A 72,089-nucleotide genomic window follows, 5' to 3' on the forward strand; every position below is an offset into this window, starting at 1 on the left:
CCTTAAGCCATAACATGTCATAGCCAGATAGATGGCAGTGACCCGAACTTTTACAAAGGGCAGGTTTGACAGGGAAGGGTGAGAATGTGTACTAGGGACCCCAAAAGGAAATAATTAAGGAGAAATGGTGCTTAAAGTAGTGGAGAGTGGGCATGGCCTGAAGCCCAGGACATACTAGCCAGTGACCCTCAATGGTCAAACTGGAGAGGATGCTGCCACTGAGGAAGGGAGCCCTGCATGGGGTGGAGTGAAGGTGCTGGGAGATCAGGAAGCCTCAGGTACCATAGGTTATGCTTGCAATCGGAGCAGAGAGGGCAGGAGCAGACATAATGGGCAGGGATGAGCAGGATGTTGTGAGTTGGTGCTGGCTTTGACAAATTGGCAACCCTGTCCAGCACTAGCTGAGGTCACTTTGTGCTCTGCCAGGAGATGCAGTTTTCAGGGAGGCAGTCAGTCAGGGGCTGAGGCCCCATTGCCTGGAAGCCCTCATGAGCAGTATGAGCAGTACCTCATCCTGTCCTTTTTTTTCCCCCCTGAGACAGGATTTCTCTGTGGCTTTGGAGGCTGTCCTTGTAGACCAGGTTGGTCTCGAACTCACAGAGATCCACCTGCCTCTGCCTCCAGAGTGCTGGGTCATCCTGTCTTCCTTAATCAACACTGCCCAGGGTGCTGATGTGGAAGAAGAGGCTGCAGTTCTGTCCCTGGGAAGGGACTGGCTGCTGATATGGTTCTTTGTTAGAAAGGAGTGTAGAAGCTAGCTCAGAATCTTTCCCAAGCCTTGGGTCAGGCTGAGAGAAGACTTTGGGATTAACAGTTCTTGAGTGAGGTGACAACTCTCAGAAGCCCAGAGGGATCTGCAATTGGGTCTAGGGATGGCATGACGCTCTTTGCCTCCATGATCTAGGAACTGGGTCTTTGCAGATTCCTGGGTCCAAGGACTCCATCCAGCCTGCTCTTTGAGGTCTTTCTCTCTGTTCAGCTTTGGAGTCAGATGAGGCTTCCAGCTAGAGAGGGTAGGCAGGGGCAGGGGACTCTGGTGGAGTGAGGCTTCCTAGGACATCCCTCCTGTTCTGTTGGAGCCCTCTGGTGCTGGGACTTCCATTTTTAGAATTCCTCCCAGTAAGGCAAGTGCAGTAAGCCAGATCAGGACTTGCCAAAAGGGGCTCTTAGGAGAGAGTTCCTGTAAGAAGTTCATGAGAAACCCATTCCTCCCTCCAACCGGAAGAGGGCTCTGAATTCCCCTTATAAACACATGTTGAACCATGGCTGACCAGGTATTTCCCAAGCCACTCATTTTGATTCCAAACTAGGTTTCATTTGGAAACCAGTGTGCTTAACCTTTTCCATGATACTGCCTAGTGCTGAGACTCTAGGTAGGTTCCTTTGAAGACAGTGGAGGATGTTGGGAGAGGAAGGAAATATCTCCTATGTACCTCCCTCTGCTATCTACTCAGGGTCATCACTTTTGTGGGCTTCAGAGGAAGCTGAAGGCTAGGGAAAGAACCTTGTCAATAACTTAAAAGGTGGACTTAAGAGTTTGGATCTGAGCAATACTAGCCCTGCACCAAAGCATGAAGTTAATGATGCTGGTGATGCAGAGTTAGTCAGGATGAGGGAGAAACCAGAACTTTGGAGCCAGACAAACTAGGGTTTGAATCTGTCCAGAAAGAGACTCTCTCTCTTTCTGAGGTAACTTCACTTGACTGACGCTTACCTGATCTTCCCATCCCCTCTGTGACACAAGCCACCACATTGTCCTTGAAACACTGGGCCACCACCAGATGTTCCTTTCTCCTTAGCCCAACGTTGACATGTGCTCATGGCATACACCCCCAAACCTGCTTGCGTCCATTGCATTTGCCACTGTAAATGGGAGATTTAATCAAATGTAACATATGCCAATTAAAAAGGCATAGAGAAAAGTTAACGTTTCTATGGCAATTAATTTATGCTTTGGGGAAGCTGCTCAAAAGTTGCTGTGGATTTAGATGGGGGCAAAACTAGAGAAGACTTACAGAAAATAAACCTTAAGCAGGGAGGCTTGAGTACATCCATAGCTGTGTCTGGCATCGGAGTCAGGACTCTCACAGGTACTAACTAAAGACAGAAAGAAGGTGCTGTATTCATTAATATGATCTTGGAAAACGTGCTCACCTCTCTGAATTTCACTTTCCTTGACTATGTTCTTTTAGTTCTTGATACAGATCTCACGATGTAGCCTAAGAAGGCCTGGCACTCTCTAGGCCTCTGTCTCTGCCTCCTGAACACCGAGACCACAGGCTTAGCTAGTTTTCTTGACATAAAACAATTCCCCTGTCAGAGATGTGTGGAGGGATGAGACGGAGATGGGAAGTCCTGTTCCTTCTGGTGTCCTCCTTGAGGACTTGACACCCTTTGCTCTGCCCATCTTCCCTGCTCTGTATCACCCAGAGGTGTGTAGTTTGGTAAATCTGGATGTGATTAGGGTTTAAGGTCCTCCTAAGAGGGATGCTCCTAGGGGCCCAGTTCCTCTTGGCTGCCCCGACCTCTCCAACCACTCATCATGTGGTATCACATATACCCAAACCCAGTTCCAGAAAGACTAAGAGAGACCCAGAGGGATTCAGTATGTGTACACATTCCTACTTCTGTGGCTAGCTTTACCAATTGGCTCATCCCCTGCCTCAGCTGCTCTATCTCAGCTGGAAGGGCATCCTAAGCATCACTTCTGCCGCCAGGAAGCCAGCAACACATGTACCTCTCACTGCACAGAGCCTGATAGAGGCACACATTAGAGACACACCCACTGAAGCTCTTTGCTTGTGAGGATGTGGCAGGGGCCTGGTTCAGGAGCAAAGGCAAGGAAGAGAATACACATTTTCTTCTTTGGGGCAGGTTTCTGTGTCGTGGAAGGAGCCAGCAGGCCTGGGTCTGTCACTAGTGCACTAACTACCTTGGGGTGTTCTTACAACCCTTTCCTGAGCCTTTCTCTCCTTCCATGAAGTGGGGATGATGACAGGTGTCAAATTCATTGGCTGAGACTGATGTTAATAACATAATGTCTGTAAAGACATCTCTGCCTCCGTGAATCGTTCTCAGCAAAGAAGCCGGGGAAACATTGGAAGAAACGAGAGATCTGGTGCACAGATCAGGCTAAGGATAGTGAGCCCTGAATTGAGGACTAAGAACCCAGTTGTCCCTCTAGAGAAGACACTAGGTGACCAAGTTGGAAAATCAGCCTTCTTAGCTTTTGATTTGTTGGTATGAACTGATTTTCTCAGAGATAGAATAGAGAATCCATCTTGTATTTTGCAAGACCAAAACCCAGAGAGCAAACTGCATGTTGTGTTCAATGTTATACAGTAGGGCAGGGTCAGAGCAGGACCAGAATTCAGTGTCCTGACTCTAAAGGACTAGGAGGGTGTGCATGCTTCACCAGGCTCCAGTCTCCATAGTTTGAATATAGGACCTGAAATGTTCAATGGCAGGGGTTGCTAGGACTCCATCCAAGAAAGCCTGGTGCTCTTGCTGGGGGCATCCTGTCTTCTCCTGGGGTGTCTGCCCGAGCCCTGGCTATAGCTTCTGTCTACTGGCAGCAGGGTTGCTCTGGCAGAGAATGGTGGAGAGTGCAGAGAGCCTGAGGTGAGGCCCAGAGAGACCTGCAGACAGAGCAATTCATGTGCTCATTCATGCACTCCCATCAGCTGCTGAGCAGCTAGTTCCCTGGGTCTCTGCCAGGCAGAGCGGACCTCTCCTTCTGCAGGACCCTGAGACCATGCTCCAGTGCGGGCTGCTGAACATTTCCACTGTTTCTTCAACACAGACACTAAGAAGCAACTTAATTGAAAATTGTTAGGTGAAAGGTCTGGAGCTGTAGCTCAGTGGTAGAGCCCTTGCATGCATAAAGCCCTGAGGAAGGTAAAAGGGGAAGGGAGAAGGAAGAAGGAAGGAAGGTAGAGGGAGGTAAAAAGGAAGACATTTACCAGAACTGGTGCTGGTGATCCTATTTGGTTGGTTGTTGAGTCAGGAGGGGAATCATAAATGTGAGGTCAACCTGGGCAATATAGGCAGTTTCAGGTCAGCCTGGGTTACAGAGCGGGACCTTGCCTCAAAAAGCAAGCATGAAAAAGCCAAGTGTGATGGTGCATGACTTTAATCACAGTGCTCAGGAGACAGGGCCAAGCTAATCTCTGTGAGTTTGAAGGCAGACTGATCTAGAGTGAGCTCCAGCTAAAGCTACTCAAAGAAACCGTGTCCATAAAAATAAATAAATAAATAACTAAAGGCAAGTAAAACAAATAAACCAAAAAAGGAAGGAAGACAAGGATTTTAGGTGAAATATGTATTTACCTGTGAGCTGCCATTATCCGCTGATTCACTGAACAAACATTTATTGAGCACTTAGTATCTGCCAGGGAGAGGGCTAGGAACAGTGCACACAGCTGGATACAAATGGTCCATGCTTAGTCTCACTGTAAAAGTGAAAGGATGGAGGAGAAACAAGGCTGTCTACAGTGTCTGCAAAAGACAGGAAATATATATAGAAAAACGACCTGGGCTGATACCTCTTCATGGAGCAACCGGAAAGGAGGCTGCTAAGCCCATGGGGCGGGACTTCATAGTCCAGCTTGGAGCTGTCAAGATTCTTCAGCTCTGTCCAATTATCCACTAATGACTCACAATGTATAGATTAGGATGGGGACTGAGGACAAGGATGCTTAATTATCTAACAGACAAAGGAGGAAACACTGCTGAGCATCCCATGACAGGTGTGGGGAGGATTGCACAGGGGGCTGGGAAAGCAGAGGCTGCAGGATAAGCACACCCTACACTACCAGCTTAACAACTTCTGCTGTGGCTCTATGACAGAGCTGGGTCCCCAGGCCTTGAAGTCCCAGGGACCAGATGTGGAGTTTGGCATCTGGAAAGGAGATTGAATCTGGGTGGAGGCAGAAGGCAGAGTGGGGACAGGTCCCTAGGAACTGGAAGGTGCAAAGTTGCAGAGCTGGGACATTTCAGGCAGGAGACTTTGAAGGTCGCCAAGGGTTCCCTTTAGGTGCAGGTCTCTGGCATTTGTTTGCAGGAGACCTTGCTCTGCCCTAATGTGTAGTTTTAATCTGTCTTTACCTAGGTGGGTCGATATACCTTGACATCCTTTCCACTTCTACCTGCTTCTGATACCTGGGTCCTACCTTCCTCAGGTCCATAGACAGAGTGCACGCCACACAGCTACATTCAGAATGACCACAGCCAGCATTCCCTCTCCTGTCACAGAGTGACAGGCACAGTGTGAATTCCAGCATTCCTTCACCTGACGTGCGGGTGGGACTCCGCAGCAGATGGATGGACTCCTTGGCCAACAGGCCTGCTAGGAAAAATGAGGCTCAGAGAGGCACTCTGCTTGCTCAGTGCTTGATAGCCACACATCCTTCAGATCTGCAATGACATGTGATGACAGCTAACCAGTGTCTACTGACAAACAGGAGGAGCTGAGCTGGAAGTCACGTGTCTCCTATGAGGCCTCCTCTAGCCCTTGTGCCGATGTTCTGAAGTGCACTTTACATTGCCGGAGACTCTATGCGGCTCTCTCAGCCCACTCTCTGCTCTCATACCCTAGAATTCCTCTCCAATGCCCCCACTCAGTTAGTGACAGGCCTGTGGGAGCCCTGTAGGGTTCTGAGTAGGGAACTTCTCTTTCCTTTTTTTTTTTTTTTTTTTTTTTTTTTTGTCCTTTCTTGAACTTAGAAGACCCCAGACAAGTGTCTGATTTTAAAAGAATGAGTCTTTATGTTTCGTGCCTTTCTAAGATGGGATCCTGACATTCCTGCCTATTAGGTTAGGGCGGGGTGGTGCTCCCAGCTTTTATGCCATGTTTGGCCACTCTGCTAATGGCTTCTGGGTTGTGCATGTGTTACAGTGGCAATAGGTCAAATTCAGCAGGAAATAGAGAAAGAGGATGTGTAGGATGCCACTTTTATCTCTGCTTGCAGTGGTCTAGCCCTCAAGGGCCGCTGTCTTCACAGCTCACAGTGGGAGCTTTTCTAACTCTCATTCTGCCTATGTCACAGCTGTGCTCCTAACAGCTGAGCTCAGGCTTGTGGCTCCATTCTAAACCCATCAGGATTTAACTCTTCCATGCCTCTTCAGTCTCCTGTCTCCCTAGATTTCCTTTAGCTCTTGGCCCATCCAAACTCTAATCCCAGCTTGCACTAATTAAGGGGCTTCTGCAGGCTGTTCTTTGCACTGCTACCCAGCAGTACTTCATTCTTAATCTTCTTTCTTCTCTCTTCTCCTTTAGCCTGTTGATTTACTTCATACTTCACCTCTGCCAAGAGGTCTTTCAGGACTCCCAAAGGCCAGCTTAGGTATATCACTTTCCATTCTCATAATACCCTGTGTCTACTGTCCTACAGACATGGCACTAGTATCTGTGGAGCACATAGTTCCTTCCTTCCTTCTCTGTCACCTACTAGACTCTGAACTCTAAGAGGCATCACTCATAAAGGTGATCTTAGCATGTACCTTCTTGCTATTCAAAATGTGTGTGGTCCATGGTCTGCCAGTGACAGCATCACTTGATACCTTGTTAGCAATGCCAACTCTCAGGCTGACCTCAAACCTGTCAAATCCATGTCTGCATTCTAACAAGATCCCAGATGATTCGTGTGCACATTCATTCACCTGCCATTGTCTCTGCTCTAGCCAGGGTTTACATCAAAGGTCTGCAGTGATGTGACATTCTCTGGTCCCTACCAGCAAGTGTGCTAGGGACCCTGTGAGCAGACTGGCTCCTGCATTTGCTTCTATGCAGTTTTGCTAAAACCTGTGAGAGTAAGATCATTTTATATCTTTATAAATGTAGACACTGATGTCCAGAGTGATGTGTCCAGGGTCATAGAGCAGTGAGTGGCAAAGTTGGGTCCAACTGACTGCCTGGAGCTGGAGGAGAGCTGGAGTGAGGAAGGGAAATGTTCTGCTGGGTCTGGCCCAGGAATGAGATCACTCCAGGATGCAACTGAAATCAGTTCCCATCAGAACAGGGGTGGGGGAGAAGAATGGCACTGGGGGTGGGGGACATGCAGTGTATTTGAGGTGACTAAGGTAGTTTGATGCCTAAAATCCCAGTTTCCATTGTGGGGATTTCTGGTTCCTCAGTCTGGCATGGTTAATTGTCATTCCCTTGGCTGTACCTTCTCATCCTTCCAGATGGAAATCCATCCCCCAACCAGGGCTTTCCCACCACCCACAGGAGCATGGCTGCATTTGCTGGACTCAGTACAGGTTAGCCACCTTCCCGTACCTGTAGGTCCCTGCCTGGGGCTGAGCTGAAAGACTGTTATCTTTGCACCTCTGCTTTGTCCAGGGTGCGTCAGTTGGACATCGTGGGGAAGGAAAGTTCTAATGTAATCCACATCTTTTAGATGAGGGAGTTGGAGTGTTTCCAGGATCAGAGGCCACATGGCAGGTCCTAGGAGGCACTGGGCACAAGAATCCAATCTTTCCAAGAGGAGGGGCGCTCGGCCCAGAGCCTATCTGTGGAGTTGTACCCACAGGTAACATTTGCCAACTTTATTAGAAGCTATTATTTATTGAACACTTACCATATGCCAGGCACTAGGCAAAGCACTTAACATACATAATCACATTCAATACTCATAATAACCTTATAATTCATTTACTATTCCACTTATTGTCATTATTATTCTCAGTGTCCAGATAAGGAAACTAAGGTTCATCGAAGTGGCAATACATCCCTTGCCCCAAGATGCCCAACTAGGAAGTAGAGTGGCAAAGATTTGAGGACAATGTGGTCAAATTCTGAACCCTGTGCTGTTGAATATGCTTTATGGTGTGTTCCTCCAAATAAGGAAGCCAATGTTGTGGCCTTTGAGGTGTCTTTTACTGCTCTGAGTGACCAAGGCGTGAAGGTGGCGACAGCACCCTCCTACAAGCACACACTGTATCCTAAAATATTAGACACTCTGTGCTCTGTCTCTTTGACTTGTAGATCTGGCCAGGAAGGGATTTCTCCATTCAGTGAGTAAGGAAGCTGGGTCTCAGACTCTAAAGCATAGAACTTACTGAGAGCCCGGGTGGCAGTGCTAATGTCCACAAAGCACACCACTTCCTGGCTGCACTCATGATCAATACAGGAATTCTCAGGAATTCCCAGTTCAAATGTCAGTGTGTCTGGAGCCCTCACTGATGAGGACTTTCATGCCAGGATAAGGCTAGGCTCCAAGAGACATATTCTATGAATACTCCCAGAATCCTTCTACAGATAAGGACCGTGGAATAGGACTATGTGGCATAGCCCTTCCTCCAGCCTGCCTAGACCTGTCAAAGTTTGCTCACCCTCAGTGCCCATACATATTTGTAGGAAGACACCAGGAAACACAGGGTCTGGCCTCCTGCTCACTGCAGATTAACCATGTGGCCTTGGGTGAGCCCCATCCTCTGAGCTTCTTACCTACAAAGAGGGGAAATGATTTCTACTCTGTAGCCCCTTTGGGGATTTTGTAAGGGCAGAATAAGAGGATCTGCACATTCTGGGAAAGCCTAGGTGTAGGCAGAGACAAGGAATCCTCCAAATACCAGCTCAGGCAGCAGGCACAGGCACAGGCACAGGCAACGTCTACTGAGCATCTACTAAGAGCACACTACAGAATGAACTCCTACAGTCTTCACAGCTCTTCAGAGCAGGATTCGAGGGGCTTCTGCTTCTGATCCTAGCTGAGTGCTCTTAACCACCAGGGAATGTGGTACTTAGAAAGCCAAGGAGTGGGTGGTGGTGCTGGCTGGATGGCTCAGTGGTGAAGAGCACTGGCTGCTCTTACAGAGGACTGAATTAGGTTCCAACACCCACTTGGTGGCTCACAGTCTATCTTGAACTCCAGTTCCAGGGAATCTGCTGCCTTTTCCTGGCCCTCTTGAGCACTAGGCATGCACGTGGCATGCAGACATACATGCAATCAACCCCCCCCCATACATAAAATAAAAATGAAAGAATATTTTTTTAAGTAAGTGAAAGAGGAGCTCTAGAGTGGAGTGAAGCAGAGGTATTCAGCTCTGTGCTGAGTTGCCTCCTGAATAAACACATGTGTAAGACAGACACTAAGTTGCCCACCAAAGACTAAGGGTACTGACTCTCGAGTATAAAGGATGACAACCCAAAGTAGGGGTAATTTTCGGTGAAAGTCTAGCACAGTTATCGAAGCAAACAAAGTTTTCTGTGTTGTAACCCAGCGAATCCAAATGCTCCATCATAATAATATACAACGTTCAGAATATAACCCCAAAAGACTAGACATAAGAAGGCGTGGGGAAACTTGACCCACGGGAAGTGATTAAGCCTGGCTCTGAAAGGTTGCACACTGTGGAATTAGCCTACCAGCTTTTTCATGCTGCCCTCACAACTGTGCTTAAGGATCTAATGAAAACAATGCTCACATTAGATGGAAAAATATGAATTATCTCATAAAAATAAGCTACAAAAGGTCATAAAGGAACGAAATGTAAAATTTATAGCTGAAAAAACGTAATAACTGAAATAAATAAACACAGTCAGCATTGAAATTCAGATTCAGATGGACTGGGTAATTTTCCCAAGGGCACACTAATAATTAAATCCCAAATCTATCTGGCTTTAATAACTATGCTTGTGGGGGTGCTCCTGAGAAGCCTCAGCAGGCTCCTGATGCTAATCCTGATGACCCAAGTTCGAGCCTGATGCCAGGAGAGAAGTGATTCCTACGGATTGTTCTCGGACCTTCATGAGCGTTCTGTGGCACCCATACCCACACATACATACACACAGATAAATAAAAAGTGAAAAAAGCATTCCACTCCCAGACTATCTCTGATAGAACTAAAAGGTTAGTGAGAATTTCTGGAGAAATTGAAATAGAATGTGACTAAGTTGGAGGCTTCTGGGACCCTGGAGTTTGTTTCACACTCAGATATTGCTGTGAATTTTGCCCTAGCTCCTCGAAGATGACCAACAAGATTACCTACCACAGAGCTGAAATTTACACAATCAGAAAGTCTATTGTCTACTGAACCATTTCTGATTGTTTGCACTATGGAGCAGAGAGAGTTGGGGACACCGTCCAGTGATCCTGCTTCTTGGGTTTCTGGGGCGTCTGCAACGTGTTTCTCTAGCTGCAACTGTCCTGGGCAAGCTCACTTCGGCATTAATGTGCATTGTGTTTGCACAAACATGATCCCTTGTGGGTGTGGATGAGCAGTAAGTATCTTCCTGCATTGGTGCTATCTTAACCTGAGATCCAGCTGAATCTGTGCCTTCTGTATGAGTTGGATTTTTTAAAATGTGCCTATATTCTGTGCATGCTAGCACAGATGGGTGGGAAATGACAAAGCCAGCACCCACAGCTTAGGAGTGTCCACCTGAAAAGGGACAGGAACAGGGCAAATAAGGTAGCCCAACACCTAGTATGTGCTCCTGGTAAGACCGGTCTTGTGATTTTAGAGGTGAGGAATGTCAGTGGAGGCAGGGAGAGACTGCAAAATCCTTTCTAGCTGATGCAGGGTGTCATCTGCTCTATGAAAGCTAAGTGAGGGAGAGGACCACTCCAGCACCCTCTACGTGCTCAGTACATATTTATGAATTGTGGAATGAATGTTTTAACATATCTAAAATTGTTGTTTAAAAAGTTTCTTTCTTTTCTTTTCTTTTCTTTTTTTTTTTTTTTTTCAAATACTGGCTGTTTTAATACTATCTGTAATAGCCTCAAACTGGAAGCAACCCAAATGCCCATCAACAGCAGAATGGGTAAATAAATGATGGTGTACTCACACAATGGAGTACTACCTAACAATGAGAGCGGCCACTCCGCGGTGACATGCGACATTGTGGATGGATCGCTGAATCATGATGCCTCACAAAAGAAAGCAGACACAAAAGAGGGACTGTTGTAGGCTCCCATTTACTCTAACTGAAAGCAAAGGCAAAGCTAATCTATGGGGTTTGAAGTCCATACAGTAGATTTGGGCTGCAGTGATGGGAATAGAGCCCAAGGGGAGCTATGGGGAATGCGAGGTTCTGTTTCCTCGACCTGGATGTTGGTTACACAGATGGCTGGGTTTTGGACATGTTTCTGAGCTTCATACTTAGGATAAGTGCATTTTTCTTAAGTTTGCTTTATGTCAACAAAAAGGTTGGAAACACATAAAGCCAGACATACTTCTCAGCCTGATTCTTGTCTTCTCTTTTGTACCTCAGAGGGCAGACATGAAGCCCTATGTTACAGCACATTCTTTTGCATGTGTGAGACCCTGACATCCTATCTGACACTGCAAAACACTAAGAGGTTGGAGATAAAAGGCTATTATTAATTATTTTTTATTTTTACTATTATTTTGCTTAGCTGGGGAGTAGGGCAAGGGAGGAGCTGATAAGAGATGGACCAGGGCTCTGAAGCCACCATCACCAACCTGGGGTGGGAGGCAGGGCATGCACAGGGCAGCTGTCCTCAAATTCCTTCCTTGCCTTCCTTCCTCATTGGGTTGGTGGAGATTCATGTTTCTGCAGAGTGCATGTCCCGGCCCCCTGCGGCTCTCTGGTCAATAAGCTCTTTAAGGAGCTGAAAAGAGGCAAGATCAATGAAGCTGCCATCGATCCCACCTCAGCTGCCGATTAGTAGCAGGGATGCGGGCTGGCCCAGGGAGCCCCTTGCTAATGTTCCACAGAGATCCGATTAAACAGGAAGCCCCTGGCAGCCTTGGGGAGAGGGTATGTCCTGCTCAGGTCTCTGGAGGAACAGCAAGGAGGTCCTGACCCTCTCTTGTTAGGAGGCCTTTGCTATCTAGATGAGCAGTCTGAGTTCCCTAAATAGCCCGTAGAAACCTGACCTTCCATTCCCTGACTTAAATGCTGCACTAAGGCTGATGCTTTAGGGTCATTCCCTAATCAGACAAACCAGCCCTCTATGATCTGGGGTCCTCTTGCCTCTCCAGGCTAGCCTCACATCACTCCTCATGTTGATCATCCCAGCAGAACAGCCTCCATTCTTCTACCTCACCATCAAGCCATCCTGGGTCACCTGTCATTTCTCCCAGCATGTTCTAACTGACCCTCCTCCCACTGCTACCACCACAATCTGACTGAGGCAGCCTTCCAGGGTTCTCTGCATATGTTCTCAGGCAGACCAACAGCAAGAATGCACTGTAATTGCTTGTTTTCTTGTCTCCCCTGATTGAATATTTGAACCACCTGGGAGACTTAAAAAAGACAGGTACAGATTTGGTTGGCCTAGAGTTTGGTTTGGTCATTCGCACATTTACCATCTCCCTTCAGGGGATCCTATGGCATCCCTGGGATGAAGAACTACCAAATCTCTAATAAAAATAGGGATGACAATTGATCAGTAATTCCCTAGGGCCCAGCACATACTGTGCTCTCAGTAAATAAGCAAAGGACATGATGTCTCAGGATTAACCCACTCTGGGCATCTCTTCTGTAGCAGATACCATCTCTCTGATTGACAGTAGAAGGAACCAGGATTCGCTCCTAGCCTGCAATAGTTAAGTTCACTGAGCTCCACCCGCATCACCACACAACACATTTAATTCTTAGGGAGGCAGGGGCATGGAACCTGATTGCAAAAGAGGACTTTGAACCCAGAGAAGGTAATTGACCTAGCAGGTCTCTCAGGAAGGGTGGGTAGGACCACTGTCTCACCTTGTCCCCTCTCTGCAATTTACTTTCTTGAGTCTTACTACCAGCGAGTGACTTTTTCAGGCCACACACGTTCTGTGGCCACCAGCCCTGATGGCATTGTGTGGCTCCTTTTTCTTACTCGTTCTCTCTCTGGGAGGCCTTGCCACTATGGCAGGCAGTGGTCACCAGGTCCTTCTCCCATCTGACAAGGCAACGAGGCTCTTCTGTGGTCAGAGAGTGTGAGAGAGTGACAGAGTGAGTTTGGGTCTGTCACCTGTCTTTCTGGAACCACACCTGCAAAGAGGGGAACCCCTGACTCCTGGGACATACCCAGAACATAGGACTGGTTAATCTGCAAGCGTGGTTGGTGAGGTGGTATCCATGACAAGGCTGTGCACAGGTGTGGCAATTCAGGGAGAGGAAGCTTCTCCCAGTCATCCATGCTGGGCTTCCATCACAGCTCATTTTCTCTGCTTCTGTACCTCTATAGGACCAACCACGTGTTCCAGCAGTCTCCACGGCAGTCTAGCCAGGGGATCCCATCCAAGGCCAGGAGACCTCATTGGCATATCCATTTCCTTGTGATGATCAGTGAAGCTGGCAAAACAAATCTTGTTTTCTTGGGGTGGGGGTGGGGATTTCTATATGAGCTGGCCTTCAAAACCTTGCTTGGAAGCCAAGAAGTCTCAGGCCACCCCAGGGGCTAGGAAGTTGGCATGGTATGGTTCACCCTCAGAATATTTGTTTCTTTTTTGACATCCTCCTGTCAAATTATAGAAAACTCAAATGCACACTTGGATCATTGTAGTCTTTTTACTCACAGGTCCATGTTTGGTCCTGTTTTTCTCTCCTTCATTCATGAGTGTTAATGATGGAATCATTAAACCTCCCCGTTACCCCATGGCAGAGCCGGTGACAGTGAAGGCATGGCTCTCTCTGCTCATTGCATCTCTCTGCCCTCCCTATCCAAGGTAACCATCCCCTAGATTCCCACTCTTGTCTGGCTTTCCTTTATATACACACTTTATCCTCATTTTGTTCTATCTAAATGTTTTCCAGCTTCTTTGACTTGTTGCAAATCCCCAGCTTATGGAGGCACCTTCTTTATGAATACTGCAAATGAGAGGTGGCCATTCCATCCATTTTAGGTTCAGCAAAACTCTATTACTAAAATTGCTTTGGCCTCCAGTGTTCTCTAAGGTGGTGGTGGTAGGGAGGCAAGAGGGGAAGAAGTTTCCTTTTCCAGAGAAAGCCTGTAGCCTATGCTTCAAGGATTCATGGGTTGGTTGAGTAATCCCCTTCCTTTCAGCCTTCACTTAATCCATCCTTGTCAGTTGCCCAAACCTTGTAAAATCAGCAGACCATCCATAAATCACAACACTGGGGCCCTGGCCCAGCTACTCCTCAAAAGCGTAGTCTGGGTGGCTAAGCTCCCTTTATGTGTTCTGGATCATGCCTGCCCTCTGCAGGGAACAGAACAGGGGTTGGCAGAGCTGATGTGTAGCCAGTCCCTACTTCACTGCCAGTGTGCTCTTTCTGGTCCCCTGCAATGCTCATTACAAAGCCCGCCCCCCAACAGCTCCTCTGGCCAAGAACCAATTTTATCCATGAGTGAGTCTGGGTAATCCTCTGCAGGCCTCCTATGGGAGTGAGGAGGGGCAGATCTAGGCTGGAGAGGTAGGGAAGCCTTTGGAGAACCAGGTCCACCCCCCCCCCCAGGGAGTCAAGTCATTATCACCCCCTGCTGGAGATATCCCACATCAGGAAGCCCAGGGAGGTCATGCCCAGGCTGCTGTTAGAACTCCCTCTTCACCTTCCTGGAAATGGATTTATGCTGGAGCCCTGGTGTGATTATCTTTTTTGGGCTACTCCTGTTGCTGAACATAGGGAGGGAACACTGTGCCCAGAGCTAGAGACACTTCAGGCTGCCCAGGATCCTGCAGACCCTCTGACCTGGAAGGTTATCCAGAGGGAGCCCCATCCTACTGCTACTGATGGGGGATGGAAGCCAGAGAATTCAGCTGCTCGGTTAGAGTTTTCCAGACTGGTCAAACAGGATGCTGTCTACTGTGACTCTTGTCTTCTTTCTTCCTCACTTCTGCTGCCCAGTCTGTATCTGTCTGTTCTGCAGAGGACTTTTCTTCCCAGAAGCCTTCCCAGGGTCCACTAGCCCTCAGGTGAAGTGCTGGGATTCGCATTGATGTGTTTCAGCTTGTGGGCTAGCACTGCTTCTTAGTTACTATGTCATCCAAGCACATGATACAACCTTGACAAGCCTGTCACTAGAAAACGAGTGCTGATTATAAAGTCTGTCTCGGGTTAGTCATGGTACTAATGATCTGATCACAGACCAGACTAGCTCAGTGTGCCGTATGTGGTAAACAGTCGATGAATGGAGCGGTTATAACTGTCACTGAACCACTGGGCTCCTATTCATTCATCACAACCTTGGCGGGCATCACGTCTTTGCCAAGTTCCTTTCTTGATCTCTCTCTGGGACTCTGCTGCAGCTTCATCTTGGGTGTAACTGCTCTCTGCTATGGTTGGTTTGCATGTTTTGTCTCCGCTGATATGTGAGTTCCTAGGAGAATAGGCACAGAAGGAAGTCCCATGTCAAGGCCAGTGCTGAGTTAGCAGAAGGAAGCATACACCGGGTTCCTCTGCTTCCCCAAGCTGGGCCCTTCTGCTGTCTCCAAGTTCCATTATGGAGTCTGTGCCTCAGGACCTGTGTCCATATCAAGTGGCCTTCACTGCCCTCTCCTGACCACAGAGGGCAGGACAGTTCCTGAGAGGGTGGGGGTGGGGCAGAGTCAGGCAACTGGGGCTGCTGGCAGGGGTCCTTCACATGGGTTCCTCTGCATCTTGGTCTTCATAGCTGGGCCTGCAACATAAGCAGCAAAGGGCTGTGTATGGACATGGGGAGGGGGATGGAATGAGGGCAGGGAATGAGGTAAGAGGAATGGGCTGTTCTCATGAAGCCACCTTACCCTGCAAGGCTCCTGGGAACCCAGCACCAAGACCTTTTGAACTGTGTTCATCCTGAAAACAGCCTCTGGGGTGAACCCGGAGCCCCCACATCCCTGTGCCACCCACAGGGGTCGAGACTCACTCATTCGCTCACAGTTAACTCCTGCCTTGTGACAGATTGAGAGAAGATGGTTCCAGCTAAGAGAGTCCTATAATTATCAGCTGCGGATTATTTTAATTAAAATGCTTTGCATCCTCAACTCTTAATTTCTAAAATGATTATAAATGTTATTATTAAAGAAAAATCCTTGAAGTGAGATCCATAAATCTCTGCCTGGGCTGAGATGACAGGGTGAGCTGGTACAGCAAAGGGGACCCAGTGTGGGGCTAAGACTCTTGCGGGGGAGGAGTAGAGAACTGAGGCTGTGGAAGGAGAGTGGGGGTCTCTATGTGCATCCTGCCCACTCCCCCTAAATCATTACTTGCTCTCGACTGAGAGGTGGCCCAGATCCGAAAGAAGCCCCTGTTGTTTGCTGTGTGACAGAACAGATCAAGTCACCTCTCTGAGCGTCAAGTTTCTCTGCTTTCGAATGAGAATAACTACCATCTGGCAGGGCTCTTTTAGCACACACTGATAGTGTAAGTCACTCGTCAGGGGAAGCTGTGACCTAGCGGTTCTGTCCCATCCCCAGGAGGTCTTGGAGAAAGGTCTTGGGAGTCCTCTGGAACTCCACACCTGCACCTCTGAGCTGGCCCTCCACTCTCCATCCCCAAGGTGGTCAGTCACTCCAGGAACAAGCTGCTGCCAATTCCAGTCAGGTTGCCAGGGCAGTACCTCACTTCCAGCAGTCTCATGCATAGGGGCATGCTCTCTGAACTGTCGTTACCGACTTGAAGGCTTGGGGAGGAAGATGTCCAGCCCATAATACCGAGGGTAGAGGAGAGGGTGGGAACAAGATGGAATGTGAAGACTGATGTGGAATCAGGACATTTGGCCTGTTCAGGGAGCCTGCCCCTTTATGCAGGAAGCTGCTGGAAGTATGGTACTGCCCTGGCAACCTGACTAGGATTTGCAGCAACTTGTCCCTTGGGTGACCTACCACCCATGCAACCTGGAGCTGACCCCTTTCTCTCCCACATCTTCAGTTTCTCCCTCCCCATGGTAAGATGGTGTGCTAGCCACTACCCTGCTATGTCCTTCATACCAGTTTGAGATCAGCTATGATGATGGGTCTGAAAGCGCTTTGTAAGCAAGACAGCCAAGCAAGAGCCCATTAGGACCTTTAATATTAGTGTGTGTACTTGGCTACTGGCCACAGAGCAGATGAACATGGGGGACTGGCCCAAGCTTTTGCAGTTTGCTATACAGTCAGGAATGGCCACTCTCTGTGGAGTCATTTCCCAAATATAGCAGGGAGACCCACTGGGAGTTCCAGCAGTAAGCAGGCAGACAAATGGTCAGGGACTCGTCCTCCAGCAGGGGCAGTAGCGGAAGTGCTGGCTTTCATACCCAAGGTGGCCTTCCCTCTGGACAGAGAAGGGATTGGGGTTCAGGGATGGGCTATCTGCTGTGTGATCCATCACAGGCCAAGTGTCTCTTTCCCTGCTCTGTACATCCAGTCCCCTCCTCTATTGGAGATTAATGTAAGGACCCAAGGCCAGTTCCCCACCCCTCACTCCAGCAGATTCTTCTTCTTTCTCCCACACATTCACCACTACCAAAGCAACGATGTGCAGAGTTGGTTTGTGTCCTCAGCCAGTCATTCATGGATGCATTCATTCAGACGTCCAGGAGAGGTTCTGAAATGGCTAAGATGTGCTGGGCACTGTGCCAAGCAGCAGCTCTGAGATGAATGAGACCCTGTCCTTGTTGTAAAAAGGCTCAAAGGCTGCTGTGGAGACAAATGACAGACCTGCAAACAGACATTGTATGGCCTGGGGACATCCCAGAGCCTGGATGTGGGGTGGGAGTGGACTTTCAGAGAGAAATCCTTGAAGAAGGAGGTGTCTGAGCTCAGCCAGAGGAAGGCTGTCTGTTCAGCCCCTCTGTATTGAGCTGGCTGGAATGTTCTGGGTCCTGTCTGGCAGAAGAAGGAGGCACCAGGAGAGCCTGGGGTCTGAAGGGACTCTTGTTTCAGCTGATCCCACAAGCCCAAAGTTCAGGGTCTTCCATATCCCACCTTGAGGGTAGCAGTCAGGATCAAAAGATGGGGTTTTAGTCACAGGTCAGCCTCAAGTGGGCTGCACTCCCAAGCCTCCCTCTGGGAGGGCAGAACAAGGTTTCCAGAGGCTGTAAGATAATGATGGTGAACTACGTTCTGGAACAGCAAGAGCTCACTCTCATGGCTCAGCATTTTCTCACAGACTTGCTGGTTTGTGAGAGGGGTTTGGAGCATCCATTAGGGCTGGCGCTTGGGGGCACAGCTTTGGATCCTTTCTAATGCTCTTCTACCAGTTTGTCTAATCACCTGGAGGCTCAAGGATGTGATGGTGAATCATGGGTTACCTGTGCTACACGAAGGAGGGGAGAGAGGAGGAGGAAGAGAGGAAGGGAGAGAGGGAGGGAGACACTTTGGACTTATTTGGGACTGTGGACAGGAATCCCGGTGCATCCAGAGGCCTCACTGTGCACATGCAGGCTGAAGTGTAACACCCACACAGCCTTCTGCCACTCACCTTCACCACACCATTGTTACTTCACACCTGAATCCCAGGCATCCCGAAGAAACCCCAGATCATACCACCTCTGCCATAGCTAATACACAAACTTGGATGTTGACTTAGACAAACGCCCATCTCTGCAGATACCCTCGGCTGAGTAGTCTTTGATGAGTGTTGGGATAAACAGGCTGGGATAAAGATACCAAAAGCTGCACCTGTTAGACGCAAGCTAGGAGCTCATCAGGCCACGCCTACCTGCAACAGCCACTTTCTCACAGATGCTGTGAAGAAAATGGCAAGCTTTGGATGACAGCATGTCTGTGGATATATGACCCTTCAACATACCCCCAGATGCACAGATCCCAGGAAAATGGCAGGTTATATTCTCATATCCTCAAGGATATCAGAATGCAGGACAGGAAAGGGTTACTGGTACAAAGGGCACCATTCAGATAGATGTGCTCACTTCCCCACTTGCCCCACATCCTTGGAGATGTGTATTCCTTCCCTCAGAAATTAGGCATATGCTGTGGACTATTCATTCACTAACCACATAGACTGACAACCATGAGAAGAAACCAACCCCTGGCAACCCTGCCTCAGCGGCCTGAACTCACTCCTCAGAGCCCCCACTATGCTCTTGTCCATCTGTCCGTCTATGGTGCTAGTAACTCTCCCATAAATCTCTTTACAGAGATAATCATCTACCCAGTGTCCCCTTGGACCACAAACTAAGAACTGTCAGCACCACATGAGGGAGAGGACATTGTAGGGGCTTCTGGTAGATGAGTGCATGTTAGCTGGACAGTGAAGAGTGGTGGGTCCTGTTGGAGCCTAAACAAAGGGGCAAAGTGGGGTAGGGAGAGCCTTGGGGATATCGGTGGCTGTGATCAGGAGGGTGGGACAAGGAATGCTGAATCATTGTCACTGGAGCACCAGTTTTGTGTCAGCTGCTAGATGGTCCCAGATGGTCCCTTCCCAATGCCAAGGGCTCCAAGGGTATGGCTAATGTTGACTGGCCAAGTGAGGCCATTGGCTATATCTAACTAAGCGCTTGCTGTAGAGGAGGCAGGAAATGAATCTACAGCCTTGCTCCAGAGCCTGAGCCTAAGGAGGCTGGTGGGAGTGAGGCCTGTTTAGGAGAAAGAGGAAGGAGGAGGTGTGAGGACGGACTGCAGAGTGAATACCTGGATGAGCTCTTAGGGAACATCCCTTAAGACCAGCTCCAGCAGGTGTGATGTTATACAGCTGGACCAACCCATCCCTCCTCTTTGTCTTCAGAGAGAGGAGAGTGTCTGGGCATACTCACAGAATACCCACTGTGTGCCGTGCAAGAGGCAAAGGGAAGGGGTTGTTCACCTAACACTGGGTAGTTTTCTTACAGCACACCTGCCAGAGAGTTGCATGGTGGATCCCGTTTCAAGCACAAGACAGTGAGGGTTAGGGAAATGGTGAATTGCTCAAATTCCAGGAGGAGAACTCAGCACGGAAAGACCAGCCTTCCTGTTCCAGTGGTGTGGCCTGGGGCAGGTGACTTCAGAGAACTTCAGAGCTTAGGTCATGGTCTCTTAAATGCTTTTGATTCTGGACTCAGTGGGGCCTGTACTTGGTCACTATAGCGGTGGGGTCTTGAGTGAGCAATCTGTGCACTCTGAGCCCAAGTTCTCTTATCTCTCCTGGGCGAGGATGCCTGACATAGGTCCTTGGAACTGTTCTCAGCCCAGCTGTAGTAGGAGACAATATACCCTAGAGTCATGTTTTCCCCTCTCTCAACCCTGAATGTTCACACATGTGCTTCACACACACCCAGAGGGTCTCCTGCCTTCTTTGCCCTCCTATCCTAGGCATCAGGGCACTTTAAAGAGGAACAGCATGGTACCAACTTGTGCTTGTGTGACTGGGAGAAGAGACCCGAGGCTGGGAACCCAGGAGGATTTCATGCTGGCCCACCCAGAGCCATGAGCAGACTTCCCTAGGAGGTGGCTGCCAGCTCCTTAACATTCCTGAACAGGGGGCATGAGGTGGGAGGGGGCAGCACAAGATGGTGGAAAGGACCCATCTAGGGTGCTCTTCAGCTCCAACCTCCCAATGCACTTAGGAGACAATCTGGAAGTTCCTATGCAGCTAGCCCAGCTCTGCCTGCTCTGTTCCTGCCACCTCCATCCATTGTCAGTCAGATTACCTGTCCTTTGCCCTCCATGAGACCTTTACACACACCATTCCCTCTTACCCCCATTTCTAACACATGTGGTGCCTCTTCATTCTTAAGGCTTAGACATCCCTCTTCCATTATCAACTCTGCCATGGTACTTTTGCATCCCACATACCCAGCTTGGGTCCCAGTAACAATACTTAAATTTAATATTGTTGAAACCTCAATTTGTTCATTTTTAAAACTGGAATAGTAGCACCTACCCATGAGGATGCTAAGATAGAGAGTGAAAGGAAGGAAAGGGTGTGGCATGCAGGAAGCAGCCACTAAATGCCAGCCGCCATTAAACCCACCCACACCTAACAGGGCATAGATAGTGCACTCATATCTCTTAGAAAGTTACAGTGAGGACACAGACACCAAGAAGAGGCCTGAGCCTGGATGCCTGGCCAGCTGGCTGCCTGTGATGGGGATCTGCTATGGTCATGCCCATGCATTCTGTCCCTGGGATAGTGACATGGTTCCTCTTTGCCTAATATGGCTGAAGAAGTAGCAATGTGTGACCTCGGAGGTGACAGGAGGCTTCCCACATGGAACAGGGGACTATCCCTGCAGGCCTCCCTTAATTGGCCATTCAGACTCCATCCTCTCTGGCTGCCTGCCCCATCCATTCCCATTTTCCCTTCAGCAGTCTCCCTTCCCTGACTAAGGACCATTTGCATGACTAGAGCATCTCCAGTGCTGCCTTCTCACCACCTGCTCATGTGGCTCTCTCCCCACCTGAAGCCACAAGTACATATGCAAAGACCAGTATATTAATTTGTGTTTGAACATGGAGCTGGGACTCTGCTGAGAGAGGGGATTAGGATGTGGCAGTGGGTAGGAGGCAGCAGATGGTTAGATCACCTCTACCTGTTGCTCATTTGTTAGGTAACAATTTCTCATTTGTGTTTAGTCATGCCCAGACCTAAGATGGCAGGGTACCCTTGATGATGGGGCTAGGGAAGGAAGGACTAGGTGGCATGTCTAGAGCATTTGAGGTGCAAGGAAGAGCCCAAGAGGCTGCAGGTCCCCACTCATCAACTGTTTGGGGGTGGGTTGCTCGGTGTTTCTGGGTCCATTTGCCCAGGTGAGAAATATACAGATCTAGTTGATCTGTTAGTTGTGGTGTGTGAGCTGTGACAATGCCTCTGTACACCCTCACATGGATGATATTCTGTAATAGTGAGACAATATTTGCCAGCAGAGCCCTTAAGACTGAGGTTCTCAACCCTTTAGGGGTTGCAAAATCCTTTCACAGGGGTCATCTAAAGCTATAAGGAAACAGGTATTTACATTATGGTGAATAACTGTAGCAAAATTATAGTCAGAAGTAGCAATGAAATAATTTTATGGTTGGGGGTCATGCAACAGGAGAAACTGTGTTAAAGGGCTGCAGCTTTAAGAAGTTGAGAATAGCTGCCTTAAGAGCTTGAGGCCTGTGCTGAACACTGACTGCATCACAAAAGTATCTGGGTCTCAGGGCCGAGCTTTCTGAAACTGCTTGTCTTGCCTCTGCAGTGTGGTCCATCTAGCCCCTAGGTCAGGAAGACTGAATGCCTTGGAGTCAAGCACAGGATCAGCTCCTCTCCTTAGGCAAGCAATCCCAAGGACTGCTGACAGGATGCAGGGTTCTCCCTAGCAGCCTCAGCTTAAGCACCTTCTGAGCTTTAAAACTTGCTGTGGTCTGAGCCTGCAGGCTGCCTTATCTCTCTCTCCCTGTGTCACCCTCCAGGTGGAAGTTTTCCAAGTGCTGGGAAGAACCTGGGGCCTCCTGTGATCCTATCACAGGAAAACATCTGTTTATGCTGTGCAGCAGTTTCCTCCAGGGAGGGAGGACCTTTAAGAAATAAGATGCAAAGGGAGGTGAAGCAACAAGATATTTTAGGATGAATTTTAGAAGGAGGTGAAACAATAGGATGTTTATGGGGAGGTGAAACACTGTATCCTGAAGGGAAGCTTCTTAAGAAAGGAAGTAAACAACTCAAAACAGCTCCAGGAAATCCCTAAAACTGAATGGATTCACTAGGCCCCTCCCTCCTCAAGAGTATACAAACAGTATATGACTCTAAGACAAGCCCAGCAGAGACCACAGGAACTACTTGGTAGAGGCTCAGACCAGCTGAGCCACCTGGAAGGACACCCTTCAATCTGTTAAACTGCTGCAGGCTGTGTGGTTTGCTCCAGGTTCCCAGATTTTCTGAGCTGTCCCTGGTGCTGAAGTTGGCTTTGGAGATGCAACTGCCTTTGAGTCATTTTTGCTCCAGTAAGTAATTCCTCACCCATATTCCTGTAAGTAAACACAAAACAACAAAAGACCTCCCTGGTATACCAGGATGGACTTTTGTAGTAGAACTGTCGTCAGTTCTCTCTCTGGGGTGAGTAGATGTTTGTTCGTGTCTCCCTGGGAATAGTGTCATACAACACTGAGCAAGCAGACCCCATCCTGGAGCTACAGAAGAGGCTCAGATACCCACAAAGTGAAGGCCATCCCAAAGGGTTACTCATTTCTTTTCTCACATGCTTGGCCACTACATCTAAGCATGACCTTCTAGTCTTCCTTCATTCCCTCATAAACACATTTACAACCAAAAAAGTTCTTCTTATTCCAATGAGCTAGGATACTTCAGGTGCTTACAGTGGACTGTACAGATGGTGTCTGGCTATGACTGTAAGTCCACTCAGTGATAACATGCAAGAACACACTGTAACTAGCATTCTTTTTGGCCTCCATTGTTACCTGTATAGTAAGTTAGGGTAAACGACTTAACCAAACCTCTTTAGGCTTCTCTTCTATCCATTCCTTTCTTTTCCATTCTTTCCCTTCCCTTTCCTTTCTTCTGTTTTCCTTCCCCATTCTCACTCTCTTTTTTGAACAGGATCTCCTGTATCCCAAGGTGGCCTTGAACTCTCCATTTAGTCAAGGGTGATCCTGAACTTCCTGCCCTTCTGCCTCCACTTCCCAAGTGTTGAGATTACAGATGTGCCCTACCATGCCCAGTGTGTGCAGTGTTGAGGGGACTGAGCCAGGGTATCATGCATGCTAGGCAGGCACTCTGACAAGTGGGCTATATCCCCAACCTGATCTCTAGTTTTTTCTATGTAATTAGGGAAGTGAGACTCCCAGGGTTATTTTCCAGAACAGAGGGTATGTGCCCTACTCAATATCTAGCATGACTTTGCACTCCATATGCTCAATAAATTGATTCTGCCTTGGCTGGTGACCCATGGCATCACACTCCCATATGAAATCATGGTGCAAACATGACCTGTGAGTTTGTTAAAAAAGTGTCTTTTGGAGAAATTCACTCAGGGGGTTATTGACTTGAGAAATCATTTGATCTCTCCACAGCCTTGAAATTTGTCTCAGGGAAATATACGATTATTAGAGATAAGATGAGAGAAGGAATGGAAGATAGCAGGGAACTCTGTGGGGTATGTGGAGTATATAGAGTGGTGGTGGAGGTGGTGGTGGCAGCAGCAGTGGCCATGGTGGCAGGCTGGGGTGGACCTGGGCTGTTTGATGCCTCTGTGAGGAGGAGAGACGAGGACCAGTGGGAAGGGGAAGGACAGAGGCTGGGGAAGAGCAAGGTTCAGATTCTGATCCCATTCTCATACCTCTCTTCCTTCAGTAGAATCTCAACTGTTTTTACATTGACACCCAAATGGCACCTTCCCCAAGTAATACCCTTCGCCATGTGTCCATGATTGACTTGGAGAATACATTGCATGGTTTGGAACAGTGTCTCCAGGATCCAAAGGTCACTGGGGAGATGGCCTTCCTACCTGGATATTTCTCCCTGTGGCTTCTCCCTTATTCTGTGGTGGCAACAGAGGGGAGAGGGTCCCACCTGGATGTGAATGTGAAGTTTCTTGGATATGCATGGAAGACGTGACTATAGGCAAGTTGCAGCAGATCTCTCTACCTCTGGATGTGCAGCGTGGGATAGCCACTTTCCTGCTCCCTGAATACAAGGCCACTAGGTATAAGGGAGGCAGAGGCGGGGGAGGAGTGCTGTGTGCACTGCAGTCTGTGCCCATCTGTCTGACCCAAGTCCAAGTCTTCAGTACTGGACACCCACTTCACTGCTAAGAGTTCTTAGTGTGTCAGGCAGGTACATGAAAATGAGTAGACTCTGAAGAGCCTAGCTCCCACAGCCACCTAGGTCAGGAATGAGCCATGTGTGACATAATCAGATCTTTTGAATGATTGCTTGCAGCCTGTCCTTGTACTTCTAAGAAGCCTCTTCTGCCCATGTTGACTGTGTGCATACCCTCTGCTGCGGTTAAAACAAAGCACAGAACAGAGAGGCAAGGAACCCTGCTTTGGCCAGTCCTTGTTTGGAGTCCTGTAAGTGATATCTTGTTTAACCCTCGTGTGGCCCTTGAAGCTGTATTTTGGAGGTAGCAATGGGTTGCTGAAGTTAAATGACTTGTCCAGCATGAGGGGGTAGGTGAGTCTGGGGCAGGAACTCACAGATAGCTGGGCTTTTCTCAAACATGCTGTTCTTTCCCAGGGTTCACAGGGTTCTACACAGCCACAGCGGTACTTACAAAGCACAGCAGTTCTCACTCAGACAGCACGATCTTCTGTGAATTCTGGACTTGGAGATGCTAAAGCGTCCTTCCTTGAGCTATTTGCTCAAGGTGTCTCCTGAAAGAGACAGGAAGCACAATTATTAATAGCAACTTAGAACACCGTGTGAAATAGAAGAGGCCAACAAGGAACATGGAGAGAAGCAAGCCCATAGCTTCACCTGTTTTTGTGCGTGACCAAGAGGTGGCTGACAGAAGCAGCCATAACCTTGATCTAAAAGATATGTTTACCAAGAAGTAGCTGCTCTTGGAAACCTAGTAACTAGGACTTAGGTTGTGAGTTAGGGCAGAGAGCTGTCTGGGGATTTGGAGAGGCCAGGAATGCCATGACCCTTTAGAAATGATAAAAGGAAGTAAGTGGTTTTGAAAGCAAAGAGGACCCTGGGCCAGGCCAGAGCTCTCTTTCATCTCACAAGACTCTCCCAGTTTGCCAACAGATTCTACAGGGCAGCCCAACACAAGGGTTGGGGGGATTCCCCAGAGGTAGGAGGGGGAATATTCAACACTGTGTAGCTGTGTAGATCCTGTAGGGATTAAGATGTGTTTCATTCGGCATTCTGGTGCTGCATGCCAACATTTTCATCAGTTTGAGGAGAAATGAGAGAAACATGAGCGAAGTTTTCCATAAGCTGAATTTATTCATTTTCAATATGATTGTCCTTCCCCCCCTTCCCTGGGGCTGTAGCTTCTCTCCCTTCTGGGTGTGAAAATATTCGTTCCCCTTTGAAGAGAGACAGTGATTGTAAATGAACTGAGTTCCTGAGTATCTTTGCTTGGCAGTCTGTAAAACTAGCGACTTTGTGAATCCTCCAATTTTCTCCTTAAAATTTTTGCTGAAGCACAAAATGCCCAAGTCTGAGGAAGGTGGGGTTGTACATTGTCACTCAGCATTTGTATCAGTTCCCTGCTCAATCTTGGGACAATATTCTTTCCTGGTTAGCATAGACAGACTTTGAAATTCAAATATCTCAACCTTATGCTTAAATTTAATAACCTTTCTTTACATCCACAGAGTAACAGGCATTATAGTCTGCATACCCAGTAATTTGGGGGAGGGAGCCATTTCTTTCACATGGCCACATCTTTCTGCCTTTCTGCTTCTGTGAGACTCAGTATGAAGCATGTTCAGGCCTATGTAAAGGCCTGTGTGCAAGATGCCATGTGGAAGACTCCACATATCATCCCTTGTGCTAGGAAGATTCAGGGACAGAAGAGCATGTATCTTAGTCTGTTCCAGATACCATGGCAAATCATCTTAGTCTTCTTTAGTTGCTGAAACCCAAAATGTCTGGAGGTTAGGATTTCAGCACACAAATTGGGAGGGGGATCAGACATTCAGCCCCTGGTGGTAGAAGGTTGACAGGATGAAGGGAAAGATAATGAACCCCATAAGGCATCTCAGGTCCAGAAAGAGCTAGGATAGTGTGCAGGAGGTTGGTTCCTAGTGGGTCAGTGCAGAAAAGCTAGTACAAAGGATGCAAAAGAGATGACACATTATGAGGTCAATAGTGCTAGACCCTCAAGCTATCCTGTAGAGGATGCAGTAGGGAGAGAAGAGTGCTGGGAATTTACAGTTTCTGTGATCAGTAGGGTAGACATGGTGGCTTGTATGGTGAGTGGAGCAAGGGCAGCATCTTGGGAGCAGAGAGCAAAGTCCTGTATCAACAAATGTTTGGCTTTGCTCCTGCTATGGACAGAACAAAAGATAGAACAAAATGACTGATTCTTGCTGTGGTGGCTAATCTAAATTGTGCACTTAAAGAAATCTGTAGTCACCCAGGAGACATGTCTCAGGTTGTGCTTATGGGGGATTATGATGATTAGGCTAACTGAGGTGGGAAAACAAGTCCACTGTGGGTGGCACCGTTCCCTTCCCTGGGATCCTGAACAGTAGAGGAGGAGAGGGTGAGCTGTGGATAAACATTGCTCTCTGTTTGTTGACCATGGATGTAATGTGGCCATCTGCCTCAAGCTCCTATCACTGTGATTACCCTATCATAGTAGCCTCCAACTGTGAGCTAAAGGGAGCCCTTACTTCCTTAAGTTGGTTTTATCATAGCAGCAAGAGAAGCAATCAAGACACTTGCTTTGTGCTATTGGCTGGAGCAAGGAGCTTACATGCTTCTCATTAAGAGACTTTTGTTGTGGCGTGAACTTTAGCTTCTCTTCTGGAACATTCTTCTTTCCTCCATTTTTGATGTCCCCCACAAGAGAAGAGTGACTGCAGTGTGATAGGTGGAATTCTTGACTCTCATGGGAAGGCGAGGGTGAGCAGAGACCTAATGCCTAGTATCATCCCCTGCAGTAACAAAGTATCATCAAATAATAGGCTGAGCATCAAACAGTTGCATTTTATTTCTCCCACTTCTAGAGCTGGGAAGCTCAAGAGCAAGTTGCTGATGGCTTTGGTTCCTGGTGAGGGCTCACCTCTTGCCTTGTAAATGCTACCTTCCAGCTGTGTGTATATGTGTGTGCGCGCACATATGAAAGTAGGGAAAGTGAGGCCACTAGCCTTCTGATGTCCTTTCTTACAAAGCTAAGAGTCCTATGCTATCAGGGCCCTGTCCTTAGAATGTGAATGCTACTCAGTCTAAATTCTTCCTTATGTTTCATCTCCCGAGAACTGACAAGGCAGGCTCTAAGGATGAAGGCCTGGTCACTTACTCAGGCTGAGGTAGGTGGCTAAGTGAGGCTGACTCTTGATCTCCAGGAAGGAGGTAGGGGAAGACAGACTGCCTGCCTTCCAGCTGTATCCAGTTTCTGTGTTAGCTATTGGAGCAGTACCAGCACTGGGACCACTGAGAACGGTCATAGATAGTCACAAACCACCCTTGGCTTCATGCTCCTCAAGTGTTATGGATTCAGATTCTGTCCTTCTGCTACCATGCAGTTTTATTTTATCTACAGACTTTCTCTTAGTGTCCCTTCAGGCTGCTGGCTTTGTCTCTGTACCCCTCTCTCCGGGACCTCTGAGAAAAACCCTGTTAAAATGAAGGCTGAGTTGTGTCATTCATCTCTTCCAAGCTCCCTGCTACACACACACACCATAAAACAGATAAACCTCAAAGACATGTTAAGTGAAAGTAGGCAGACATAAAAAAAAAAAAAAAAAACAAAAAAAAAACAATATGTTGTGACTCTACTTGCATGAATCTGGAGACAGAAAGCACATGGTGGTGTCCTCAGGACAAAGGTGGGAAGTGGGATTAGCTATCAGCAAAGGCTCTTGTTGGGTGATTAGTGATTAAAGCATTCAAATATTCTAACAGTGGACTGTTGGCCATGGGTGCACATGGTGGATTTAGTTAAAGTATTTACAATGGGTAAATGTGTTGTGTCGATTACATTTTAGCCAAGTCATTTGAGCCATTCCTGAATGGAGGCTCCTCATGGTTTTTCTCAGAGGTCCCGGAGAGAGGGGTACAGAGAGAATCCAGGGGCCTTTGCTCCCTACCTTCTGACTGCCAGGATGGACAAAAGAGCCCCTCTGCTCCCAGAGTGGATGCAGCTTAATTGACACCCCATGGCTGTGGATGGAACCCTGTGAGCCCCATGGAGACCCCCCTCACCCCAGAGTCAGACCTGCATTGAGCATAGAGTGGAAGGAAGGGTGATGTGGAGGGTGGCCAAAGATTAGGTGGGTGCTCATCAAGGAAGTCGGCAAAGGATTTGGGGAGGCAGAAGGGCAGCCAAGGAGGGAAGAAATGCAGGCTATGCAGAGTCCCAGGACCGCTGGAGGGAATAAGAAGGGCATTTTACAAATACATCAGGGGAAGAGAGATACTTGAAAGCTGCCTGGCCCATTAATAAATGAGAAGGGAAATAAAATTAATGATGATGATAAAAACGGCCGAGCAGCTGAAGTGCTTTGTAAAATTGGTCTTTAACAAGGAAAAGAAGAAAAAAAAATCCAAGGGATGGGTAATTGGAAATGGACAGAAGCCTTGTCTATAGAGCTGATGGAAGGTAGGGGGTGATACTCAGAACAATTGGGTCATGTCTGCAGGCTTCAAACCACCCTGGCCGGATATAGACCTTGGATCTGGAGAGAATTAGCTGATGAAGTTATTAAATCCTTGGCAAGTATTTTAACTATATGCATTTTTGGGGGCGGGTGTGGAGGTAGCAAGGCCTTGAAGATTCCGAACACTGAGATAAAACAGGGGGAATGGAATCTATGTTGAGGTCCTGGGTTGGGCCTGGTACCATGCCTGGTGCCTTACATATCCTTCTGGCTTTTGGGAGATCCCCCACATAACTGTACATGGTTATGATATTCCATTTTACAGACAAGAACTTGCAGGATCAGGGAGTTCATGTGTCTGCCCAAGATCATGCAACTAGCCAATGGTGGGAGCAGGATCCAAGCCCAAATTTTCCGATTCCCAACAAGGAAGGCTCTTTTGTATTAAGGGGCAATGTAGGCTAACTTTCATTGTCTGGGTCCACACTTCAGAGATAGACTCCTACCTGACAGCTACCTCCTTCTAGTCACTCCTTTGTCCCAAGGCTTTGGTGTTTCAGATTGACTCGAGGTGTGGGGGAAGGTTTCCGAGTTTACACATCGAGGAGAAAGAGATGGGGTGGGAGCAGAGTGGTAGTGACACCCGTTCTCAGGAGGGCGGGGACAGGAGCAAGGCAGCTGCGGGAAGTGACATTGGTCCCAGTACCACAGCTGTTGAGTCTGACCTTACGTTGATCCTCAGCCTTAGTTCTGACCTCAAGCCTGCCTTCTGGGCTGTGCCACATCATTTCCCTGTCTCTGCCGCTGGGTGGTTAGCGCAGATGTTTCCGGGTGAGGATGAAATGGGGTACAGTGTGTAGAACTGACTGTACACTTCACTTCTGACCCCATCCCACCTGAGGTCTCATCACTCTGGGGTCCAGTGTGTGTGATGGGAACACTCACCCGAGGTCAGTCACTATCCTGGTCCTGGGTCTCAGCATCCCCTGCTCCTTTCCATGGCTCTGCTGTGTGAGGACTTTGTTTCCTTGTGTCTTCACTGGGCTTCCTAAGACTTGCTTTGGGCAACTGTATGCTTACCAAGTCCCACAAATGGGCAGGACTTAGCTTTATGTAGCCAGGCGTTCCCTCTTGTACCCCTTCACGGATGTATGATACACATGTCCTAGCTAGTCCCCCCATCCCATCTAGGGTGGAGAACAAAGCTTCATTGAAGAGTAACACCACCAACCCCACCCTCTAGAGCAGTGGATCTCAACCTTCTTCATGCCAAGCCCCTTCCTCTTGTTGTGACGACCCCAACCATAAAATTATTTTTGTAGCTGCTTCACAATTGTAATTTTGCTACTGCTATGACTCGCAATGTATATATCTGATATGCAGATGATCTTAGGTGTCCCCTGTGAAAGGGTCATTTGACCCAAGGGGCAGTGACCCATAAGTTGAAAACCAGTGCTGTAGTGGGAAGCAGGGCTTCTTAGCTACTGCAGTTCAAAGAATAGTTGTCCAGCTGGGTTTTCATCAGCTCAAGATTAGCTTAGTTGAATACCCCTGATACTAAATACTTATTGATATACACTACTGGGATTTTGTGGTTGTTTGTAGCCAACCAATACATAGTCATGAACATAGTGTGCCTTCGCAGTTCACCAGGTTCTCTCCAAAAACTCTTTCACTTTCAAGTTCATTAACAAGAAAAACAAATGATCAAGCACCTAGTGGGTGTCCCTTCCCATGTGAGGCAGGATATGATCAGAAATTTGGATTTCTGTCCTTGAGGAGCTCTGGGGGGGGGGGGGGAGAGACAGGGGAGCACACGTGACTGTAAACAAGGATGCTGCTGAAGGCATCCTGGAGGGAAACTCTACAAAGCCAGGTCTTGGAGGAGGTGCGAGCAGCCAAGGCAGAAAGTCAGCATGGGTGGGCCTGGGAGCATGAAGTAAGGGGGGATGTATAGGGGCTTGAACTTTTGAAAGCCCCTGACCAAATATTATTTGTTTGTTTTAAAGGCATTGATCATGGCACTTGATGGCCAGAGACACTCCATTAAATGGAAAAGTGGCATAAGAAGTGATAAAGCTCAAAGAAACCGAAGGGAATAAAAAGACTCTCCGTGTTCCTGCCGATGCAATAAACAGCTTAATCCAAGCCCGCCAAGGCACAAAGGTAATTACACACCCACACCTGCTCCTGAAGTCAGGCCAGGTCCAGAGTGGCCCACTTTGAGTTGGTAGGGATGTAGAGTGGAAAGGACCTTCTCTTTGCTTCCCTCTGACCAGCACAGCCTTCATCCAACTGCCCCTGGCATCTCCTGAGACGCAGGCCTCCTGGCTTCTGCCACTCAATGCCCATTCTGACTGTTGCTCATTTTCAGGGGGTGGGGCGGAGGAGAGAAGTTAGTATTGGGTGAACAGCATGGCCATCTCTCAGGGCTCACTCCTTACCTTCATGACTCCCCCCTCTAGCAGTGAGGTGCCTAGCCCCAGTATGTGTGTGATTTCAGAGTTAATCTGTCTGCACTAATTAAATATTGATGGCTGTTAAATATTCATGGGGCATTTTAGCTGGCAGGTTTGATGTCTCCAGGCCCTGCTGCTGCTGGCTGCCGCTCTGAGGCTGGAATATTTTTGGCTGGTCACTTTTTTTGTCTCCTCCGACCCCCATTGTTTCTGGTCGTGATTTGGGCCTCCCTTGTTGCATGCATTTTTTGGTGTCTAGATATCAGGTCCACCTCCCTGTATCTGGGGCAATCGCTTTCAAGCCTTGGGAGTCCACATCTGGCCCCTTGTGTACAAACTGAGGGGCTTCAGCTTTGGTTGTAGGGTGGCTGGGGAAATACACAGAGGGAATGTAGCCTGGAGTGAGGAAGGTTCAGAGGTTTCAGAGAAATCTCATAAATGGAGTGTCTCCAGTGAAAGTCCCTTTCTGGGCATCTGCACAAGTGACTGGGAATGTGGGGCTATGGAAGATGAAACTAGACACAGCCACATCCTCAAGGTGAAGATCCTGGGGGACAACCATGAAGGGACTGAGACACACCGTGGCAGGATCCCTTGATAGCTTCCCAGAGTACAATTTCAGGCAAGCTTCTGAGCAAAGACCCAGTGTTAGCTGTGTCAGTAGAAGTAGAAGGTTCCTTTCATAGAAGACCTCAGTCAAGGGAACAGCATGAATGGGCACCTGGACTAGGGGGGGAGGTGGCTTAGCGACTTCTAGCATTATTATTATCCCATTTCCAACTCTGAAACAGAGACACAGACAGAACTACCAGTAATCTCACAGGAATTGAGCTGGAAGCTGGGATTCAAGCCCCACTCCTGGGAGCAGAGTTTTCCCTCTCACACATCACAGGGGCAGCAAATACTTCTCCCTAGACCCTTTTATCCATAAGCCTTTTGTGATTCTGTTGTCTAGTTTGAATGACAGAGACCACTCCTGGGAGGATGCTGCTTGCGTGGGAGCCTGTTGGACCCACAGCACAGTTCTTGTTGGCTGCCAAAGAATTTGCTGTTACTCCCTCATCTTTCTAGAAACACATTACTGTGTACCAAGCTCTATGGCCACAGAGTCAGGCAAATGAGACAAAACCTCACCCATTCCCTTTAACTACCACTGGGGAACTAAGAAAAACAATGAATGAGAAAGAGAAATATATCCTTTCATCCACCCACTTACTTATGTGTGCACCCATCCATCTAAATGCATCTACCCATTCATTCATCCATATATGTACCCATCCATCTGCCAACCTATGTATCCATCCATCTATTTATATATATCTATCCATATATTCATCTATTCATCCATCCACCCACCCATCCATCCATCCTTCAATCTTTCCATCCTTCCTTCCACCCATTCATCCATCTTGATATAACTGCCATGGGAAAAAGATGAAGCCAAGTAGGAGGGAAGTGGAGACAGGCAGCTTAGGAAGGCCTTGCTGGATGGGTTCTTGTGTTTGGACTCTGAGATTCAGGAAGTGAGAGTAAGGACTGAGAGGAGTAAAAGAGATAGATGGTATTGAGAAAAGATGGAAGGTATTCTGGTGTGTGAGATGTTAGGACATGAAATAAGTACTTGGCCTGATTGGAGATGAAGGGGAGAGAGTAGATGAGGCTGGGGTTCCTGGAGAAGAGCCGTGGCTCCTGGAGGCCCTGTGCTCTTTCTTACCAGTTCCGTGACTTTTGTGGAGAAAAGATGGCAGCCCTTGGTGGCCTCTGAAGAAGAGAGGCCACTCGTCACTGTTTAACAGTGTTGCTCTGGCTGTGGTGAGACTGGACAGAGGGACAGAACTTGGGTCCTGGCATTGGGTCCTCCCAGGCCTTGGTCCTGCTTGGAGCCTGTATAGTGCTTTTTGGCAGGCCTTGTCTGTCCTCTAGTGGTAACAATTAGGAATGCACCTAATGGAGCTTTCAGATTTCTTAGGGCCATTTTGTGGATTCATTCAGCAGTGTGTGCTGGGTACTGGCCAGTGGAGAAAACAGTGAAACACCCTCTCAAGACCAGTTACCTAGTGGAAGGAAAGACATTACAACTCAACACGAAGACAATGATCTTCATCTGGGGTGGTTTGAGGGATGCTAGGAGAGTTCAGCTATTAACTATGGGGTGGAGGGGGGGTGGGCAAGCTAACTGCACATAGTGCATACATAGAGGCCTGAATGCATCAGGACATCCCCTGTGGCATAGACAATCCACCCACATCTAGTACCAGATGTCAGTGAGTGCGGAGTGAGGAGACCTCTCCTGAGACTCTGTAGCAGGGTCTATAGCAGAAGAAATGAGGACTCCAGACTTGGGTCAAGGGAGGAGAGGAGCCTCGGGGCTCCAGGTGATAGAGACATAAACTCTTCCTGTCTGGGCCAAGAGCCCTGAGAGGTGGTTTGTTTCCCCCAATGTTGGGTAGACCTTTCTACAGCCTGAATGAGTAACTGGGTTGTGTGCATGAGAGTGAGAGTTAGGGAAATAGGGGGTGGACTTTGACTTGGCTGTGTGTGGGCCAGCTGCCTTTACTTGCTCTGGCTCTTTGCATCCTCAAAGCACATGGGACAGATGGTCTCTAAAACACTTTCCAGCTTTAACTCTCTTCTTGATCTGCTCTGGGAAGAGAATCCTGCTACCAGGGAGCCCCAAGGAGGGAGCAGCTAGTGGCAGCTGATTCTAGGATGAAGCTTATCTATCCTCCTGTAGAAGACAGCCCTTAGCACACAAACATTGAGACTGGAGAACCCTCGAGCATCACTACTGGGATCTGTGACATTGTATCCCCAGAAAGCTCTACTCTGAGGCCCCTGCATGCCAGACTGAGACTCTTGAAAGTGGGAAGCAGTCTGTGTACAGAGACAGAAGAAAGGGTAGAGCTCAGAGTCATCAGGGAATGGCTGACCTGATATTTACAGATGCTTAACCAAGTGGTCAGAGATGACAACAGATGGGGTAAGACAGGACACAGAGAGGGGAACCTCTAACAAGACAACTTCTCAACTGCGTGTGGTGTTTCTTAGCTCCCAAAGTAGGTTCCCACAGGCAGGAAAGAGTGCCTATTGTTCCCAATAGTGAATTTGAGGATGAAGCATTAGGCTAATTTGGCAAGGATGCACTGTGTTGTAGGGTAGTCACCGAGTGCTAACTCCTGTTACAGCCAGCTTCCTAGAAATCTCTTCTAATAGCCTTTCTTCCTATCTGCAGGAGGATGCTGGGGTTCAGAAAGACCATTTAAACTAGCTGCTGCAGGGAAGACCTGGGAGTAAGTTTGGTTGTCTGCTCAGGATCTCCTGTCTTTTGATGGGCAGAATGGAGTTGTACCCTCTCATCTGCCCCTTACTTTGGAAATTGCCCATGGGACCCTTTCTACATCTACCACCAGCAACAAATTCCATTGCTTTTTAAGCAGCACTCAGAACTTGAGATGACCAGTCAGTGAGGTGCTTGCTTCTAAGCATGAGGACCTGAATTTGATTTCCAGCACCTGGCTGTGGTGGCACCTTCTTCCAATCCCTGACCTGGGGAGGCAGAGGCAGGACTGCTGGCCAATCCATCTACTATCACTGGCAAACTCCAGGTCAGTAAGAGACCCTGCCTCCAAATATCCCAAGATGGCTCTTGCAGAGAAGCACCCAAGTTTGTTTCTGACCTCCTCACATGCATGAGCACATTGTGCACCCACAACTGTACACACATGTGCATTTTCATGTGTGTGAACACATACACATGAAGGAACACACACACTCAACACCTTCCCACACACATACACACCCCCCCACACACATTACAACACATATACCCAATACCTCCATATATATGCACACTGCACAGCATAAACACACAAACTGCACTACACACACACACACCACACCATATACAAATCACACTATACACCATACACATATACACAGAGATACACACCATATACCATCCCCACACACCACACACTACACACACACTATACCACATATACACCATGCTATACAACATACACACACAAACCACACTACACCACACACACACACACACACACACACACAGAGAGAGAGAGAGAGAGAGAGAGAGAGAGAGAGAGAGAGAGAGAGAGAGAGAGAGAATGAAGAAATGGCTTAGAACGCAAAGCCAGGAGTGGAAAAATGAATCCACCCTGCTCCCCAGGCTCTCATTTTGGGGTGCATTTACTGCCATGGTTTGTCCTGTCTGTAATTCTTTTCTTCCTTTCTCACACAGCTGAGTTTATACTGACTGAACGGTTTTGCGCCCTGCTTTCACTCACACTATCACGAGTATTTTCCATGTTATTACACACACTTCATAAACGCCGTGCTGAAGGCAGCAAGCTGTGGAGCCAGGCTTGGCGGCTGTACATTTAGATTCTCCACAATTTCTCACGGCTCCACACACTGCCTCCCCCTCAGAAAGCAGCTTCATGAGAGGTGCTTTGATGTCTAGCTCAGTTTCTTCAGCTGGGACAGCAGGAGATCCTGATGGCCTGATTAGAGGGTTGTGTGGTCGGCTTACCCATGGTGAACACAGCTGTGGGCTCCCTGTAAAGAGAGCCAGACATCCCCCGTCCTCTCTTCACAACACTTCACACTGCACACTGGCCTGTGTGTGTGTGTATAGTCCTGTGTGTGAATGATTGAACATATTATGTATGTGGCATATGTGCATGTATATGTACATGTGAATGCTGCATACATGCACAAACACGCATACATTTATGTATTTATGTATGTGGCATATGTGCAAGCATGTGTATACATACATATGTGTGACATATGTGCATGTATATGTGTAGGCTCTTGTAACCAGAGGAGGATTTCTGGTGTCCTTCTCCATCACTCTGCTTTAGATGGGGTTGCTCACTGAACCGGAAGCTATGCTGAGGACCAGAAAGTCCCAGTGATCTTCTTGACTTGCCCCAACAGTGCCGAGGTAACAATAGTGTATGCAGCCTTGTCTGGAATTTTTGCGTAGGTGCTGAGACCTGAACTCAGGCCTTCATGTTTATGAGGCAAACACTCTTTACTCACTGATCCATTCTTCCGGCCACCCCTGTTCTTTGCCTAGTTTCACTCCTCCTTCACAGCCCATGTGTTGGTTTCTAAGATCCTCACCACTAAAACCTGTCATCCTAGCCAGGGCACTACATTGATCAAGAGGGGAATTTACTGGTTCAGCAAACAGAAAAGCCCCTGGCTTCAGGAAAAGCTGGATCTAAGAGCTTCATCAGTGTAATCCTGACTGTGGTGGTCTCTCAGCTCAGTGTCTGTTGATGACTCTGTCCTGACAGCCACATGCCAGCAAGAGGACTGTAGAAACTTATCAGCCTGCCTGTTGCAGACCATCAGACAAAAGGGAGATGGAGTTCAGAGCTCACTCTGATTGCATTAACTCAAGTTGCTTGCTTACACCCTATGTAATCACTGTTCCCAGAGGTAGGGCCTGCCATTAAGATTAGGGAACAGGGGTTGGCTTTACTTGACCCAGCACCCACAGGTTAGGAGAGGCAGTCCCTTGGAGGAAGTATGCATGCATGGAAAATGCACTACAAGAAAGAGGAGTGACTATGCTTATTGGAAGGAAGGGTAACAGAACTGCAGATGCTTCTGTGTCTTAGGGAAGAAGTCTTTCTTCTTTTTGGAGGCAAAGTCTTACTATATAGCCCAGGATAGCCTTTATTCTTCTTTAGCCTTCTAAGATTTGGGATTACAGATGTGTACCTCTACACTTAACTCTTGGGAGACAAATCCCATTTCAGAAGCATAGACCCTGCTGTCCCAAACAAGTTCCCTTGACAGTCTGCCTGAGAAAAAGCTACTTCACCTGTGCCAATCTCAGTACAGGCAGTTTACCATCATCCAGGCCAGCCCACTCCATCCTGGCTAGCCCATTCTACCCTGGCCAGGCCACTCCACCCTGGTATGCCCACCCCACCCCTGCTAGTCCACTGCATCCTGTCCAGCCCACTCTACCCTGGCTAGCCCATTCTACCCTGGCCAGTCACTCCACCCTGGCTAGCCCAGTCTACCCTGCCCAGCCCACTCCACCCTGAGCACCAGTAACTGTGGAGATCAGTTCTTCTCTGCAGAATCCTCACCTCTAACCATACCCCATGAATGCCCCAGGCCAGAGTCCCATGCCTAGCATTTTCTTCTCTATATGCGGCAGTCACAGGCTGTGTGAGATATAACTGGATTATCTCTTCCCTTCCTCTCAGTCATTCTCCCCAGACATACTCCTTTCGGCTAGGATAAAACCAAGAACTGACCAAGTGGCTGGGGGCTGAAGCAAAGATATGAATCCACAGTTTTTCTAGAAGGTCACAGAAGGCTGCCTGAGCCTCCTCTCCAAAGAGCTTCCCTGAAGTGGAGAGATGGATTTTGGTTAAGATTTCTAAATAGTTCCCTCCCCTGGAGCTCATGCGAAATGCTCTTTTAAACAGTTTCAGGCCCTGGAAACAAAATAACAAGTCTACCCACGTGTTATGTAACAGGATGTTTGTCACACCTTCCCAAAGGGAATCCACCCCAGAAAGAGCTCTAAGCACCAACCACAGGGGCAACAGCATCCTGTCTGTCACCTTCTCTGTCTGTCAATATTGCTTGTCATTCAAAGCCAGACCTATACCCTTAGGACATTTCCCAGCCCTTCATGGAGCCCAGCAGGTCACAGCTTAGGTAAATCATGGATAGCTGTCTATCCTATCTTGGTGTCCCCACAGTGTTACATGTCACCATGTGTTTCTTTTCTGTAGTTCTAGGAAGCCATTGTTCAAGATGACAGTCATCAACTTCCCTGGCTAGGCAGCCTTCAAAAGACTGTATTACCAACTTTCTGATATCCGTAAGCAAGGGACAGGTTATTAAAATCATCCTTAGACTGGACTCCATCAGAGTTAAAGGCAGGTAGGTAACTGTGGGTTGAATTCTGGCAGTTGGGTGAGTTTAGGGCAACACTTGCTGCTATAACAGCTAAGGCCAATGCAGGGCTTCAGATACTACGGAGGTTCATGTACTGCCCCTGTGCAAATGCAGATACCCGGTCATGTTGCCAGGAGCCATCCTTCATGCTCTTCTTGTACCCCAGACTACTGGATGCTCTGCCACCTCTAACTAGGGTTTTTCCGTGATTGAAAGAATGGTCTGTACTTCAGGTCAGTAGAGAAGAACAGGAACAGGGAGTAGAGCACAGGGGAGTGGTGTATTTGTTTCTGTTCATGTTTTCATGGTACCAGGGCAGAAATTAATGACAAGGCTGCATGCAACTGGAGGGGCTGGAGAATATGGTCCAGCCACTGACCCAGCATGAAGAAAAGAATAGAGATACGAGTAAGGAGAGAGCATCCATTCCATCCCAGATATCCAACCCAGGAAGTTGGACCATTCCTGGGGGTCCTGGGGAGCAGAGGAAATAGAGTGGGCTTCTGGAGCAGGCATGGAGATAGGAAGCCAGGCAGGGAAGACATCCCTGTGAGCACTGTCTCATGGACACTCCTCCCCTGCCATCCTGGAGGACCCAGTTTCCTGATTCCACAGACCATCTGCAGGGCAGCAGGGCCTTGAGAATCTGCAGGGCTGTGCACTTCAGTGTTTGTCTCTCACCATCAAAGCCTGTGCATTGAAGCCCTCTCCTAAGAATCAGCTGGAGAAACCCTGGAATGTTAGCTAGATGGTCTGGGAGGTATGAAGGCTGGAACCGCAAAAGAGGTTCTGATGTCTAACTCAGCACACATGGAAGGAAGCACAGAATGGATCTCTGATAATGTGGTGATTCCCACAGAGCATCTTCGACTTGTTAGCCGCACTTTATCTGCCACTCCACATCACGCTCTGCTCCAAAGGGCCATCACAGACTCAAGGACCCTCTTAGGCCCTCAGCCCTTCTGTTGGTCGCAATTAGCACCTCGTTGCTCTTGGTGAAGAAGCACTTGCTGCCTTGTGTCAATCTGCAGGAGTTATCCTCTCGGGACAACTGCCTCTCACTCCTGATCCTGGTCCTCACTACCCCCAAACGTCCTCACTCTAGGGAAGCATCATTGCTCCCCAACCTCAGATGTTTCTGCTCAACCTTTTCCTTGACTCTGTGTCCTGAATAGTCTCTGCTTCAGGAAGTCCTGATCTTTGGAGACAGGAAGGAACAAAGGGCTGTGTCTAGCTGAGCATTTTGCTTGTTCTTGGTTATGCATAGTGACTTAGGGAGTGGAACTGTCTCCTCCTCCCATTTTTCTCTTCTTTCTCCACCCCCCCATACTTCCTTTCCTTTTTTTTTTTTTTTTTTTTTTTTTTTTTTGTCTACATGTGTGGAGGACAGAGGCCAACCTTGGATGCCATTCCTTAGGAGCCATCCACCTTATTCTTTTGAGACAGGGTCTCTCACTGGAGTGTGGAACTGATGTTTAGGTGAGGGTGACTAGCCAGCAGCCCCAGTGACCTGTCTGTCTCCACCTCCTTAGTGATGGGATTATAAGCAGGGCCACAGCACCTGGCATTTTACACTGGTTCTCATTCTCACACATCAAGTACCTCACTGACATCTCTCTCCTCAGGACCAACAGAGGATGGCTTTTAGAAGCACAGGAGCTCATACTGCTGTGTTGGCAGGCATGCCCTTCCAAGCCCTTCTTTTATTATTCTTGATAATACCATGCCTCCTATCTCCAGTCCCTCATGAAAGCTACCAGATTTCCCTCCACACACCTTGTCAGACCAAACAATTTGCTGAATTCTACCCCCACACCGCTTTTAAATATCAGCCCTGCAGCATGTGGCTTTTTGCTGCCATGACTCCTCTACTCTAACACTTGGCTCACCACATACCTGTGCATGTCATGTGAAGTCAGGGTCCTGTGTCCCTGAATTCCATTTGCTCTACTCTATTTATGAACAAGTCACCATATCTAGCAAATTTCAGGGAGCTAGTAACAGGTTCCATGTCTCTTCTTGATATGATTGGATCAGATCCAAGCATCCTTTTAAGAAAGCACATTCTACAGCAAGCAGTTCCTATAAAGTCACAAGAATTCTTTCCTACTTGAGATGGCCTTTAGGATAATAATATTCACTCAGGCTGCCACACACCACAAGTGTCATTACTGAGGACAGACAGCTCTGAAGGATCTCATGGAGGTGAATGTTCTAGATGAAGGGGGGGCAGGGTAGGTGTGGGTGAGCATGATGGATGGACATGGATGGAATGGGTGGGCTCCAGAGCAGTCGCTACTAGGCCCTGGGTCCCATGAAAAGAAATATTCTAGATTCTTCAGGTCCTCTAGATCTGTTGGGATAGAGAACACACACACACACCAAGAATGTGTACATATACACACACTCTAAATCTATATCACTATTTTATGCTATTTACCTGCCTAGAACATTGTCATCCTAGAACAATCCTTTCCTCGTGAACTTAACTGTATCATTCACATTGAGTCAGTGTGTGTGTGTGTGTGTGTGTCTGTCTGTCTGTCTGTCTGTCTGTCTCTTCTCTAGACTATAAGGGTCTGGCAGACAGGAAGCCTTTATTTCTCATTTTAATGTCTTCATAGCCTATGGCAGGTAATCAATACTCAATGAATCTTGAATGAATGACTAAAATTAACACACAACTTAACGTAAAATCTTAATGAATGTTAAATTTGAAGTGAGTTATAGTTCCTCCCAAGTCCCTTCCTTATCAATATCCAGGAAAGCCTCTGTTCTGCAGCTAATGATGACCATGAATATTTCATAAGAATACTTGCAGAACCACCACGCCCCACATCAGCCATGTTTAATGGCCCATGTTATTCCTCCGCCTTAATACTTCTCACTCTGCTAGGTCGGCCTCCACTTCTCTAGCCTTTGGGCTGCTGGCAATTCCTGGTTATTATAGGTATCGTGCTGCTACAGACATGCTTTTCTTACTTTGGGGATAATATCGGAGTTTCTCTTTTTACCAAAGAAGGAATTACTGGGTCAGAGTTCCAGTAGTCCTCACGTTGCCTGATTACTGATGGAAATTGGCACAGCCTCTCTGCAGAGCAAGTCTGAAGAATGGCTTTTCACTTGCTGCCCATCTTGAGTTTTATCATATTTATTCCTGGGGCTTTAATGGGCACATAACTGGACTTGAAAGTTGCTTGGATCTGAATTTTATTCCCTCCCTGACGAGACCGCACCTCTGTCCATGCCATGATTTACCAGTTCCATTTCCCAGTGTGATTTTGTTCCTCTCCTTTGACTACTTATCAGAGGATTCACATCTCAGTCCATCCATTATCAGTTTGGGGTAGTAGGCAGGTCTGGGAAGGAGACCACGTCAGACATAATGGATGCCACAGCTTTCCCTTTGATATTTATTTTTATTACATTGTGGTGCGAAAATGTTCGTTCTGATGGATTTGAAACCATCCATCAGAGTCCTGATGGTATCTGTGTCTTCAGTAGCTGGGGATTTATCTTCTCATCGGCAGCAGGGGTAAGAGTGCCAGTTCCTTGTCTCCAGGTCTGTCACAGATTAACGTTCAGTTACAGCAGAACTTGACGGGTATGCTGTATGGATGCAAATGAAGACTCCCTGGACTGCTCACCACCCAGCAATGTTTATTAAACAGCCATCTCCTTTTCCCTCTCTGAATGTGAGTCTTTGCTGGTCCAACATTGCTTTTGCTCAGTTCAAATCCATCTTGAGCCTCTCTTGCCTTCACCTTTACTGTTTTCAGATTCAGCACAGGATGGTTTTCTGTGACTGCCTGTCTCCATCTTAATCACTCAGGAGGGATTGGTGATCATGGCCATTAAAAGACAAATTCTTTGACTGGTTTTTACCTGAAAGAACCGACTCCGGGCTGTCAGATTCTATTAGAGAACTTAGGAGGATTTACATTGAGATTACCTTCACTCTATATATTGACTTTGGGACGCAGCATATGTATTTTGGGATTACAATTAGACCAAGGCCAGGAGGCTCCCCAAAGAACTCAGGGCTTCAGACAAAGGGAACACTTGTTTTCCTTTAGCAGGGCATGAGGCTCAAAGGGCCACCGAGTCAGAGATGGAATCTTCGGAATACTGTCATTTTCCAACTCCAAGCCCAGACACAAAGGTTAGAAGCCTAAGAGTGATTCTGCCACGGCCTCATGTCCCAGGGTAAAGGCAGTAGCAGGTGAAGGATGGTGAGCACAGGATGGCATGCAGGATCCACACTCCCCCCCATCAGCCCGAGGCCCACAGAACACTATGTCTGTCACATTGGTGTCAACGTCTCCAAAGCCTCCACCTGTGCTATGTCTCTCAGTCGCCTTCTCCTGACAGATTTGAGTCACTGCAACCATGCCACAAGGCCTCAGTCACTGGGACAGCTGAGCACGCATAGGCCAAGGCATCACAACTGGATGCCAGTGATGGCAAGAGTCTCCGGGCTGATGGTAGCTGGGTTCTGCTATGATTCCAGGCTCCGTGATCTGTCCCCTCCCTGTCTTTCTTCCTTTCTGTATGTTGGGCTTCCTGCCCTGGCATGGCCCGTTCTTCCAGAGCCCATGTGGACTTATATGTTGGCTTGTTCATTTCTCTCAAAGTCTCCCTTTCTCTGGGCCCCTCAACATCAGGGTTTGATTATCCTCCAGTCTCCATTATAAAAAAGCCCCTTCCTTGACGACATGACCACTTCTCACCCCTTTTGTTTCCCTTTCCCCAAGGCCTGCTCGCTCTTGCTGTCTCATTTCTCTGTATCCACTTACTCCTCAGCCCCCTGTGGGAAAGATGGCCCTGTCACAACACAGCTGTGCTTGCCCATGGAGTGTGTGGCTTCCCGATGTTGCAATCCAGCAGTCGCTGCGGAACCCTCAGCTTTCTCAGCCCCGTTTTCTCTTCTCACACACACCTTTCTCTCTGATCTGAGGAGCTTGCCATCCTAGCCTTTTGAGTGCTCCTGGGTTCCATTCATGGCCTTGGTCTTCTCCATTTGAAACTGCTCTCTGCCTGTCACCGACCTGACTATGGTCGCCATGGCCGTGTAGTCACGGGAATAACTTGCCACTGCAACATCATTAGGCTCAGGATTGCTCTCTCCTGGTATGGAGCTCTCTATGTCCCTAGTGTACGCTCTGGAACCCAGATGTCTGTGGGCAACAATGCCCTTGTCACTTGGTGGCTTTGTGACCTTGGATGAATGTTTTCACATATCTGAGCCTTGGTTTTCTTTCCCCTGAGGTATTGGTTATTGTAGCAGCACAGCTAGCTGCCTGCAGGACCTCTCTCTCAGGTGGCTTACAGGATGTGACCTGTTCAAATCCAACTTGCTATCTCTTGCCTGCAGACCTAACTTCCATCTTACCAGGTGCTTCTTCTGTTTGGTGGATAATGGATAATGTTGTTCAAGTCCCCAGCCACCCTGGCTTCCCTTTGCCGCCTGCTCTGTAGTCAGCCACTCTCTATGTGCCTCCCTCCCCCACCTCTCTGCCCGGTCCCTGCTGCCACCCTCTTCCAGACAGTGAGGCCAGCTGTCTGAGCCCCTCCATGGTCCCTGACACAGCAAAGCTTATGTCCCTCAGCACATCTCACAAGTTTCTGCCTGCTCTCTTTTATTCCCACCTTTCTCCCTGTGATACCTTGCAACACGGAGCCTTCCCTTGTACTTGGTGATTTCTGCCATTTCACCCTATACCCCCAATTTCTGATATTTCACCCTGTGCTTTCCCCCCCCCCAGACCCAGAACAGTCTTTTCCTGCCTCTTCATGTTGCCAACACCTCACTTTTTAAAATGTTAAAAGCATCCTCTCCCAGCAGCTTCTCTGCACAGTCAACACAGGTCTCTGTCCTCTGTGCTCCCTGGCACTCTACTCCACCATTTCTAGGTCTCTCACAAAATTCCTTACACTGTGTGAGCACATGTCTAGAAGTCTCTACTCCTTCTAGAGGGAACATGACTTTTTTTTTTTTTTTGCCCATCCCCTGGGACATAAAGCAGGTGATTCATGATGATGAAGAAACATCTCATTCCACATATGTATGTTGATGGAATATGGTCTCCTTAATCCTAGGAGCAAGACATCCTATTCCCCCCGCCCTCTTTCTCATTCCCACTTAAGGAGTTCAACACATGTTATAGGAGTAACTAATCCCTCTCTGGTCTGCTCCTCAAGCTGAATCACATGCCTAGTACTGCAAATCTGACCAAGAACCCAAGGCCAGGGAGTTCACAGGGAGCCAGGGTAAACTTGTTATTATTTTGCTAACTGGAGATAGCATCAAACTACCCTCTAAATCCACATCTCTCTAGCAATAGATGAGTACCATTCTCAGATTCCATCGGAGAAGAGGCTCACAGCTGGCCTAAGTACAGGGAATAAGTGTCTGTGGAATGCTCAGCTGCAACGGGGCATCTATATCACCCTCCCCCAGGGTTCGGAAACCATCAAGGAAGAAGGGTAGAAAGATTGTAAGAGCCAGAGGTAGGGGAGGGCTGGACTGAAGCACCATCTTCTGGACATGACAGGACTGTTGGATTTGTGAACTCATAGCAACTGTTGTCATCTGCATAAGATGAAGGCTCTTGACGTTGTCGCATGAAGTATGGAGAAATTCATCAGCCCCTCTTCCTGCTGGAGGAGCAGTGGATAGCCAATGGTTCCTGAGGGAGGGAGTCAGTTTTCTTCCTCTCTCCCTCCCTCCTTCCCTCCCTCCCTTCCTCCCTTCCTTCCTTTTTTCTTTTAAATGAAATTTAAGATTTATTATTATGTATACAGGGTTCTGCCTGCATGTATGCCTACAGGGCCAAAGAGGGCACCAGATTTCATTACAGATGGTTGTGAGCCACCATGTGGGTACTGGGAATTGGACTCAGGACCTCTGGAAGAGCAGTCAGTACTCTTTACCTTTGAGCCATCTCTCCAGCCCCCAGGAGTCAGTTTTTTTTAAAGGGTGTGGCTCCTGGTAGGTCGACCACACTCCAGTGGATGGCCCGGGGAATGTATGGTCAGCAAGAATTAGAATCGATAAGTTGTTGAAAAAAGGAAAAAGAGGACACAAAGTCAGGAGGGATAGGATGGTGGGGTACCCATGAGGAGTTGGAGTGAATATGATTAAAACACATAGTATGAAATTCTTTTTTTTAAAAAAGAAGCTGGGTGCAGTTGGAGAGGTGAATAAGAGGTGATCTATGTGCTCAGGTGGTGTGGGATGAGACAGAATTGAAAATGAGAAGATACTTCCTAAGGAATTGACTGAGCTGAGGGTAAGCTGGATGGGGGCAGGGAGAAGAAGTAGGAGACGATGTTTATGTGGAAATACTCATGTTCTCCCGCTTGCCATGTGGTGGCTAAGCAGATGGAGCCCTCAAGCCTTTTCTACGATGACTTTCACATCATGTCAGTGACGTTTCACTGAAAGGCTCTGCAGCACACCTGGGATATCGGACACTTCACCTTCTTGTACAATCTCTTCCGTAGCTTCCCTCATCTGAACAGCCAGTGGGCCCTCCAAGGCAAGCTCTGCAGACTGGATGCTGAGGGATCAAGTGTCAGGTGCTGATGGGAGTGGGGGGCAGAGTAACATCGTGTAAAACTTGAACTTGACCATTTGGCCTTCCTGGATAGATACTTCATCAAAAACATCACCACTGGGGCACAGAGGCGCTTACCCAATAGGAAAAGACAGGAGCATTCTGTTCCCCACATTCTAACACTGCAATGTTAGAAGAGATAAATTGTACAATGAAGTAAGAGATAAATTGTACAAATGTCGAGGGGGCCTTCAGTTACACAGATGTTAGAAGCATTCCCAAAGAACACTTCACCTCCTTGCACAATCTCTTCCATAGAGGAGATTCAGAAAGAAGTATTTAAAGAACAAAGATGTAAGCACAGCATATCATACAAATTTATGCACTGCTGTCACACTGGTACTTAAAGGAAAAAGTATTGCTGGTGATGGCCTCTATTAGTGAGAAAGAAAGGAAACGGGGAATTAAGTCTCCGCTTAAATAACCTCAAAGGCGCACAAATTATAAAGTGAAAGCGAGGTGGAAAGAGTAATAAACCCAAAAGCAGAGATGAGTAAACAAGAGCATAAAACTGAATTTGAAAGGCTGAGTCAGTAGCTCTCACATTTAGCCATGAATCAGGATTACCCAGGATCCTCTATCTGAGTCGGGCTTACTGAGACCTGAACCCTAGAATCTGTATTACTTGCAACAAGCAGCACCCTTGGGTATGTTGGAAATTGTTATTTACACTGATTCTCCCTAGGGAGACAAAGGGGTCCTTGGCCAGCATCACTTTGGGTGACCCATCTCCTTTCTTCCCTTCAATGGGTGAAGACATTGGATACAGGTACTGGTCCTGAGAATGGATACTTAGCCCTGGCTGTGCCTGTGCATCCCTGTAGATTTGGAACCTGGGGAGATGTGCAGCCTCTCTCTAGATGTATGATTGTTACCTGTGAGACAGTGGGTTTCTTGGGTTGGAGGAGAGGGCATAGGGAATACTTTTTTTTCTTGTCAACTCGACACAAACTAGGGTTGTTTGGGAAGAAAGAACCTTAACCGAGAAAATGTTCCCATAGGATTGGCTTTGTAGTGCACTTCCTTGATTGGTGATTGATGTGGGAGTTCCAAGCATACTGTGGGTGGTGCCACTCATGGGAAGATGGTCTTGAGTATTATAACAAAACAGACAGAGCAACCCATGAGGACAAGCCAATAAGCAGCAATTGTTCATGGCCTTTGCATTAGCTCCTGCCTTCAGATTTCTGCCCTGTCTGAGTTCCTGCCCAGACTTCCTTCAGTGATGGACAATGATGTGGAAATGTGAGCTCAAACAAACCCCTTTCTCCTCAAGTTGCTTTTGTGTGGTTTTCACAGCAGTAGAAACTCTAAGTAAGACAATGGGATAGGCTGTTCTTCAGAGAGAGAAGGTTAAGGCATCCTATAGATGGGAACAGAGGGGCAGTCGGGAGGAAGTCCCAGCATCCTTTGAGCTTTTCCTTCTTTTTGTTCCTAAGAGCCAGCTGCTTTTGTGCCCTTTGTTTCCTAGAGATGCTCAAGTGTATGTACATCTTCCAGGCATTGTATCCTTCTTGGCAGGGCTCCTGTACTGTGTAATGGTAGAGCCTAGCAAACACATGGTTTTACCAGGATCCTTTCTTTGCAGGTCCAGGCTCCCAGTATCCCCATTCACACAGCCATTCTCCAAGTGGAATAGGAAGAAAGCGGTGACAGCAGCCTTGCTTCCTTTCTCCATCCTTGTGTGGCAAGTTTGTCACAAGTCAGACTCAGCGTTCTTCTCTGCAGCACACCTTCCTCAGCCTGATAGCCACAGGAATGGGTACCAAATGCTTATCTTTTGGAAAGTTGTGGAATAAATCATAAATCATAAAAAAACCCACATTAATAACATTTTACATTTGCTGTCGCAGTGGTTATGAGCAAATGCTTAAGTAGCATAAAGATGAACATTTAAGCCAGACTGGGGACAGTGTTGGTTCTGGGCATTTAGAAACAGGTGGAACATTGTCACCATTCCATGGAGGAGATACACCATGAGTAAACAGAAATGTCAGGTCCAATGGAGAAAGCAAGGAGGTGATGGAGCCTGGGGTACAGCTCTAATTGGTGCAATCTTTGGTGATTGTCTGGTAGCAGACACTGCTTTCCATGGGCTGGAGACAGGCTCAAAGGCCAATCACGTAATGAGAACACACAGAAAGGTACACACAAGAGTTCATTGAGGAGCTCAGTCATCAAGGTCATGAGAGACCAGGAGGCCTGTGCAAGGGCTGTAGAGAGGAAGGCTAGAGTAAGCAGGTAGAGTCTGCCTTTGGTGTGGGGAGGGGTCCTCTGGGGACTATTTGAAGTCCATCTTTCTGGTAAGAAAAGCCAGGAAAAAGCTTGAGGTGGAAATCAGTCTTGGTAGATGTACAGTATTTTTGTGTTATTATTTAATTCTAGCTTTCTGTTTTAGGCCCAGGGCAGTTCTGCATTTCTTGACATTCTTGTGTCTGGATGGAATCTCGAGGCCAGGAGACATGAGTGATCATGACATACATTATTTCTGGGTTCAACATTCAATTGCCTATGTAGGACCTGGTAGAGTTTCCTCTCTCTGCCGAGATAACTGTCAGCATTCCAGATAGCAGCTCCATTGTCCTGGAGCCTGGAGCCTGGAGCTAAAAATAGATAAGATCCTGCCCTCTTCTCCTGCTGGACACATATCAGGAACATGCCACAGATCATTGTTTGGTAGGAGGTACTGAGATTCAGGCTTACTTGGTATCATAGCACATTGTAGCCTGTCCTTGCAGAGATGTGGGGCTGCTGGCAGAGAAGGTCTGAGTGTTGGGGCTATTGAAGGTGCTGAAGAAAGATGTGAATAGCTGGGGACTGGGGCCCCTCACGCAGACAGCCCTTAGACTCCATCAGTATCTCAGTACCCACATGACCAAGACCCTTAACTATCATCCCTACATAACCTTACCTCATCCACACTTTTCTCTGAAGAGGTAGGAAAATGTGAATTAGGCCATCAAAAGTGAGAGCCCAGAGACACGACACATTAAAACAACCCCGAGTTGAAAGCAGACACATGAACTTTGAAAATGCAAATCTCCCTCCAGCTAAGTAAATAGAACCAGTCCAAGAAATGGCACACAGGAATATTGAAAAGAGAGATTGAATAAAAAGGCTCAGAGGAAACAAAAATACAATGGGAAGGCAGGAAATACAGTGAAAAGAAGCACAGAATTCAAAGTCAGGCCTGCCTTTGCACCCATCCTGCTTGTGATATTTACAACATAGTCTCCCAACCCTCACCCATCCTTCCATGCAGGGAGTAGGAACTGCCTACTGATTACTCAAGGACCATATGTGGTCCCAGGGCCCACGCTTCTGGGCCATTCTGAGACTAGCTTTGCCTGCTCAGAGCTTCTGGTCCAGAGTATGTAGACAAGAGAGCAGCACATAAACTTATCGGGCCAGATCACTGTATCAGTTTCACCTAGGAGCCGCCTGACTGTGCACACAGCAGCCTGCAGATGCTGAGCATATGTAATAAAGATTATTACATTTCCAGAGACCTGGGATGGACCACAGGACATCATAGAAAACAGATCTCCTGTTCAATAATCATCGGAGAGGCATGCATTATTTAAAGTCTACAAGGAGGCAATTTGTAACATTCGCAGTCACAGCAGAAAGAAAAAGGAAATGACTGTTTCCTACACCTGAGCCCAAACATTTCCTCCTGAGTCCATGCTGGGGAGACAAAAAGGCCTGTGGTAGCTTATATGATCCCCATAACATAGAGGGGATGAGAAAGCAAGGAAGGAGAGGGGTGAGGTGGCTCCCCCTCTCAGGACTGCCCTCTGGTCTCTGTTCTCTGATGTCTGTCCTGGCCCACCCAGGGCATCTCTTTTGTCTACAGCTTGCCTCCCCTCACCTTCCCTCTCTGCATACAATAACATACATGTTAGTTGTTCTTTACATGCCACATAGAATTTAGAAGACATACTGCATGGAACTAGACATATGCCACACTTATGCTTGTGTTTTGCTTTTAGGCAAGGAAATGTGGGTTTGAGTCATAAGCATTTGGACTCAAGTTTGGATCTGTGACCTTGGCAAGTTATGCTATCTAGCTGAGTTCCAAGATTATATAAATGTATACATAGTCTATACATGCATATGCATGTAGATATATTCATATATGGATATACACTTATATCTATATAAAATATGTAAATACATATATATTCAGGCATCCATGAAGATGTGTTCATGGTCATGTACACACACACACACACACACACACACACACACACACACACACACACAGTGCCGCCTTGTGATGCTGCAGGATTAGAATGCTGGGAAAGGAGAGAATCTGAATGACTGGTTTGTAGGGACACAGGTAAATCCAATTTCTGATCACATGACTCCTTTCTGCTAGGCACCATGATTGACAGAGGAAACAACGGGTCTTAGTGGGGCCTGCGCCATCTCTGGGAAGGGGTGTCAGGTTCTGGGAGAAGGTTGTACTCAGTGAGATTTGTACCACTTGGACCAAAAGTAATTTAGGACAGTTTGCCTCATGCATTTTCACAGTGACTCTCAGGCATAGCTTTAGGTTCTCAAATTAAAAAATCCCAATTCTAAAATTCTTTGAGTATTGACATGATGACAAGTGGAAAAGTTTCACACCTGATCTCATGTTGATGGGTCAGAGTCAGAGCAGATGTACCCACTGCTGTAGTGGTGTATACCCATAACCCTAATGCACTCTGGGGACTTAGGCAGGAAGGTGGAAAATTCAAGACCAGTTTGGGCTATATAAGTGAGAACCTGTTCAAAGAGACAAAATAATGAACAATAAATACGCTAAAAAGACTACATGAAACAACCCTCATACTATGTGGATTAGTCAATGTGAAACTCTTAGGTCACAGCCCTAAGATGTTCCATCATGTACAAATATTCTAAAACCTAACAACAGCCCTCACCCCTCAAATAAAACAAAAACAAAATATAAAACACTGCGGCCTGAAACACTTCTGACCTCAAGCATTTTGGACAAGGAAGGGCCAAACTGCCGCATCAGTCCTTCATGGTGGCCTCTAGAATCTGAGTGATGTGAGGAGGGCATGAACCTGTGCCTGTGGTCCAGGCAGGCTGCTGCTGAGCTTCTGGTGCCTCCTAACCAAGGCATCCGAGAAGCGACAAAGAAAGGTTTCAATGACACTGGAAATCAAAAAATTTTCCAGTACCTGGTAATTGGTGAAATGGGTCAGCGATGGACAGGAAGGAGTCAGTGTTTGTATGGCAGTGTATAGATGTTCTTCCTTTATGTTGCTTTGGCAAATCATTTGAACCAAAAGCAATTTAGGACAGGAAAGGGTTTTTGGTTTACACTCCCAGGTCACAGTCTGTCTCTGAGGGAAGTCAGGCTAGGAACTCAAGTAGAAACTGCAGAAGGAACCATGGAAGCCTGCTGTTTACTCGTCCATCCACTGGCTCATGCTCAGCTGGATCCCTTGTGTGCACAGACCTGCATGCCTAGGGCTGGCACTGCCCACATTGGGCTGGGCTCTCCTGCACCAATCATCAGTTGTGACAGTTTATCAACGACACGGGTACAGGCCAGTCTGATCTGGGAAATTCCACAATTAAGGTTTCCTCTTCTCAAGTGAGTCTAGGCTGTGTCAAGTTGACAATAAAAACTAGGCATCACAGATGGGCAGGAGGCTGGGGAGGGAGAGGGAGCTGGTACAGTCAGCGGGTGGCTAGTGTTACCACCAAGACAATGCAGTGTGGGCCCTGGGGAACTATCACTCATCCACCTACTTAGAGTATATTTATTCAGTGCTTAATTTAATATCTATGTGCCAGGCATTGGCACAGGTTAGAGCCTGCTCTAGCGGAGGCCACTCCTTTTGCCATTTTTATGTTGGATGTCTTCTTTGCTATTATCTGCTTCCTTCCTTCAAACTTTCCATTGATATCAATCATCAGTTATCAATCACAGACAACAGAGTCTGTGACTGAGGTGACATTTCCACTAAAGCCAAGGAAGACTAGCTGACAGCATGTGGTGGGGTGATTTTAGCCAACTCAGGGTCTCCTTGTCATAGAGGCACAGTCCGGGGAGACTGGGAAATTCTTGTCTCTTTGCTCATCTTTTCCTCCGGTCCAGCACATGCTAGTTCCTGTGGTGTAGATGTGACACAGGGCTGATCTTGGCCTGGGGAAGGGGAGGAGGGGTGTGAGATTGACAGAGGAGGACAACCCTCTGAAACCACTGATCTTGTGTCTGATGGTGGTTATCAGAGGTAACCATCAGCATGTGGGAAGTTGGCAGCCACACCCTTCAGCTTCGTGATGCCTGGATGTCTGGAAGCCTCATTTCCTTATCTGCAAAAGCAGATGGATGACCTGTTGCCTGCTTTGCAAAGACAATGTGGGAATTCCTACAGGAAGCCAGCTATAAAATGCTTGCTACATCATAGGTTCTTTCTCCCATCGATCATTCTATAGTCCTTGATTAGCAAGGGTTTCCCATTCCAACGATGCTCTGGAGTTCATCTGTCCTTCTGCAAGTTTCTGTGGAGAAACATGGCTTTGTGTATTTGGTATAAAGCATGATACATGTCCCTAAGACTTTAGATTTATTTTCTATAAAAGAAGAACAGAATCACATGGTATGATTTTTTTTAAAAAAAATAAATGCCCAATGTAGTTCTACTCTTCAATATTTCGTATTTCATTTGCAAAGACTATCGCTTCTGAGAAAGTCTCAAAGCTACCGACGATCCCTGAGTGTCAGCACACCTCCCCAGATCTCCCCATCTTTGTTTATACAGACTTAGGAGAGTCCATAACTGCTTTGTGATCTCTACACTGTTGTGTCCAATGCCAGCACTTCATACGTGTGTGTGTGTGTGTGTGTGTGTGTTATTCATACCTTTATTGTTACTGTTGGGGGATTTTGGTGTGTGGATATAGAGGTCAGAGAACAAGCTTTCACGTTGTTCTTTCTGAGCCATCCACCTTCATTTTTGAGATGAGGGTTCTCACTGGGGCTGGGCTGGCTGGCCAGAAAACTCCAGGGATCTTCTTGTCTGTACCTCTTCAGTGCCTGGATTATAAGCATGTGACATCATGCCCAACTTTTTACATGGATGCTGGGGTTGAACTCTGATTCTCTTGTTTGTATAACAAGGATTTTTACCAACTGAACTATCTCCCAGTCACTATATGCCTTTATATGGACAGGCTCTCAGAGCCTTTTAATATTCCATCACATTACTGTTTGGTTAGTTAAGAAAACACACCCCCTATTCAGCATTCCAACCTTTGCTTGTGATTCAGTGCATCATGTAAAAGGGCTCACTCTGGTTTTGAGCTCTCTGCTAAAGATCAGAATTCGATTTCAGGACTCCATCACTTCTTCCCCTCTAGGCCACGTGGGTGGGCTTTTCCTATGTCGAAAGCAGAAGCAGCACTCTAAATGGGTTGCTTCTGCAGCACATGGGGAGACCGCATTTTACTCACAGAACAGAATAGTTAAAAAGAGTGTCCAGTTGAAAATGATTCACACAACCACCAGCATTTGTGATTACCATGTGCATGTCTAAATACACCTTCACACAACCTCCCTGGGCTCAAGGATAACTGCTGTCCAAGCATAGCAGGAGGGAAAGTTAAAGTTCAGAGTTGTGACGTGACTTAGCCAAGTTCATACAATCAGGAAGTGGCCGATGGTCCTCCCCCAGAGCCTAAGTCTGCATTAAAACCCCTCACATTTTGGGTATTCCAGACAATATCATGTGACTGAGCCTCAGCTTCTTGCTTGTGGAATGATAGTGACAAGTCCTGTGAATGACAGAGATGAGACCTGAGCAAGATGGCTTATGTGGCATTCACAGGCATGTGGCATGAGGTATGCTCCCAGTAACAATTAAGGATCCCCTTTCTCCAGCCCTCTAACCCAGCATCCAACAAAGCTGCACCTTGGGAAGAAACTTCTCTATTGACATGTCTATGTTCCACAGTTAGATTAGTGTTTTGACTAGTGAGCTTATTTTTCCTGGGGATATTGGCTCCCCCTTGAGGCATTGGTGCTGGTAAAATCAGTGAATAAAATAGCAGACAGTACACTTTGTGAGGGACCCCAGGAATCAGAAAACACCAGACAAGACAACTTTCAGGCCAGGTCTTAACCCTTTGTCACTCAGGCAGGCATAAGAAACACTGCTTGCTTAAGCAGGATTGGGCAGGAAGGGGGAGGAGGAGGAAGGGGGGAGGATGGTAGAAGGGGGTAGGGCTCCACTCCTCCCATGGGGGAGGATGGTAGAAGGGAGTGGGCTCCACTCCCCCTATCTGCTCTTCTGAGCCCTCTCACAGGACATCTGTCTCATTCTTATTTAGCACTGGAGAATATCTGTTCCCCAGTGCCACTGTGAATTGTTTCCAAGGCTGTGACAGGGGAGAGAAAGGTTAGAAGTTCTAAAATGTCTCCTTATGTGCTATGTCTGATTTGCTGGGCTACTTCCTATTCAGGACAAGGCCAGGAGTACCTCCCATTCCATCCCTTGTTGAAAACAGCAACCCACCCCCCAGTTTCTCTGTCTGGTTCTATTGGTGCCTAAGGAGCTGATCTTCTGAAGGGGTTAAACAGTCTCAGGAATTTGGGATCTAGACTGGAAATGAGACCTGAAAAGTCACCTATGATTTTCCAACCCCTTAGCTTTTGACTTCTCATATCCCATTGCACAGGAACTCAGCCCTTCAAATGTACTAGTTTGTGCACATACAGATGTCTTGGCCCTTGGTATTTATTTCGGTAAAGGAGGGGGAGTTAAGACAGATACTACTTGTGTTTGTCCCTGGAGTCATTGAGACAGTACGTGCAAGCACCACATGTCATATGTCCCCATAGAGTCTTCCTCAGTGTGCTGTGTGCTGAGATGCTGATGATATTGGTGGTGATGATAGAGACAAATTCAAAGGTGTTCACACTGGCAGATGCTCTAAGGCCACCCCCTGGTTGATCCTGAGTAATTCTTTTGTTGCTTATGTGTGAGTTTGAGTGAATATGGTTGTTAACACGCATGTACATGAGTGTGTGTGTGTGTGTATGCATGTGTGTGCATGTGTGGAGGTCAGGGGTCAACCTTGGATCAGGCTTCAGGAGCCATCTACCTTGTATTTTGAGGCAGGGTGTTAATTGGCCAGGAGCTTACTGGTTAGGTTGATTAGGTTATAGTGACAGGGTAGTGAGCCCCCAAAGATGTACTTGCCTCTGTCTCTCCAATACGGCAATTAAAAGTCAGTGCATCACAAGCATGGCTAGGTTTTCTAGGTTTTCTTTTCCCCTGTGCTCTAGGGATTGAACTCAGGTCCCCAGTGCGTGCATAGTTGGCACTTTACTGACTGAGGATCTCTCCAGTGCAGCCCCTAGTCATGGAGTTATCCTGTGCAAGTTCCCACTGGTTATACTCTATGGCTATGAAAGGAATGGTTCCAGTTTACGTGGACAGCAAGGGAGCTGTCAGTTACAGGAGTATTCATGGTAGTGTGGGCTGGACTCTGCTTTCCCACAGAGCAGTTGAGGCAGGGTTGGCATAGAGTTTGAGGCATAGGCCCACTCAGACCCTCAGAGTCTCACTAAAGCAATGGCACCTGGGTTAATGAAAGCCACTGTCCTTCTTTTAACCAAAAGCAGAGATTCCAAGCTCACTGGGTCCTTTCTAGAAGCCACAGCACAGCTTATTTGCAAGCCATCTCCCCTTCTCTGGCCCCAGAATGGCATTGGAAATGGTGGAGATGGGAATCTTGGATAGCAGCTGCTACCAAAGAATGGAGCTCAAATCTAGAGGGGAACCTATGGTACCCGCCAGGGGGGGGGCATATCAACCATGTCATCTCTGTAGGGCTAAGCCACAACTAGCCTTCACTCTGGACCACAAAGCAACAAGCCTTCAAGGACACTTTCAAAGTGCATGTGTTAAATCTCAAGGTTATTATATAATTAAAAAGTTTAATATCTTGGACAATAAAAATCCCATATTACTTAAGTACTTTTCCCCCATAAAGTGTGGGGGTGGAGTTCACAGGAGGAGAAAGGGGGCAAAGATGGAGATGGAAACAGAGAGAGTGTTCAAATATCATTTAATGCCTAAATGTCACAGGCTTAAAAAATTCAACAGAATTCTCACGCATTCTTTCCCACAGGGGCTACCCTTTAAACAATGACCTTTAAAAAAAAACCCAAGCAAACAAACAGCTCTGATGCTGGTGACATATGTCCTTTATCAGTGTGGACATGCCACTGCTCATAGCAGTGATGAATCTAATGTCAGCCCAAATGGCCAGTACTTTGGACAGTAGCTCTTGGGTATCTCCCAGTCTCTTGAGGACCACATCTGTGTGGGGGAGATTGATTCAGTTCTGGGTTCTTCCATGATGAGATAGTTTCGATGATTGCCATTTCCTGTGGTTGTAAAACATTCCATTTTGACCTTCTAGCTGCCATAAATGGTTTCTAGACTCTGGAGGGAGGCAGGGCGGGAGCACATATCAGCTGAAGCTCAGGAGCTCATTCCCTGAAGATCGCAAGGCAGGGATCAGAAGTTGGCACCGCCTGGCAGAAAGGGCACGGGACCTGAAGATTGAAGACATGAAGTCATGCATTGGGGGCCACGATAAACTCTCAGAGGGATCCATGGGGACAGAGAAATAAGTGTTTCCAGGTGATAGAAAACAAAACAGGTATTTTGTGGGGGTTTAGGAGGAGCAAACAGTTCTCCTGAGAACCGCAAGGAGGGAGTTACCTTTGTAACTTCTTACCAGCTGCACCAGGACAAACTGAAAATTTCCTGTCATTACTTTAAAGCATGTAGACATATGCAAATGACCTTCCCAGCTTAGTGCAGTGTAAGGTCAGGGTAGCTGGGATCTATTTGACAGCATTTCCATGTGCCGTGCCTTGCCAAAGACAGCGGCCACTAAGGGTTGAGGGGGGAGAAACCAGAAATTCATTATCAGAATGCTGCTGTGTCTTGGATGACTGCAAAGATCTCATTTCCAGTCCTTTGTCTTTGAAGACTCAGGGATAACAACAGTCTGTTCAGGCATTAAGGAAAAGGTGACCTGCAAGCTGGTGTTTGTGCTGGCTGGTCTTTTCCTTTCACACTGTCTCAAATATAGTGTAATAACTCTTACCTAGGCACCCAGTGACCACTGACAAACCCAATGGGCCAATCCTCTATTCTAATATACTCATCAGTGCTTAGCTACATGGTCATTCCTTTCTTCCCCCTGAACTACTTCCTTCCCTTGACTGCTAGGACATCCAGTAGTTATTTGTGTGTATATGTGTGCCTGTACATACAAATACAGACATGAGGAGGTTAGACATCAGTGTTGGGTGTCTTTCTCATTGGCTTCTTCATCTTTATTTTTCTTTCTAGTTTTTAATTTTTCTGCACAGTGTCTTTTCCAGACCTTGTCTTTCACTGGATCTGAAGCTCACCAGTTGTTTGGAATGGTTCATTCAGCATTCTTGTCCCACCTCCCCAGCATGGGGATTGTAGGTGCAATGCCACACCCAGCTTTTCACACGTGTGCTGAGAATCTGCATGAAGGTTTCCCTGCTTGTGGAGCAGGCACTTCACTGGTCAGGCAATCCCTTCGGGCCTATCCTTCTAAACCCACCATTATTTCTTCTTAGTGTTCTTTCCTGTTTTCTCTCAATGTTTTAACAATGGAATTTTCAATATTTATATTGTGGTACAGAGTGATTGATGCCTAAAATCCCAGCTGTCAGGATGCTACAGATGGATGGTGAATTCCAAGTTAGGTTGGTCTACACTTGAAGACATTATTTCTAGAAAGGACTGTGTATAGCCAGGTGGTGGTGTTGGTGCATGCCTTTAGTCCAAGCACTTGGGAGGCAGATACAGGCAGATTTCTGAGTTTAAGGCCAGCCTGGTCTACAGAGCAAGTGCCAGGATAGGCTCCAAAGCTACACAGAGAAACCCTGTCTTAAAAAACAAAACAAAACAAAAAATACCAAAAACCCCCAAAAAGACTATGTATGTTCTTTACCTTATCCAATCTTTGGCAATTTGTTGTAATGCTATGACTTTGGTGTTCCTCATAGGTGGAACCACAAGAAGTCACCATCTTGTTTGCTGAAATGGTTGGATAATTACCCTCTCATATGGTTAACCTAAAGTTTCCCAGGTGCTAACTTTCATAAATCCTGGCTTCCTCATCTACTGTCCATCTATCCAATATTTTCTTTTGAGTGTCCAAGAAGTGTAGCCTGACCATAGCAAATGTGACAGCCCACCCCCTGCCATTCCCATTCTCAGAACCAAAACCACTCTACACACATGCCCACTGACTTCAATCAGTAGCAGCTCAATTGTTTTTGATGCTCAGCTACAAAACCCTTGGCATTGTTCTTGACTCCTCTGTCCTCTGGTACCAACATGCAATCCATCTATAAATCCTTTCAGCTCTAAGTTCAGGACACATCAATGCTGATAACATTGTCTTTGCCCTGTGCTGGCTTCAAGCATCATTCTGTTATTTTTCTTCTGTCTTTGACCTTAAAGCAACCAGCAGGCTTTCACTAAAAGAGTTTAGCTCAAGCCAGTTTTTGCTGAGAACTCCCTTTTCTGCAGGCACACTGGATCCCTTGTTCATCCATGTGTGCTTTGCATCATGGGAGCTTTGCACAGACTAACATCTCTGCATGGAGAACTCCTTCTCTGGATGGCTGCATGACTCTCTCCTTCCCTTCAATATTGCTTCAATATCACTTTCTAGTGAGCCTCATCTGGTCATCACTTTCAAATGGCAGTCTTCCTTCTGACTTGTGTCCATCTTGTCTCCCTGGACCACTGAGGGTTTGCATTCTCTCTATTTTCCTCATTTGCTGTAGCTCAGTACCCAGAAGAGTGACTGGCACACAGTGATGCTCAACCCATCCTCATTGAGAGAATAAGGAGTAACTAGGACCAGGTCTGTTTGTGGGGTCCCTGATGTAGCTCAGAGACGTCCATGGTTTTTCTCAGGAGAAAACAGAGACCACAGCATTTACCAGGGAGTGCAGCTGGGTTTCAAAGTGGCTACACTGTGACAATGGTACTTGTGCTTTTGGACCAACTATTTCCAGGGCTATCACCCCACACCAGATTCCTTGCAACATGCTGTGGATACACAAAGCTGGTTCTTGTTCTCCTGGAGTTTGATAGACATGAGTCAAATGACCACAGGAGCAAATTGAAAAGTAGACTTTGACAAGGGCTGAGAGAGTTAGGGCTTTATGGGAAAACTTGTGATGGGAAGTGCTGCTTGAGCTGGGATGGATGCAGGATGGACTCTTGCCTTGGTTATGGATAAATGTATTCATCATTATGCAGGGCTGGTCTTCACTGGGCTTTGAAGCCACATGACTCAAGTATGTCATATGACATTACATAAATAACCCTCCATTCTGTTCCCAGTTTTTTCATCTGGAGAAATTTAGACCCCAAACTCTTTGAGATTCCAAGCTATGATGGTTAACATCTTAATTAAGCACTGAAGCTGGGCATCTGGCTATTTTCTCTCCTTCCTGGGGATGTGAGTCTCCCTGGCGTCTCTAGTCCCTAAGGTATTGCCTTGGTACCTTGTCATATTTTGCCTGTGTCTGTGTTTTTCACCAAGATTCCTGAAGTAGACACTTGGTTTTCTTTATATGAAAATCTTACTTAGCTTCTAGAGTAGGGCCTTGGACACAATGTGTTCTATAAGCGATTTCTGAATTGGTGGCATGATGAGGCCCAGGATGGAGTGGATTCTGGGTTCTGGAGAAAGTGTGAATATGGATTTGCCCTATTTGTCCTCTGTAGGACAAATCCAACAGTGCTGTCCTCCTGTGGGAACAAAGGGACACACTGGGCTCTGTGTAGAGGAAAGAGGTGGACACTGAATCCAGATAGGTCACTTTGCCCATTGTTAGCTAGGCAGCTTTTGTCCCTTTAATAAACTCCTTTAGCCTTTAGCTCCTTTTGGTAGGGAGGTGCACTCCTGTTCATCAAGGCAGCAGAAAAGCTAAATGGAGCAATTCACATCAGTCTCACACTGTAGACCTTGTTATAACCTTGACACATCCTGTTGGGGAGCATGGGAGACTCCAGGGATGGCACCAGAGGTTTCTTGCTTTTTCCAGAAGAGAGTTTAAGGGCATGGATGACCCTTAGGGTCAGCTTTCCTTCCGTGACATTGGGGTCAGCAGCTCCCTCTCTCCCTCTTGCATTTATTCCCTTCTCATGACCATCTCTGTTTACCGAGATGAAACAGAAACTGCCACGTTAAAGGCCACAAAGATTCAAGATCACTGATACAAGTGTACTCTGAGTCACCACATTTCCTGCTGCTAGGACACCTGCCCTTGGTGTGTGGGGCCAGATTGAGGTATTCCACTGGTGCATCATGGGTATGGTGCTCTCTGCTGGTAGCCCCCAGGGCAGATTCTAAACCACAAAAAACCACATGCCCAGACCAAGGCCAGGCAGTGGTCCCTGGGAATGAGTGCCAACAACAGGCTTCAAAGCATAACTCGGACCGAGCTCTTGGATCTAACATTGATCCTGTCGGTGATCAGCTGCGTGGCTTTGACAAACCAACAACCTTCTTCGTGTGGGTTTCTTCCGCTGTGAATGGGGGCCAGGGCAGTTATCTGAAGAGCTGCTGATTAAAAACCTTCACACTGGAACATCACAGCCACTGGTGCATTGGCTGTCTCTCTGACCCAGCTGCCATGCCACTTCAGAGATGAGAGAAAGCTGTGGCTCAGGAAGGCGAAGCCTTCATCTTCACGGGTGTCATACTGTCCCAGATCTCACATATACCCTCCAGCCACTGATGGACCTAGTGGAAGCTTAAAGGTTGGGCCTCCATGGGACTTCCCATACCCAACCTTGACCTGCAGCAAGCACTCTATGGTGAACACTAGAGGTGAGGCCAAGCTTCACCCATAGAGGGCTTCTTTTCTCAAGCTACTGGTAGGTAGCTTTGGTCCCTGTGGCTTGGCCCTCCTCTATCACACCTCCTGTGGAGTCCCCTGACATGCTACTCCCACCCGTGGGAGGGAGATGGGGAGATACCATTGAATGCCTCACCAAGAATGACTTTTAATTCTTTCCTACTGAGTAGTTTATTCCTTCAATTTTGTAGACCTTCCCTCCCTCTTGGGACTTTGGAAGCACCACTTTCTCCTAGTCTGCATGCTGTAAAGCAGAAGGAATAGGATGGGTGAGGAACTTTCTCTGGGTCACACAGCGAGATGGTTTCTGTGGGCAGTCAGTGACTTGGTGGCTGCCTTTAGCAGTGGATAATAGAAGAAAGGACAAAGACCCAATCCCGTAGCAGTTCCACTCACCTTTGCTTCATGAAGAGAGGGTGGAGAAGCATCTGCTTGGCGTTGCTTCTAGCTGGTGTGTCCTCTCATCACAGGGAAATGTCACCCCTCCACCAGCTGGTCTCTGTTCCCGTGTTATCAACATCATGTCCATTCACCCTCAATCCCCATGACCCTGTGCAGTTGGCATAGCTTATTTCTTCAGGTTAACAATATAGGCACTGGAGCTCAGAAGGCTCTAGGGACCAGGATAACAACTATGGTTGAGTGTCAACACTCTACATTTAGTACCTTGACCATCATGGCTAATATGGGCAGGGTGGCCATGCTTCCTTCAATGCTCTGAGGACCAGCTTTGCAGGAGGAGGTCTCAAGTTCCATGGGCAACAGGCATTCAGTGAGTAGCAAGTCTGTGCTAGGCTTGGCTCTAGCTTCTCCAGTCCTCTCAGCTTTTGGCTCATAACCAAGGGAGCCAATGTCCAGAGTAGAGACTGGAGGCCTGGTGCCTAAGCATGGTCTCTGTAATGTGATGGAGAGGGCACTTGGGATGGGTTTGCATTTCTGCTCTATTGTGAGCTTGTCTTGGGCGGTATAGGGTCTAAATGCACTCGTTTCTTCTCCCAGGTTTTAGACCACAGGAGAAGGACCTTGAGTGGAAGCCGATGGGACATCCAGGCGCAGTGGGCACTTTCTCAGGGCCTGGGCTGCTTGGTCTTCTCAGCTTCCTTGACATTACTCCATTGGCTCCAGAGCCACTTGTGGTTCCTTTTTCTTAACTGCTCCATCCGCCCTGGCTTACCGTCCACAGGTTTCTGTCTAAACGCTTATCGGCTTCCTGTGGTTAGTTTGGGCAGGTTCGTTGAGCACATCTGAGTCACTGTCCCCTTCTTGGATCCCACTGACTTTGCGCTTGGACTTTTTGTGGTTCCCTTCTGCTTCCACATGAGCTTCTCCTGTTGTACTCTGACCACCTGACTCCTCTGCCAGCTGCTCTGAGCCTCTCGTAGGGCAGCATTCACTCCCAGCTCCATCTGAGCATGTGCAGAGCCAGGTGCTTCTCTGAGAACTTCAGACAGAGCCTGACCTAACTCTCACAGACCTGTGTAGTCAGCATTAGTTAGTTCCATTTCTCTTAAGGGTTCAGAGGGGTCAAGGGCCCAGCAAAATTTCACCTAACCAATTTCTATATCAGGGCTCGGGGGGAACCCGTGACAAAAACTAGCCATGGAAGGCTGGGTAACAAGGGAGGATGCAAGAAGAGGGGACTTTGGTGCTTGGAGGTGGGTCTGAAGAAGAGCAAATCCCCTTTCTTCCTCAAAGCCTCTAGAACTACCATTGTATGTGAAGTTTAGCAAATTCTGGTGTCGACAGAGTTTTGGAGATTTTGGAGGCTTTGGAGCCCTGAGGTTTATGAGGCTCTATTGTCTATTTCAGGGTCGCAAGGATAGCTTGCATTCCTGCTGGGGGCCACATCTTCGGGGCACCTTCTCTGAGTCAGAGCTGTGAGCAGTTGCAGTTTGAACCTGACATTTCCCAGTGAGTGTTTGCATTGGGAGAGGTGGGGCCTGGATTTGGAAGGAGGTCACTGGGTTTGGCCTTTGCTGGTTGTGACTGACTTTAGGTTCTAGCCTTGGGCTCTGCCTCTGCGGCAGATGTAGACATCCCCATCCATATGCTCCCACTGCTGTGAGCTGTCCGGCCAAGGAAGGCCGGACAGCTCACACCACGGAGTGCAAACCACCAAAGCCTTCAGCTGGAGTCATTCTTCTCCCTCTATGTTCTTTCTGTCCATTTTATGGTCAAAACGAGGCAATGAGGCCTACCCAGAATCACTCTCCTGATAAATAGTCATCAGGGTTTTGCCCTTTCCTCAAAGGAGAGATAGTTCCCCGACCCACGCCTCTAGAGATTCTTTGCTTGTTCAGGTAAAACAGTCCCACCCCCTTGGAATATTTCCTTGTTGGAAGTTTGTTAATGTGTCCCCTATGTGCCAATCAAGGAGGTACAGATGGAAGAGTTTTGTCAAGTTGCTAGAAGGAATTAGTATACATTTCCTGTGAGGCCAACACAGAGGATTAGCTAGATGTTTATGTAGAAATTTCGAGGTTTCTTTGATGAGCTAAATAATGTAGTTATTCAAAGTTAGACCTTAGCTTTCTTGCTGTTAAAAGGACCACGCTTTCTTGGGGTGTTGTTCTGTCTTGGTGGTGAAAGTTTTGCCTTTCATTCACCTTTCAAGTAACTGATCTCAAAAACAATAGATGCCATATTTTGTCAAGACAGTTCCATGGCATCTCATCGTCTTTCAGTAGATCTGATTATGTTAAGAAATGTCAGTCTTTATTAAAACAGCTAAGTTTTTTTTTCTTGAAACTACACAACTGTCTCTGTTTGCCTTCAAAATCTCTAAGCATGCTGGTGTTGTTTTCCAGGAACCCATGATCAAATCTAATCAAGTGTTTAAAATCTTTTGACATTTTTGACAACTCCCTAACATCAGTGTCTAAATTAAGTCTTAAAAAAAAAAAAAAAAACTCAAAACCTCAAATTAACTTTGAGAGTTTCCAGAAATGTTCCTGAAACATCTGAAAAGAACTTATTTTCTTGTTGGAGCCAACAGGACTTCTTATGTGGTCTGTATTACACTCTAGGTGTTGTCAGAAGTTGTGTGGTGTCCAGTCTCCTTGAGATCATGTTAATATTTGATATGTGTGCCTTGATATACAAACTTTGTAGAAGATTGACACATCTTAGAATAATGTTGTCATTCACCATTCTAATTAATATATGAAATGTTGTCTGTCATCCAAATAATCAAATCTCCTTGCTAGACGCATGGTACAAACTTGCAGGAGATTCATTAGGAAGCTTCTGACAAATCCTGCTTTCTGATCATTTTTAGATCATGCTATTGGATTGGGTAAGGATTTCTATTCTTACAGAAAACTGGTGAGTTGTGAGTTTCTACAACTCTTTTTTTTTTGTTTGTTTGTTTTTTGTTTTTTCCAGACAGGGTTTCTCTGTATTGTTTTGGAGCATGTCCTGGAACTCTCTCTGTAGACCAGGCTGGCCTCGAACTCACAGAGATCCACCTGCATCTGCCTCCTGAGTGCTGGGACTAAAGTTGACACCAATGCCCTGCAACAACTCTTGACTAAATAGTTAGCAAAACAGAACCTTAAAGTTCTATGGAACTGAGATTACTGATGAGAACATCTATAATTTTGGGGGGATTATTAGAAACTGGAAATGTCTGCTCTTTAGTGCTTGATTTCCTAGATTTGTTTCTACTACACATATGTGTGTTTCTGCATGTGGTTATTCCATCTGTGTGTAGGTACCTGAGCAAGCTGAAAGAAGGTATCAGATCCCCTGGAGCTGGAGTTACAGGTTGTAAATGTAAGCCACCTAATGTGGATGCTGGGAGCCAAACTCTGGTCCTCTGGAAGAACAGCATGCCCCTTTAACAGTGAGCCTTCTCTCCAGACAAAATACATGTTTGTTTGTTTGTTTTGTTTTTAAAGAAAAAATGGAGTGTTCATCTCCTCTCCCAACTTGCTCACTGAGAACCTGGAAATCCTTTTTACATACTTTTGCTATAGTGCTGGCATATGCATGGTCCACAAGAATTTTCTTCATGTACCAGGACAAAACACTGAAAGCCATTTCAGTGACAGCTTAAAGAAATTAATGTTTAATAAAGCCAATAACGCTGTTTGGATCCTATCAAAGCTCTAGCTACCATATTTAAAATACACAAGGAATTACTAGTCTCATGAAAGTACCAAGAGTAATCAGGCCAAATTTAATGAAACTATATTTTTTAAGAAAGAAACTTAGCCACAGTGGCTGGAGAGCTGGCTCAGCATTATTAACAGTACTCCCTGATCTTTCAAAATAAGTTTGGTTCCCAGCACCCATGTCAGGTGACTCATCACTGCCTGTAACTCTTGCTCCAGGGAATCTGACCCCTTCTGTCTTCTGCAGGCACTCCTCACCACACATGCAAACAACACACACACACGCACGCGCGCGCGCACACACACACACACACACACACACACACAGGGAGAGACAGAGAGAGAGGGGATAAATCTTTAAAATTTTAACCGTGATGATGCTTAAAAAAAATAGGTTAGACTCTAGAAGACTGTATTAATATAGAATAATAGTGCAGCCACTACCTTAGTCTAAAATATACAATATATGTGTATAAGTTAGTTGAATCTTAATTGTTCTCTAGTTTCACTAAAACTCTCATCTATCCTTTTCTCTAAGTCCCTAACACTGAAACTGCATGTCTTTAGTGTCAAAATATTTCCTCACAATGGCTCATGCATGGGCAGCCTTCCTGCCTGTTGAGATACACATTGCCCACAAAGTTTACCAGAGCATTTGATGACGTAGCCAGAGATCCTCAAATGCCATTGCCACCCTCCATCCAAATTATTTTGAACTCATCTCAAGACATTTCTGTCTTTCCCACATTTTGAATGTGTTTTCCTTTCTTTCTTTTTTTCTGAGAATGATACCTTGAATTTCCAACAAGCAATACAAGATGGCCACATTGGTATCCTCAAACAGAAGTGCCTGCCACCTTTGCAAAAACTTGTGCTTTAAGCCATAAACCCATCTCTATATTAGTTAATTATACATCGTTGCCTCAAAGTTAAGGCTATTAAAGAACAAGTGCAATTTTTTTTATCAGATGGGCTCTGCCTCTTATGTTGATTTATTTAATTGCTTAAAAACAGCTCCAGGGACTCTCTGCTCTGGGTGTTTTCATTTTTGACTATTATTCTTGCCACCATATGCTCTTGTCCCTAGGATGCTGTGTGCTCTCAAGGGCCCCGATAACTTTTCAGCAGCCTCTTTTCTATTACATGATTGATGTTATAACTGGAGAGAGGCTGCACCACTCAAGAACCAGCCACCCAAGACCAAGATGGCCGCGAGGCCTCAGATCCCATGGCAGAGTTCAGTGAGGCTGGCATGGACCTGAGATTGTTCTAGAAAGTAACTGTCGTGTTTGCTCACACTCTCAGCTCTCTGGGAAGAGGAACAAAAGGGAAGAATTGTCAAAAGTTAATGAGGACCAGACCCAAAGAATCCCTGAACAGACAAAACTCTTAGGCCTCTAAGTAAGGCTTGCTGCTTGAATTGTGAACACAAGCAAGACTTATCTTGAGTCATTTCATGTAAAGACTTAGATTTAGAAACAAAAATTAACCTCAGTCTACCATAGGCAGCCAAGCAGCATATGACTATGTGGCTGGGGCTTCAAACATTGGAAGCCAAAGGAGGCAGTTTTGTAACAGCAGTTTCACAAGTCATTTCACATTTGCCTCTGTGTTTTTCCCATCACTCCTTGCCTCACTTTATCATTGAAGCACTAAGCCTTTTGTTGGTTTAATTGCTTCTTACTCAGAACATTTAAAATCTGATTGTGAGATAATTTGTTATTTTAGTGAGTAGTGAATGGTCAATGTTCAATTTGGGCAGTTCTATTTATTCTACAATAACACCCAGATGTATGTATCCAGACATATACATACCCCAATCAATGTTTGCTCAGTAACAGCATCTATGGTAAACCTCAAGTAAACATATTCTGTGCTCTTGTGCTCTCTCTCTCTCTCTCTCTCTCTCTCTCTCTCTCTCTCTCTCTGTTTATCATTTTAGGAATATACGTGAAAGCCTGTATCCCAGCAGAGAGATTGTTCTATGATCAGACATGTGTGTGCATCCAAACATATCATGGTAGATATGCACATGTAAGCTTTCTGTAACTATAATAATTACCTGAGACAATTAATTTACAAAGAGAAAAAATTGATCTGTCCCATTGACTTTTCCTGGGGATGGACATTGATGTCTAATCACCCCAGGTGGTCACGGGTGCATAGTATGATTTTATCAAAGTCCAACTTGGTAAGACTAGTGAATTTATTGGGCTTGCTTATAGAGCATGGATGAGGGATTCCTTATAGAATTGTGGCTGATCCCCTAACCACTGCATCACCATAAAACTCCACCCCACCAAGGATGGTGACCTCATGGAAGTTGCATCATAACATCTCATTTTCAACTAACCTTCTATTTCCCTTATAGACCAGCATCTGCCAGGATTATGCAGCTGGGGTAGAGATGGTAGGGCAATAACTAGAATATCAGGTGAGAGTCTTTACTCTCCTTTCCTCCATTTACAAAGGAGTAGTAATAACTCTATTAACATTACTGTAGACCTGGTTACCATTGTATTTCTGTTCTAGTTACCATGACTACTAGAACAATTTAAAGATGGCATCCTGTGAGTGAGGAACAGAGGCTTCCATTCAAAAGGCTACCACTTCAGAGGTTCCAGGCCATGAATGAGATGTGTGTGTGTGTGTGTGTGTGTGTGTGTGTGTGTGTGTGTGTGTATGTGTGTGTGTGTATCGAGAGAGTGAAAGGGAGGGAGGGAGACAGAGAGAGAGAGAGAGAGAGAGAGAGAGAGAGAGAGAGAGGATGGGGGAGACAGACAGACACAGACATAGACAGAGACAGACAGACCTGAGTCCTGTGGTCTCCTTCAAGAATATACCGCATCCCCTATAATGACCGAAAGAATTGTCACTGAGCCCCACCTCTTAAAAGCCCTCCCAATACTGGTCTCTGGATCAAGTCTCCAACACATGGACTTTTGGGAGATATTTAAAATGCATACTGTAGCTCTGATTGAATATGGATTTTCTTTGCAATGCATTTTGGTTAGCTATATCTTTGGAAAAAGTGAATCTCAGATTTCTAGAAAGAAAACTCAAGCCAATAATGGAATGCAGTTGCATGCTCATTAAGTTACCAAAGGACAAGGAGAATGACAATGCCATGCGCTGGAGGCTGGCTGTGTAAGTCAGGGTCTGAACAGAGCCAGTCCGTTTTTGTGTGTTCCGTTGAACAGGGGTGGGCTTGCGCTCTCTTTTTAACATTCTCCTCCTTCCAGAAAGTTAATTTAAAGAAAACTATCACAAGTAGAAAATGAGACTTAGGGAAAAGCAGTCATAATAGTGTTATTTGGAAATAACCAGCTAAATGTCTATAATTAGACACATAAATATCTAATACCCAGCATCTAAACAGCCAGCTAAGTATCTATAATTAGATTTTGTCAACCCCGTTTGATGAAATATCTTTCAGTCATCACCATGGCAATTATGGAAATTAAGGAGCATCGCAGAAAACATTTTATGGTACAGCAGTGGAAAAAAAGAGCATAGGAATTGGTCCAGGATGATGGGGGCAGCAAAAAGATGCTCCTACAAAGGGATATAAGCAGCCGGAGTTAAGAATTAGTTCTCTGATGTCCTGTCACAATTGTTGACTTGCCATTTGCATTTTCTTTCATGAAAAATTTCAACTCCAAAGGTGATCTTCAGTATCAATGTTAAATCAAACTCAAGCCAGCCTGCTCACTATGCAAGAGTCTGACCTGCCTGTGAGTCATGGAGATGCAAACACCAGTATGGGAATAGCTCTGTAGACATCTACTATAATGTGTACCCTTGACACTGTGAGCTTCTCAGATTTAGCCAACAAGACTGTGTGTGTGTGTGTGTGTGTGTGTGTGTGTGTGTGTGCGTGCGTGCATGTGTGTGTATGATGTGTGAGAGAGGTAGAGAGAGAAAGAGAGTTTGTGGAGGTCAGAGATGAACACAAGTGTCTTTGCTTGATTACTCCCCATCTTATGTTTTGGGACAGGGTCTCTCACTGAACCTAGTGCTCACCTGTCTCCAGCATCCCCCCTGCTGGACCACACCACAATATCTGACTTTTTATATGGGTGCTAATGATCTAAACTCAGATCCTCATGCTTGCATGACAGACAATTTACCAACTGAGCAGTCTTCTAGCTCCCATCTGCAAGTGATAACTGACCAACAACACAGTAGCAACTTCATGGCTAGTCAGGGCCTCAGCTCAGTCAATCATCTAAGTGCCAGTGTAGACTATTTCCAGATGCTTTCTATTTCTCCATCTTTGCCACAAGGATGAATCTTTCCAGAAAGATCATCTCCTATAAGCTGAGATGCTGGGCAAACTTGTCAGTGAACTATTGCTGTGATCTTCTGCCCTCAAATAGTTACTACTGATTGAGAACTTAGTGTATGGGACTATACCCATCATTTCAAAATTTAGGAACAAAGGGATAGACTGAGGTGCTGGAGGGACAGTTTATAAATCAAGAGATGTTTGATCCTTGATCCCAGCTTCATGACTCAGTAGGTCCCAAGACCAACCTAGCGATCCTGTCTGGTTCCCAGAAGCTACTATGGCTGCTGGCCTGGCATTGACAGATTCTGCTCCACCAATGTGATCCCATTGCTCAGAGAAGCTCTACAAAGTGCAGCACCCTCAGTTGCCTTAACTCAGAGTGCAGAGCATCAGTGTGGGTTGACAGGGCATGTATCCATCTTTGCTTCATTATCCAGGAGAGGAATGATAAGATGACTTTATGTTTTAAGAACTAAAGGAGTCAATGGCTGGAAAAGGAACAATCTAGTTGCTGTAAAGTCTGCAGCCTCCTGTACACATATGCAGGGCTGGGGAAGGGCTTTGTAGATGACCACCTCCCTCTTAGAAGATGAGCCGTCTCTGTAAGTCAGAGGCAGACCCTCTGCCTGGTTGTTTCAGTCACTGAGAGAGAAAATTCCTCAGCCATAACCTGAGTGGCTTCTGGTGTCATTAGGAACACTCAGCAAGGTGACAGACATGTGCCAGGAAGCACTCTGCAGACACACCAGCCTCAGCTCATCATACCCCTGTGAGGTAGGCATGGCCCAGATGGGGAAGGAGATGCCCTGCAGAGGAGGGAAAGGAAACCCCATTGTTTGATGAGGTCTTTCTTTCTTGTGGGCTCCCCTCCCCCAGGGCAGGAGTGAGTCAGCATCCTCTGGCTGTGCCAGGCTGTGTGATGTGGGAACAACAGGAGCTCAGATGTCACACTTGAATCTCAGAACTGCTCCTTTGCAGCCTGGCAGCTTCCCCAGGTTTCCTCATCTGTGGTAGGAGACAGGAGAGACTGTTGGCCCTCGTGGGGTAGTCACAGTGACCCAGGAAGTGACCCTGCTGAGAGCATAGCTTGGTACCTACAAGATTTTCATAGACTGCATTGAGGTTTGTTCGTTTTGATTTCTAAAAGGAGTAAAAAGAGGCAGAACATTTCTGATGAGAAAAGCTAAAGGGGTAGTTTTGAGATGTGGGTGCTGAGCAGATGAACTTAGCCAATGAAATGTACTAGTGCAGTGTCCAAGTCCAGTAGCAGAGCCAGACTACACAGCTGGGGACTGGGGGATGGGTTGTCCCTTAGATCATCAGGGAACAAAGGGATCATCCAAAGCCTGGAAAAACAGTGGTCCATGGAAATAAAGGTCAAATTTTGTCCTTAGCACGCGCGCACGCACACACACACACACACACACACACACACACACACACACACACACGAATGTGTTAGAATCTGGGGAGATGGTCCAGTAGATAAAGAGACTTGTACAAACATGAAGACCTGTGTTGGTAATCCCAGTATCCCTGTAGAAGGCTGGTGTGGCCACACATGTGTTGAAACACACACACACACACATACACACACACACACACACACAACCTAAATTCTACATAGTTAAGGGTTAAGAAGAAGTTTAAAAGAAAATTTATATATATATATACATACACACACACACACACACACACACACACACTTGGAGATGAATGTTTTAACCTAGTGTTTGCTTTTGTTTTATGTTCTTTTAATACAGGCTTTCTAGCCAAGGCTGGTGTTGCACCCTGTAAGTAGCATAGACTGGTCTTGAACTTCTGATTCCTTGCTCCCTCCTTCCAATGTCTAAGATTACAGGTGTACACAGCCACAGCTGGTTCATGCAGTGCTGCTGACCTAAGGCGGAGAGCCTCCTGCATGCTAGGCAGGCACTAACAAACCCAAGTGAGCTATCCAACCAGACCTCAACCCTGTATCTTTAAATAAGGCAGAAGTTTTGAGTTAACAGAAAGGAGGGACATGTGTGTTAAGGTCAGATTTTCTCTATTTTAACCGGAAACAAGTCATAGATGAGACAGTGCTCACTGCACACGTCCTAACAGGATCAGTGTGAACTCTTCCTACAGTAGGAGGCTGTGTTCTCCTCTGAAATGATTCAGGCTTTCCTTTTCTATGCCGCCGGCTTTGGGTGCAGCTACTGGAACCCTGCCAGGTACCTTGTGTGCCATGGCCCCGTAGAAGCTTTACAAGCATTCCAAGTTGTTGCCCATTCACTTTTTCACCAATCTTCTGCTGGGAGGATCTATCCTAAACAGAAACTTCCATTGCAGCCTAGGCCAGGAACTGGACAGGCACACAAGGACCTGACCCCCCCCCCCCATCATAGCCTGCAGGGCCAGTGCAATTGGCCAGCAGACTTGACAGCAAAAAAGAAATGTTTATTGTTATAAACTACTGGTATTTTAGATGGTCTGTTACTGTAGTAAAACTACTGTGTACAAATGAATGCCTAGAAGTAGGCATTGCTATGATCAAAGAATAGGGGGCCCATCTTTGAGTACCACAGCAGGTGACTTTCAGAACGGGCTATAGAAAGGACAGTACATATAATGGGCTGTGGAAGATTTGATAAAACTGTCTCA

Source organism: Phodopus roborovskii, unplaced genomic scaffold (assembly GCF_943737965.1).
Source record: "Phodopus roborovskii unplaced genomic scaffold, PHOROB, whole genome shotgun sequence".
Taxonomy (NCBI): Eukaryota; Metazoa; Chordata; class Mammalia; order Rodentia; family Cricetidae; genus Phodopus; species Phodopus roborovskii.